Source organism: Rhinoderma darwinii, unplaced genomic scaffold (genome assembly GCF_050947455.1).
Source record: "Rhinoderma darwinii isolate aRhiDar2 unplaced genomic scaffold, aRhiDar2.hap1 Scaffold_460, whole genome shotgun sequence".
Classification (NCBI taxonomy): Eukaryota; Metazoa; Chordata; class Amphibia; order Anura; family Rhinodermatidae; genus Rhinoderma; species Rhinoderma darwinii.
Window position 1 is genome coordinate 52,996 of NW_027463999.1, and position 72,089 is coordinate 125,084.

Consider the following 72,089-nt stretch of genomic DNA (forward strand, 5'->3'; position numbering starts at 1 on the left):
ACATGAAGAGGTTGTCGATGTTGCTGAGAAACCCAGCGATCAGATGTAATCTATGAAAGGCTTTATTTCGCTGCAGTGCCACCACAGGGTTAAAGGGTAACTAAACGTTTGAAAAACTTCTGTCTTAGTGACATGTCAGAAGTTTAAATTGGTGGGGGTCCGAGCACTGAGATCTGCACCAATTGCTCAAATGAAGCAGCAGAAGCCCTCGTGTGAGTGCTCAGCTGCTTTGTGTCTGTTCGGATTTCTCAGGAAAGCCGATGTATCGAAGTACGGGCTCATAGACATTTTTCTCGAGTCTGTACTCCGATACATTCATTTCCGGAAAAAGCCGAACAGATACGAATCGGCTGAGCGCTCACATGAGCACTTCTGCTGCTTCGTTTAAGCGATTGGTGGGGGTCTCAGTGCTTGGACCCTTTCACAGCCATACAAAATCTGAGCAGCATTTTGATATTTGTCACTATTGAATTTGCTGGTCATTAAAGGGCCATACCCTAGTAGATAACTGACACAATGGGAATTATGTTCCTTATAGAAAATCACTCCCACTTTTGTAGATGTCATTAGTGCATTGTTGCATTTGTATATTCTCATAAACCTACCGTTAAATCAGGTGCGACCGAATAAAAATATAAAGCAAGTCCTAAACCTGTAACACCTAATAAAACACTTTTTAATAAAAGGGAACTGACTGTTTAAGCAACATGACCAATACTTCTTAATTACTTTAAAGAAAAGCCCACATTGGCGCAACAGCGGGAATCATCTCACGATAAATAGGAGAGGCAGGAAAGTGAGAGGTGTACACTCCCCTGGCGGTATATGCAGGGGACACGACAACCTGGTAGTCAAAAAGATGTCTATATAGTCCAAGTGCTGGTTCGGGGGACTACTAGCCACTAGTGTCCCAGGCAGAGAATAATCAGTATCGAATGCTGAGATGCACTAGGATATTTTGAGTGCAAGACGGTGAAAAATTACCCTTTACAAAGGCGCTGTTTCCTTTGCGATATTAAGGATGATCCTCTGGAGTCATGCAAATGTTAACCTTTTATTAATATCGTAACATGCAACATGCTTCAGAGCCGAACCGGCTCCTTCATCGACATTTGACTTATACTTATGTCATAGACGGGAAGCGGGAGTATGGAGCAGGGTCACGGCTCCATCAGCTAAGCTGTTAGAAAGAGAGAGGCAGCCCCCTCTGACAGCCCATCGGGTGCAGATCGTCATCATGGCAGCCTGGGGGCCAAATGAAGGCCTCCAGGTCTGCCATCTTTGTACTTCTATTAAGCTCTGCCTGCGACAGCGTTTAATAGAATCCTATGAAAATCATATTTTACTGCAATACGTTATTATCAGTGGCGTAACTACCACCGTAGCAGCCGTAGCGACTGCTACGGGGCCCGCGGCATGAGGGGGCCCATGTCGCCCGCCGGTACGGGTCCCCACCATGGCCGAAGGCTCCGCTAGCAGCCGCTATGGCTGCTACAGCGGGACGCCACTGAACACTACGGCAGAGCAGGGAGGTATCTCCCCGCTCTGCCATTAAACAACAGACATGTATCCCCTCTCCACAGGATAGGGGATACATGTGTGATCGCTGGCATTGATAGGGAGAACGGGGGGACTGAAAGTCCCCTGAAGTTCTCCATCACAAACCTCGGACTTCCGGGGTCTGTGTCTGCAGCTCCGTAGAAATGAATGGAGCGCCGGTCGCGCTTGTGCGCATGCGTGACCAGCGCTCCTTTCATTTATATTGAGCTGCCGACACGGACGCCGGAAGTCGGAGGTTAGTCATGGAGAACTTCAGGGGACTTTCAGTCCCCCGTTCTCCCTATCGCTGCCACCGATCACACAAGTATCCCCTATCCGTGTGGATAGGGGATGCATGTTATTTGTAGGACACACTATAGGTCGCATTTTTTTTTGGGGGGGGGGGGCTGTATGGCGTTCCCTACAGGGGGGGGGGCGCTGTATGGCGTTCCCTGCAGGGGGGCGCTGTATGGCGTTCCCTGCAGGGGGGGGCGCTGTATGGCGTTCCCTGCAGGGGGGGGCGCTGTATGGCATTCCATGCAGGGGGGGCGCTGTATGGCCTTCCCTGCAGGGGGGGGCGCTGTATGGCGTTCCCTGCAGGGGGGGCGCTGTATGGCGTTCCCTGCAGGGGGGGGCGCTGTATGACGTTCCCTGCAGGGGGGGGGGTGCTATATGGCGTTCCCTGCAGGGGGGTCGCTGTATGGCGTTCCCTACAGGGGGGCGCTGTATGGCGTTCCCTACAGGGGGGCGCTGTATGGCGTTCCCTACAGGGGGGGCACTGTATGGCGTTACCTACAGGGGGGGCACTGTATGGCGTTACCTACAGGGGGGGCTGTTTGGCGTTCCCTACAGGGGGGGCTGTATGGCGTTCCCTACAGGGGGGGCTGTATGGCGTTCTCTACAGGGGGGCTCTATGGCGTTCTCTACAGTGGGGGCTGTATGGCGTTAGCACCATACAGCCCCCTCTGTGGATAACGCCATACAGTCCCCCTGTAGATAAAGCCACACAGTCCCCCCTGTAGATAATGCCACACAGTCCCCCCTGTGGATAACGCCACACAGTCCCCCTGTAGATAAAGCCACACAGTCCCCCCTGTAGATAATGCCACACAGTCCCCCTGTAGATAACGCCACACAGTCTCCCCTGTAGATAACGCCACACAGTCTCCCCTGGAGATAACGCCACACAGTCTCCCCTGTAGATAACGCCACACAGTCCCCCCTGTAGATAACGCCACACAGTCCCCCCTGTAGATAACGCCACACAGTCACCCCTGTAGATAATGCCACACAGTCCCCCTGTAGATAACGCCACACAAACTCCCCTGTAGATAACGCCACACAGTCCCCCCTGTAGATAACGCCACACAGTCCCCCCTGTAGATAACGCCACACAGTCCCCCCTGTAGATAACGCCACACAGTCCCCCCTGTAGATAACGCCATACAGTCCCCCTCTGTACATAACGCCATACAGTCCCCCCTGTAGATAACACCACACAGTCCCCCCTGTAGATAACGCCACACAGTCTACAGGGGGGGCTGTATGGCGTTATCTACAGGGGGGGCTGTATGGCGTTATCTACTAGGGGGCGCTTTATGGCGTTATCTACAGGGGGGCTGTAAAAAAGGCACTATCTACAAGGGGGGGGGTTGTGTGACACCCAGGGGAGGGGGGCCCCAGTCAAAAGTTTGCTATGGGGCCCAGTCTTTCCTAGTTACGCCCCTGGTTATTATTGCACTATATAATGCAAACGATCCAATGATCACTGGTTCAAGTCCCCTACGGGGACTAATAAAAAAAAGTAAAAAAACAGTAAACGTTTTTTTATGTATAAAAAATTATTAAAAGTTAAAAAAAGCCATGTAAAAAATAAATTATAAAAACACAGCTGGTATTATCACCATCTGTAAAAGTCAGAACTGTTAGGGCATGCCCAGGCGTGGCGTATCTCTTCCGCCTCTGTCCGCATCAATGCCGCACAGAATCTGCATTGCAGATTCTGTTGCGGCTTTGCTTAAAATGGGCATTAAGTTGATGCGGACTAGCCGTTGCATATTGAGGGGAAGAGGGCTTCCCTTTTCTCTATCAGTGCAGGATAGAGAGAAGTTACAGTCCTTTCCCTAGTAAAAGTAAAAAGAAATTCATACTTATCCGGCCGTTGTCATGGTGACGCGTCCCTCTTTCGCCATCCAGCCCGACCTCCCTGGATGACGCGGCAGTCCATGTGACCGCTGCAGCCTGTGATTGGCTGCAGCCGTCACTTGGACTGAAACGTCATCCGGGGAGGCCGGACTGGAGGAAGAAGCAGGGAGTTCTCGGTAAGTATGAACTTCTATTTTTTTTACAGGTTGATGTATATTGTGATCGGAAGTCACTGTCCAGGGTGCTGAAACAGTTACTGCCGATCGTTTAACTCTTTCAGCACCCTGGACAGTGACTATTTACTGACGTCGCCTAGCAACGCTCCCGTAATTACGGGTGCACACACGTAGTCACCCATAATTACGGGAGCCCCATTGACTTCCTCAGTCTGGCTGTAGACCTAGAAATACATAGGTCCAGATAGAATGAAGAAATGTCATGTTAGTAAAACCAATACGCTCCGCAGCACACATAACATCTGCGGACTTCATTGCGGAATTTTTACTCTCCATTGAAGTCAATGGGGAAATTCCGCAATGAGTCCGCAACAAGTCCGCGACACGTCCGCAACAACCATTGTATGCTGCGGACACCAAATTCCGCACCGCAGCCTATGCTCCGCAGCGGAATTGTCCGCAACGTGTAAACGAACCCTACTAAAAAGCTGTGGAAGGCAATGGAGAAACGTGTACGCTGCGGATTTACGCTGCGGAGTGTCCGCAGCGGAATTCCAGAGCAATTCCGCCACGTCTGGTCATGCCCTTACAATTTCACGTTAATTAATCCACAGGGTGAACGCTGTAAAAAGACAAAAATGCCAGAATAACTGGTTTTGGTCACCTCATGTCCCACAAAAAAATGGAAAAAAAGTGATCAAAAGATTTATGTACCCTACATTGGTCCCAATAAAAACTATAGCTCGCTTCGCAAATAACAAGCCCTCACATTGTTTCATTGATGGAAAAATAAAAAAGTTATGGCTCTCATAACATAGCAACACAAAAAATTTTTTTCTTAACAATACGTTTTTTCTTTATCCAAGTAGAAAAACATTAAAAACAACATAGGTTTGCTATTGCTGTAATTGTACCACAAAATAAAGTTAACATGTCGTTTTTATTGCATAGTGAACACCGTAAAAACTAAACCCAAAAAACAGCGGAGGAATCACTGTTTTTTTTCCATTCCATTTCTACTACATTATATGGTGAAAATTAAGGAAGGAGGGAAAGGAAAAAGCACAAATGAAAATCCGATAAATGGCTGTGGCGGGAAGGGGTTTATTTGCAATAGTAGAAAAAAATACATATTTGGTATCGCCGTAATCTTACTGGCCCATAGAATAAAGGTAACATATTATTTATGCAGCAGGGTGAATGGCGCAGGTTTAAAATGTTGTAATATGCAACAGAGATTAAAAAATAAATAAAAAATACACAAATTAATTATCGCTATACTTATAACAAGCCGCAAAATATAGTTATTTTTGTCGCACAAAGAATATCGTAAAGAATAAATCAAAAAAATAAAATAAAAAAATACAATTTGTTTTGCAAAAAACAAGCCCTTATATGGCTACGTAAACAGAAAAACTAAAAAGTTATGGCCCACGGAACGTAGTGATAAAAAAATAAAATAATTACTGCATCCCTCTTAGTGACCGCCAATACGCCTTTTCATGGCGGCTACTAAGGGGTCTTAGACTAGGCCGCCGCCGCTTTTTCACGGCAGCCTAGTCTAAGTCCTGATGACTGCCGGGATCTTGCTCCAACGGTAGCCATCGAAGTTTACTTAGATCGGGGCCGTTTAACCCCTTAAATGCTGCGGTTAATAGCGACCACGGCATTCAAGTCATTTACAGAGAGAGGGAGCTCCCTCTGTCACCCGCAAATGCAATACTGACTATACCAAAGCATTATATCTGCGATCAAAAGATCTAGTGGGACTAAAAAAAATAAGTAATAAATGTTAAATAACAATTATTAATAAAGATTACAGTAAATAAAACAACAAACCATTTTTTCCATTTAAAAGGGGTTTTATTTATTAAAGATGTAAAAAAGAAATAAAAGTACACATATATTGGATCGCCACGACCGTAATGACCCAAACAATAAAGTTAACATGAAATTTAAACTGCAAGGGGAACACCGTAAAAAAAAAACGGAAAAAATGATGGCGGAATTGCTATTTTTTTCCATTGCCCCCCAAAAAGGTGATAAGAAAAGATAAGTCCCATTTACCCAGAAGCGTAGCTAGTTTCTCTAGCACCCGGGGCAAAGATTCAGTTTGCCCCCCCCACCGAACCACTTTCCCGACATATCCTTCTCCCTCGCAATGTTTGTTTCCCCTAACAATCAATGAGGTGTCACATTTTTTTTATGTAACTCGAGCATAAAGCCATTTGTACATTTTACAAGCAATACTGTTCTATATACAACACCAGAACCAAAGCTCATTACATATATACAACACCAGAACAAAGCTAATTACATATATACAGCACCAGAACAAGCTCATTTCATATATACAACACCAGAACAAGCTCATTACATATATACAACACCAGAACCAAGCTCATTACATATATACAGCACCAAAACAAAGCTCATTACATATATACAGCACCAGAACAAAGCTAATTACATATATACAGCACCAGAACAAGCTCATTTCATATATACAACACCAGAACAAGCTCATTACATATATACAACACCAGAACCAAGCTCATTACATATATACAGCACCAAAACAAAGCTCATTACATATATACAGCACCAGAACAAAGCTCAGTGCATTTATACAGCATCAGAATCAAGATCAGTACATATATAAAGTGTCAGAACCAAGCTCAGTACATAAATACAGTGCCAGAACCATGCTCAGTACATATATACAGCATCAGAACCAAGCTCAGTAAATATATACAGTGCCAGAACCAAGCTCAGTACATATATACAGTGCCAGAACAAAGCTTAGTACATAAATACAACACCAGCACAAATACAGCTCAATTAATTGCAACCCCTGCAGTATAGGTTTGCACTAAATTGTATACAGCTCCCAGCTTGGCCCAAACAATGTTAACGATATGCTGGGAGTGGCTGTTTCACACAAAAAAACATACCACCCATCATCTTGCAGCAGATCATACAGTGACTACAGTAGATTAGAGGCAGAATAAACATTTACATTAAGTAACTCACCAGTGACGATCTCAGATTCTAGTTGTTCTTTTTCACTTTTATTCCCCATCTGGTCCAGACCTCTATGATGACTTCTCCCGGCCACAGCCCATTTCTGCAGTTTGCAACTCCATGTCTCCAGCTTCTTACTGTTCAAACATTTCTGCACCTATAAACAAAGATAAAGTTATCATGGTGCCAGACACTGCACACCTAAATATAATAGCACCATACACTGCACCTGATTATAATAGCACCATACACTGCACCTCTAATTATAATAGCACCATACATTGTGTCCCACACACACACACGCACACACACACACCGTGCCCCCTGTAGATAGTGCCCTCCATAGAGCCCCCTGTAGATAGTGCTCTACATAGAACTTCCTGTAGATAGTGATCCCGTAGAGCCCCTGTAGATAGTGCCCCACATACAGCCCCATGTAGATAGTGTCCCACATATAGCCACCCCTGTAGATAGTGCCCACATATAGCCCCCTGTAGTGTCCCATATATAGCCACCACTGTAGATATTGCCCCACATATAGCCCCCTCTGAAAATAGTGCCCCACATGTAGCCCCCCTTGTAGATAGTGCCCCATATATAGCTTCCCTGTAGATAGTGCTCCACATATAGCCTACCCCTGCATATAGTGTCCAACATATAGCCCATCCCTGTAGATAGTGCCCTACATATATCTCCCCTTATAAATAGTGCTCCACATACAGCCCACCCCTGTATATAGTGCCAAACATATAGCTCCCCTATAGTGCTCCACATATAGCCCACCCCCGTATATAGTGCCTCACTAACAGCTCCCCATATAGTGCTCCACATATAGCCCACCCCTGCATATGGCCAACCCCTGTATATAGTGCCTCACATATAGCTCCCCATATAGTGCTCCGCATATAGCCCACCCCTGTATATAGCCCCCTCTGTAGATAGAGCTGACCTCTGTATATAGCCCCCCTGTAGATAGAGCTGACCTCTGTAGATAAAGCCCCCCCTGTAGATAATATCACTCACATTTTTATTAGAATAAAAAAAAAAACTTGACACACTCCTGCTCCCACGCCGTCCAGTGGCAATGTAGACCTGATATCTTCTGAGCAGGTCTGCTGGAGTTACATCCTCACGCTGCTTGCGTCGTTGAAAGGCGCTGATTGACATGGTAAGTCATTCTGCTCTGCCAATCAGTTGCTTTCATAGACGCAAGCATCGCGCCGCTTGCGTCTATGAAAGGCCGTGATTGGCAGGGCACTATGACTTGCCCTGTCAATCAGCGCCTTTCAACAATGCAAGCGGCGCAAAGAAGTAACCACATCGCTTGAGTCGTTGAAAGGCGCTGAATAGCCGGGCACAGAACGTACCCATCCATTCATCTCCTACAGTGCAGGAGGGGATGCTGGTGACATTGGCGCCGCCACCCCTCTTAGAGAGGTAGTAGGGCGCTGTCATGGATAGTGAAGTCCTGGCAACCCCCCCACTTTCCCCCTTAGTTGCGTCTGGTGCACATGCCCCGCCTGTCCCCCCTAGCTACGCCCCTGCATGTACCCCCAAAAAGTACCACAAAAAACATGCCCACATATTACTAAATTGACGGAAAATTAAAAAGTGACGATGCAAAAACAAATAATTTCAGTTCAAATGTGTTTTTATTGTGCAAAAGTCGTAAAACATAAAAAACCTATACATATGTGGTATCACCGTAATCGTACTGACCCATAGAATAAAGGTAACATGTTATTTATGCCGCACGGTAAACAGCATAGAACTATGGCGGAATTGCTGGGTTTTTTTTCTATTCCCCTCCAATAAAAGTTAATCAAAAAATTATATGTACCCGAAATGGTGCCATTAAAAATTACAAATGACTTGTTTGCTCCATCGTTAAATAATTATTTAATTATTTAATTATTAAAAAATACAACTAATTCCACAAAAAAAAAGTCCTCGGCTATGTCGATGCAAAAATAAAAATGTTATAGCTCTTCAAATGCGACGATGGAAAAACGAAAAAAATAGCTTGGAAATTAAGGCCTAAATAGGCTGGTCACTAAGGAGTTAAAGGCCAAAATAACTGTTTCATGAAAGAATAAAGGACTTGAGATGAGCAAACCTATTATCACATTAGGTCCAAATTTCCCAAAAGCTTAAAATTCGTCAAAATGTGAAAGTTTTGGTGTTCGCAGCGCAAGAATTGTCAAAATGGTGGCCACCGGTGAGCGCTCTCCGCCAATTTGCCAATTATATAAAAAAAAGAGGGGAGAAGAGGATTATTAAAAAAAAAACAAAAAACTAAACATACTCACCACCTTCCCTGGTCTCCAGACGTGTCCCTGCCGGAAAGTGAGATGACGTAGCTGTGATCGCTGCAGCCAATCCCAGGCCGCAGTGATCACATGGGACAGCTACGTCATCTCACCTGCCGGTAGCGACGTGTCGCTACTGTAGTACAGCGTATGTGTTGAGTGTGATTGTTCTTATTTTTGTGAAATCGCATGTACCCTGATTGCCTTGTTTGACCCTCTGATGTTTTCAAGGACTGTAACCAACTTAGATTCAGTCCTAGAAGACGTTAAATAGTCTGATAGGCCTATCGGGGGACCTGCGATACGCAAAACGAATTTAGACCGAAACGAACGGCCGATTTAAAAGTAAATTCGCTTATCACTATTAAGGACTCTGCACTGCAAGGCAGCAATGCTAACCAATCTGCACTGTGATATTGTAAATACTTATTATTAACACTATAGCAGGAGATGTCACTTCTGGTCATATTTGTGACATCATCAGATAAAGTACAGGAGGCCATTGTTACCTCACTGCATGATGTCATAATGACTGTGACTCTATAAGAACTGGGGTTTAGGGGGGGGCGACTGCTCAGTCCAGGATATGAAGATAAACAGACACAAGATACTTCACCATGAGGATCTCACAGGGAATAGCGGAAGCTTCTGATGTTTGTGAAGTCACCAGTCGGAATCCGGAACACTGGAAGAGGAGAACTTCATGCACGAGACGCATGGCAGGGGAAGAACAACAGGAAAACCGGGGGCTTATATACACGGTGATAGGAGGTTCAGTCATTTACTTTCAGGTTTTGGGACCAAGAAGAAAAACAGTAATGTGGAGGAAAATCTGCCACCATGATGCCAGCAGTCTCCAAACATTGAAGGTATGTACATAATATATATGTTCATTTAATCTGAAAATGTGGGATATTTGAGAATTTGGGGGTTTGTTATACATTATGGCCCATATTTACTGGGTAGTTTATGTCAGTTTATTTTGTAAGTTAACCAAATAAAGTTGCAAACGGTGACATGCAAGAAATTTGGTGTAAAATGTATCTTCTCTCGTCACTTGACAAATTTAAAAAGTGACTAAAAAGTGGGCGTGGTCTCCAAGGAGACATAGATTAAGTCCCATTTATTAAAGTAAACTATGTTAAAATGGCACAAATTTTGCCCTTATTATTTTATTGCAGGGAGGAGATCTGGACGAGCGGCTGAAGATGAAGTTGAGAACTGTGAGATTGATCAAAATCGTATGTAACGTGACAATTCTATTTATAATTCTATATTTGGTGCCTTCCGATGTCATAATACACTGATTATACAGGTCAAGGCAAATACATGGAATTAGAGATGAGCGAATCGGGACAACCGACCCGGTTTCGGTCCGAACATCGCGAAAAGTTCGCTTCGCAGCGAATCCGTACTTCACCGGGTACAGCCGAACACGTTTTGACCGAACCTGGGCGGGCAGAAAAAACATTACAAAAATATTATACTAATCGGCAGCCACTTGTCTCTATCAATCACTGATAGAGAAAATAGGCTGCTGATTAAAAATAAAATAAAAAGCATTTCATGCGTACCTGGTCGTTGTCTTGGTGACGAGTCCCTCTTCTTCCTCCAGTCCGACCTTCTTTCCTGTGATTGGCTGCAGCGGCCGCGGCAGCCTGTGACTGGCTGTAGCGGCCGCGGCAGCCTGTGATTGGCGGGAGTTTGGCGTGAGTACGAATGGCTTTGGTGCTGTGCACCCATTTCTCTCCTTCTCAGCATTTAAATCAGGGGTCTCAAGCACGTGGCCCGCGGGCCGCATGCGGCCCCTGGGGCTGTCATCTGCGGCCCGCGGGACACAGAGCCGCTAGTATCGGCTCTGCTCCGAGACTCTGCAATTCCCTGACATCGTTGTCCACATACGAACAGCGATGTCTGGGGTTTCCCCAGAGCCGGAGTCCCGGGCAGAGCGCTAGCGTACAGGCTCTGCTCCGGGACTCGGTGGAATTCCCTGACATAGCTGCCCATATATGGACAGTGTGGGGAAGCCCCAGACATCCCCCAGACATCTGCTACCTTTCATGACAACCCTCTCTCTCCTCAGTCGGTGGTCCGAACGGAGGACCCCCTAGGACGCAACTGAACTGGCGGGCTGACGCTAAGGTTTACACGAAGTCCAGCTAATAGTCCGATAAAGTTCCGTCAACCCGGGCCATTCCTTCTGCCTGCTCCTGTTCCAGCAAGATTCATCAACAACAATTCCATGCTGCTGATTAAAAATAAAATAAAAAGCATTTCATACGTACCCGGTCATTGTCTTGGTGACGAGTCCCTCTTCTTCCTCCAGTCCGACCTTTCCCGCCGCGGCAGCCTGTGATTGGCTGTAGCGGCAGCCTGTGATTGGCGGGAGTTTGGCGTGAGTACGAATGGCTTTGGTGCTGTGCACCCATTTCTCTCCTTCTCAGCATTTAAATCAGGGGCTCAAGCACGCGGCCCGCGGGCCGCATGCGGCCCCTGGGGCTGTCATCTGCGGCCCGCGGGACACAGAGAAGCTAGTATCGGCTCTGCTCCGAGACTCTGGAATTCCCTGACATCGTTGTCCACATACGAACAGCGATGTCTGGGGCTTCCCCAGAGCCAGAGTCCCGGGCAGAGCGCTAGTACAGGCTCTGCTCCGGGACTCGGTGGAATTCCCTGACATAGCTGCCCATATATGGACAGTGTGTCAGGGTCTTCCCCAGAGCGGAGTCCCGGGCAGAGCGCTAGTATCGGCTCTGCTCCAGGACGCTGCGTAATTCCCTGACATAGCTGCCCATATATGGACAGTGTGTCAGGGTCTTCCCCAGAGCGGAGTCCCGGGCAGAGCGCTAGTATCGGCTCTGCTCCGGGACTCTGTGGAATTCCCTGACATCGCTGTCCACATATGAACAGCGATGTCTGGGGCTTCCCCAGAGCCGGAGTCCCGGGCAGAGCGCTAGTAGGCTCTTCCTGGGACTCCAGCTGGGCTCCTAACATGCCTGGGACTCCTGCTCTGGGGAAGCCCCTGACATCATTGTCGATGTATGGACAGCGATGTCAGAGGCTTTCTCAGAGTCCCGGAGCAGAGCCGATAATAGCGCTCTGCCCGGGACTCCGCTCTGGGGAAGACCCTGACACACTGTCCATATAGGGGCAGCGATGTCAGGGAATTCCACAGAGTCCCGGAGCAGAGCCTGTACTAGCGCTCTGTCCGGGACTCCGGCTCTGGGGAAGCCCCAGACATCGCTGTTCATATGTGGACAGCGATGTCAGGGAATTCCGCAGCGCCCCGGAGCGGAGCCGATACTAGCGCTCTGCCCGGGACTACGGCTCTGGGGAAGCCCCAAACATCGCTGCTCGTATGTGGACAACGATGTCAGGGAATTACAGAGTCTCGGAGCAGAGCCGATACTAGCGGCTCTGTGTCCCGCGTGTAAGGGTGCACTCGTACTTACCTCTCCCTGGGGGGCCAACGCAGGAATACGGGCTTGTCGAGCGGCTCAGAAGTCGGCTCGGGACGAAGGAGCGTCTTAGGCGTCATGGCAACGGCCGCACTGCCGGCAGCCATGACGCATGCGCCCAACGGCAAACAGGGCGAAGTCTCGCGCTGTGGGACTTGGAGGAGGAGAGAAGAGGAGGGACACGGCCGGATGACAGGGAGCGCGGCAAGCGAGGGGGGCGGAGCAAGCGAGTGGCGCGAAAAAGGAGTAGGACGGAGAGGTGACAAGAGACAAGAGGAGAGGTTTAAGAGAGCAGGTGTCTGGACCGGAGAGAGAGACCGCCGAACACGGGTCCGGACAGGGAAAATGAGCTGCAAGGAAGGTCGCAGGGAGAGAGGAGGCAGAAGCCTGACAGCACGTGGACTCCCCACTGCAGCCTTGGAGACAGAGGACAAAAGAACAGCACGGGTGTTGCTGCTACAACCCTTCAGAAGGACAGAGGACCTGCCGGAGCACAAGGAGTGTGCCAACAGCCACAGGTACCGTGCCCAGACCTTAAGACCCCTGACAAAGAGCTAGAGTCCCGTCTTAAAGAAAGTACCCTTGTCCTAGTCAGTGACTGTTTCCTGGAGTGACGTCCCTCGCTAACTACTGCCACCGTACGCCCAGAAGACTAGTCCCAAAAGGGACAAACAACTCATCCTGAGCTAGGCCCAAAGGCAGGGCGGACTTGCTAGCTTATTAACCGCGCCAGTGTCCCTGCGTGTCCTCCAGAGTAAACACTGCATGTAACCCTTGCATGGAACTGTTGTTGATAAAGCACCGCATGTAACCCTTGCATGGAACTGTTGTTGACAAAGTACCGCCTGTAATACTTGCATGGAATTGTTGTTGATGAATCTTGCTGGAACAGGAGCAGGCAGTAGGAACGGCCCGGGTTGACGGAACTTTATCGGACTATTAGTAGGACTTCGTGTAAACCTTAGCATTAGCCCGCCAGTTCAGTTGCGTCCTAGGGGGTCCTCCGTTCGGACCACCGACTGAGGAGAAAGAGGGTTGTCATGAAAGGTAGCGGATGTCTGGGGGATGTCTGGGGCTTCCCCACACTGTCCATATATGAGCAGCTATGTCAGGGAATTCCACCGAGTCCCCGAGCAGAGCCTGTACGCTAGCGCTCTGCCCGGGACTCCGGCTCTGGGGAAACCCCAGACATCGATGTTCGTATGTGGACAACGATGTCAGGGAATTCCATAGTCTCGGAGCAGAGCCGATACTAGCGGCTCTGTGTCCCGCGGGCCGCAGATGACCGCCCCAGGGGCTGATGACAGCCCCAGCGATAGCTCCGCAAGGACCCGTGACGATGCTAGTAGGTACGTTAGTCACTGATTCCCACGACGCGACCCGTGGGCCGAGAGTGTGACTCTTACCCTAGGGTAGGCTGCCAGTAGCAAGTAGCTCCCGCCGTGACTGACCGCGGCGTGTCCCTAGCCAAGCCGGCAACGTGGGGTTAGGCACAACCTCTCTCCGGGGGACTTCCAGCGGGATCGAAGTCCTCAACCTCAGAATTCCTGTCTGCTCCATAGAAGAAGATTTACTGTTATCTGCTCGCTGAAGTAAAGAAGTATAAAAGAAGGTGTGTCTCTGTCATTTCGTAGCGACAGCGGTAGTTCCTCCTACATAAAATTGCCTAGTCGGCAGGATCCGAAACCTCGCCGCGATGGAACCGTCCAGCAGCGGGACATTACCGCCGACCCCGACTGTCATGATACCCATGGGGGCAGCCCTAATGAACATTCCCAAGTTTGACGGGAAGAGTGTATCGATCGCGGACTGGACGGAACGAGTTCGTACTGAGGCCCGGTTATTCCAGGTACCGGTGACCCACCAAGCCGACCTGGCCTTCAACTCACTCAAAGGGGACGCGAGACAAGCTGTCTTGGTTTTACCGCTAGAACACAATGACACTCTAGAAGCAATCATCAGCCAATTGGAATCCCTCTATGGAGATGTCACCTCAGCCGCCGACCTCCGGAAGAAATTTTATACCAGGGTACAGAGGAACGGGGAATCACTCCAGCAATTTGCGGTAGGATTACAAGGAATGTGGAGTCGACTAGTACGGAAGGATCCCGCGGGGTGCGCAGCCTTAACAGAGCCGGACCGAATAGTGCGAGACCAGTTTGTATCCGGACTAGACAGCCGAAACCTGAGGCGCGCCGTAAGAGACCTCGTCCGGGTAACCCCCGCCGCCACGATGAGTGAGGTGTTACGAGAAGCGCTCAAAGTTCATCGAGAGGAGTTGGGAGAAGCGAGTAAGGCCCTGCAAAAAGTGGGTGCACCCGAGCCATCTGCAAGGGAGACCGGACGGCCAGAAGCGGTGTTCATAGAATTCACCCGGGATGTCAAGGAGGCTATTCGGGAATTGAAGACCGATGTCGCTCAATTAAGAGTAATGGCCGATCGACAGGAACATCTTTCTAGTCCACCCCGATCGACACAAGGAGGGCCTCGACGCTGTTGGCAGTGTGATCAGCTGGGTCATTTCGCCAGAGATTGCAGGATGAGACGCTACCCAAGACGGGAACAGCCACCTTTAAACTAAGGTACCCCCTCGCTGAGGGCCAAGCAGCGGGCATTCCATCGACGGACCCAAAAGAAAGGGTGGAACTTTTGACAGGAATATGCCCCGTAGTTACAGCCATGATCGGGGAGGTTAACGTTCCTTGCCTTATCGACACTGGGTCGGAGGTAACCACCATGACTTATCAGTTGTTCCATGAATAGTTCCAAGGTCGACAGACTCTAGAAGCCCCTTGGATTGAACGTACGGCGGCTAATAGCCTTCCAATTCCCATTGCCGGTGTTACGTGGTTAGAATTAGAAGTATTTAATCGTAATTTTCCCCGTGCTGGTATTGTGGTAGTACATAATTGTGCAAGGCCGGGTATGCCTGTTATAATTGGCATGAATGTGTTGCAGGAATTACATGGTATGATGTTCAACGAGACGAGCGGTGCCCGGTGAGAGGAGCTGGCAACCGATCAGACCGCCCGGCAAGCTTTGTTTCAGGTGCATCAAATCTGCCAACGACAGGCTGACTTGAAGACGCTACAGGGCCGGTGAGGGCTCCAGGTAAGGCAGTGCTGCAAGTACCACCTCTACAGGAAGTCGCCATTCCCCTCTCCGTAGGGACTCATCATTGCTTAAAGGATGCCATGGTCATGGTGGAACCCATGCGAAGTCTCAAGAGTACGCCACCCTGGGTGGTAGGAAGAACGGTGTGTCGGATAACCAAAGGAATGGCGACCGTCAGAGTGCTGAATCCGACCCAAGGGGTGATCGAGATACCGGCCGGCACGGTGCTAGCTAATGTTGAGATGGTGAGGCCCGAGGACGTGACGGACCCAGACATGGCCGAAACGTTAAAAGAGACATCGTTGAGAGATGAAGGGAGTGAGGCCAACGTGAACGAGCAGACTGATCGACTGTGGCGCCAACTCGAACTGGACGGAATAGCCCCGGATACCAAGTCAGAGGAGCAACTGAGGACGCTTCTGCAACGCTTCGGCTGGGTTTTCGCTCAGCATGAAGAGGACTTTGGGTGCACCACTACCATCAAACATGGGATTCACACGGGGGCGGCGCCGCCCATCAGAGAGTGATATCGCAATATACCCCCCGCGCTGTATCGAGAGGTAAAAGAGCTCCTCTAGAAGATGTTAGACGGACAGGTGATTCGAGAGAGTCAGAGCCCATGGGCAGCCCCGATTGTGCTGGTAAGGAAGAAGGATGGGTCACTCCGGTTTTGTGTGGATTACCGCAAGTTGAACGCCTGTACTCATAGGGATGCCTACCCACTGCCCCGAGTGGAAGAATCATTAACCGCCATGCAGGAGGCTCGGTACTACACGACGCTCGATTTAGCAAGTGGGTACTGGCAGGTACCCATGAAGGAAGCGGACAAGGAGAAGACGGCGTTCATCACTCCCTCAGGCTTGTTTGAATTCAATCGGATGCCGTTCGGGCTAACAAATGCGCCCAGTACATTCCAACGGCTAATGGAGCATTGTCTGGGAGATCTAAATTATGAGTCAGTCTTGATCTATTTGGACGATATTGTCATTTTTTCAAAGACCTTCCCAGAACACATCTACAGGTCGTGTTGGAACGATTGGGAAGGTATGGACTCAAACTAAAACCCAGCAAATGCCGACTGGGCCACCAGCAGATCAAATACTTAGGCCATGTCGTGAATGCAACAGGAATTGCACCTGACCCAGATAAGATTAAAGCCATACAGGAGTGGGCCATTCCGCAGAACACCACGGAAGTACGAGCCTATCTCGGGTTGGTCGGTTACTATCGGAGGTACATCCGAGACTTCTCCAAAATTGCAAGTCCTCTGAATCAGCTCCCCTGTGGACAACCCACCCAAAAGAAGGGGAGCCGAAGCCCCAGTGTAGTGGAACAATGGCAGGAGCCACAACAAGCGGCATTCGAAGCATTGAAGGCACGACTGGTGACCGCACCCATCCTCGCTTTTGCAGACTTCGCTCAGCCATTCCAGCTGTACACTGACGCCAGCCTGAAGGGACTGGGAGCAGTCCTGGCCCAACAGCAAGGGGACATGGAACGCGTCATCGCCTATGGTAGTCGTAGTCTGCGACCATCAGAACGCAATCCAACCAATTACAGCTCGTTCAGGCTCGAGCTATTGGACATCGTGTGGGCTGTTACCGAACGGTTTGCCGAATACCTGGTCGGAAGTCAAGTGGAAATTTACACGGATAACAATCCCCTGGCGTATCTTGGAACGGCAAAACTGGGAGCGATGGAACAACGATGGATAGCCCGACTGGCTCGATTCAACTATACCATTCGTTACAAGCCCGGTAAGAACCATAACAACGCAGATGCACTCTCCCGACAGCCGTGTGAGACCCCGGTCGGAGAGGTGGACGAGGAATTAGAAGAAGTAGAGATACCCCCATTACGTGTGGTTCATCCCCCACTGCAGCAGCAGCGGGTAGTGACAGCAATACAAGGGATTGAGATGTATGATAGGGCCGAGTGGAAGAAGCGGCAGCAGCAAGACCAGGATATCCAAACCATCGACAAGTGGGTGCGTCGGCAGGGAAGGCCCACGAAAGCGGAGCGAAGCAGGTTGTCAGCACCAGCTAAAGCATTGGTTCGGCAGTTGGAGCGACTGGAACACCATGATGGAGTATTGTACAGAAGAGTGTGGGTCCCACGGGAATTTCGCGACATATGGCAGTTGGTATTGCCCATCGCCGACATCAAACCCATATGCAAGTGGATGCACGAGAACCGAGGTCATTTCACGGTGCAAAAGACTGTACAGATCATCCGGAATCACTTCTATGCTCCAAACTTGGAAAGAATAATGGAAGATGTCTACAAGGAATGCACGGAGTGTGTCTTGCACAAAGCGACGGAACAGCCGGAGAGGCCCATGACCATCGTGACGGGTGAGCCCCTAGAACTGCTGACGATAGACTTTTTAACAGTCCAAGAAGTTACCTCAGGGAACCGATATGCGTTAGTATGCTTGGACCATTATTCGAAATTTGCCGTGGTGATTCCTACGGGGGACCAGACTGCGACGACTACCGCGGCTGCACTGTGGAAGCATGTCATCCGTCCGTATGGGTGCCCCAGACGCATCTTGTCGGATAAAGGACCGAATTTTGAGTCTGATCTCTTCCAGGAGCTGTGTATCTTACATGGAATTCGGAAATCCAGAACGACCCCATATCACCCCCAAGGGAATGGGGCTTGCGAACGATTCAATCGCACCTTACTCGGCCTACTAAAGACCATCGGGGATGAACGACAGGAACGGTGGCCTGAATATGTGGACGTCCTGGTATGTGTCTATAACAACACTGTGCATCGAACTACCGGGTATGCACCATATCAATTAATGTTTGGCCGACCAAGCCGAGTTCCTTTGGATCTTCTGTTAGAGACGCCGGAGGTGGAAGTCAATCGATCACCGTCACAATGGGTACAGGAACATCAACGACGGTTGAGCGCCACGAAGGGCGAAATGGAGAAAGCTCAGCCCACGGAGAGCTTGCCCCTCGTGGAAGAACGCCAGCAAGCATTTCATACAGGGGATCAGGTGCTGGTGCGGAATCGCAGGGCGGCACGTGGCCGTAAGCTGGAACCCCGATGGGAGAAGAAACCATATGTGGTGGTAAAACGCGTTGACCCCGGGCTTCCTGTGTATGAAGTGAAACCAGAGGGTGACCAGGGACCGAGCAGAAGGCTGCATCGCAACCTATTGCGGCCATGTACCTTTCGGACACCAGAATCCGTCACGTCATCAAGGCAAGAAGAACCGCAGAGTGCTCCGCCGACAAATATTGACTGAGATTGGTGGTTGGTGGTTCCATCAGACGACCTTAGCGTACCCTGGGCGTCACGACCGACAGGGACAGAGAACCCAACGGAGTGCGTGGAAACACCTGCAACGGAAGTGAATCGTGGACTGCGTTACCCCCAGAGGTGTACTCGCAACCCACAACCGGCCTATTTGCAAGACTATGAAGTTTAGTGCAGAGGACTGCACTTGATAACCAAGGGGGAAGTGTAAGGGTGCACTCGTACTTACCTCTCCCTGGGGGGCCAACGCAGGAATACGGGCTTGTCGGGCGGCTCAGAAGTCGGCTCCGGACGAAGGAGCATCTTGGGCGTCATGGCAACGGCTGCACTGCCGACAGCCATGACGCATGCGCCCAATGGCAAACAGGGCGAAGTCTCGCGCTGCGGGACTTGGAGGAGGAGAGAAGAGGAGGGACACGGCCGGATGACAGGGAGCGCGGCAAGCGAGGGGGGTGGAGCAAGCGAGTGGCACGAAAAAGGAGTAGGACGGAGAGGTGACGAGAGACAAGAGGAGAAGTTTAAAGAGGCTCTGTCACCAGATTTTGCAACCCCTATCTGCTATTGCAGCAGATAGGCGCTGCAATGTAAAAGTAAAAGTATTAAAAACGCCCCGATGTACGCACATAATACACACCCACTTGGACTTTTGCAAGCCTCATTTGCATAACTACAAAAATGGTCATAACTTGGCCAAAAATGCTTGTTTTTTAAAAATAAAAACGTTACTGTAATCTACATTGCAGCGCCTATCTGCTGCAATAGCAGAAAGGGGTTGCAAAATCTGGTGACAGAGCCTCTTTAAGAGAGCAGGTGTCCGGACCAGAGAGAGAGACCGCCGAACAGGGGTCCGGACAGGGAAAGTGAGCTGCAAGGAAGGTCGCGGGGAGAGAGGAGGCAGGAGCCCGACAGCACGTGGACTCCCCACTGCAGCCTTGGAGACAGAGGACAAAAGAACAGCACAGGTGTTGCTGCTACAACCCTTCAGAAGGACAGAGGATCTGCCGGAGCACAAGGAGTGTGGCAACAGACACAGTTACCGGTCCCAGACCTTAAGACCCCTGACCAAGAGCTAGAGTCCCGTCTTAAAGAAAGTGCCCTTGTCCTTGTCAGTGACTGTTTCCTGGAGTGACGTCCCTCACTAACTACCGCCACCGTACGCCCAGAAGACTAGTCCCAAAAGGGACAAACAACTCATCCTGAGCTAGGCCCAAAGGCAGGGCAGACTTGCTAGCTTATTAACCGCGCCATTGTCCCTGCGTGTCCTCCAGAGTAAAGCACTGCATGTAACCCTTGCATGGAACTGTTGTTGATAAAGCACCGCATGTAACCCTTGCATTGAACTGTTGTTGATAAAGCACCGCATGTAACCCTTGCATGGAACTGTTGTTGACAAAGTACCGCCTGTAATACTTGCATGGAATTGTTGTTGATGAATCTTGCTGGAACAGGAGCAGGCAGAAGGAACGGCCGGGTTGACGGAACTTTATCGGACTATTAGCTGGACTTCGTGTAAACCTTAGCGTCAGCCCGCCAGTTCAGTTGCGTCCTAGGGGGTCCACCGTTCGGACCACCGACTGAGGAGAGAGAGGGTTGTCATGAAAGGTAGCGGATAGCTCCGCAAGGACCCGTGACGGTGCTAGTAGGTACGTTAGTCGCTGATTCCCACGACGCGACCCGTGGGCCGAGAGTGTGACTCTTACCCTAGGGTAGGCTGCCAGTAGCGGGTAGCTCCCGCCGTGACTGACCGCGGCGTGTCCCTAGCCAAGCCGGCAACGTGGGGTCAGGCACAACCTCTCTCCGGGGGACTTCCAGCGGGATCGAAGTCCTCAACCTCAGGATTCCTGTCTGCTCCATAGAAGAAGATTTACTGTTATCTGCTCGCTGAAGTAAAGAAGTATAAAAGAAGTCGTATCGACAGCGGTAGTTCCTCCTACACGCGGCCGCAGATGACAGCCCCAGGGGCCGCATGCGGCACGCGGGCCGCGTGCTTGAGACCCCTGGTGTATATGTACATGTTTCAATACTGCGTTAGTCACAAGGTCATGAATTTCTCATGACCCACCTTTAAACATGAATCTAACTTCTGTATGTTTCCTGAAGAGAGACATTTTTTTTTTTTTTGACCTGTGATTGGCTGCAGCGGCCGCGGCAGCCTGTGATTGGCTGCAGAGGCGGTCACGTGACGTGTGCGTGACCGCCACTACAGCCTGTGATTGGCTGCAGCGGCGACATGGATGAAACGTCATCGCTGGAGGCCGGACAGGAGGAATGCAAGTATGAACGTATTTTTAAAAATTTTTTATTACATTAAAATTGTGTTTTCCGCGCGCCGAGCATGGTACTGTCAAGGTTGCTGAAAGAGTTAGTGCAGCCCATTAACTCTTTCAGCACCCTGGACAGTACCATGGTCGGCGCACGGAAATTACAGGTTCGGTCAGAACTAGTTCGGTCCGAATCAAACTTTTTCGTGAAATTCGGTGAACCAGCCGAACCGAACTTTTCATAAGTTCGCTCATCTCTACATGGAATGTATTATGACTTTAGCAAGACCCATGTTTGATGTCATCCTATAACTCCTCCGTGTCACACATGCCAAGATTCCTTACACGTTATCCCATAGCCTCTCATGGTTATGTCCTCCTAGACCATGGACCTTGTTTGGTCTGCATAGAGGCTGAACATTTCTCAGTGGTCCATGACTATTTTTTGGTGGGATAACAGGGAAAGATGGTTTCCCACAGTTCAAGCAGAAGACATCTGCTATATGCTATGTTCACCAGTGAGGCAAATCCAAGCTGGGAAGGAGGTAATTGCATGTTACTTGTGGCCATTAGGAGGAGAAAAACTCAAAGAGGGAGGACATCAATTGTGAGTCTAAGAAGTTGATTGTGTAAAAAATGGCTTTCAGACCAAAGGCCTAATCCCTGCCCTCCTGGAGTCGGCCATTTGCTTTACACCACATCAGGGACCTGGTATAATGGAACTGGCCTTCTCCTGTGACATAGGAGGGCAGTGTTTTCTTTCTCTTTCACCAGCAGAGATGACCATAGCCGAGCTATGATCTCCATAGTCCGATAAGTGGAGGAGCGACCTGCATGATACCGGGACGTCGTGGAGAACATCTGGGATTGGACATCTTATAACTTACTATTCCATATAATGTCGTAGCTATCAGTAAGATGTTAGTTAGTTAGTTGCATTACAAGCTCTGATCCTGGGTTCTCGGACTGATCGCCTTTTCTCGGGGTCAACAAGGAATTTTCCCCTGTGGCACAAATTGGCTAAACGTGCGCAGGGTTTTTGCCTTCTTCTGGATCAATAGCTTTAGTTAGGAATTTTATTTAAATAAATTGTGTTTAAAAATGAAAGCTCTGTCTCCTCGTCATTTCTCAATATTATATAGCTGTCAGGTATTAGTTTATATTATGGGAGGTTATTATAGTTATTTTGCTGCTGATAATCCAATATGGTTGATTCCATGAAGCATTGGATAATATACACATACAGAAGAGAAATACATCATATGATCCATATAAATGCTACTACTATAAAGGAACACTAAGGATCGATGGCACGCGATGCGTATTACGCGCGTTTTTGGAGAGCGGATATGCGTGCAGCACCTCTGCAGAGTAATACAGTACCAGCATATTCAATGAGATTCCAAGAAATCTCATGTACACGGTACGGTATTTTTCGGGACTGAAATTGACCTGTGGTGTATTGTTTAGAATCCGCAGCATGTCATTTTATCTTGCGTTTCCGCTTGCAAATTCTATCTGTCTAGTGCAGAGGAAAAATCGCACCAAAATTTCTCAGCATGAAAAGGCACCGAAAAACTAATCAAATGGGAGAAAACGCACTGAAAAACGCATCACCTTCAGGTGTGTTTTTTTCCTGAGGTTTTGCTGTGTGTTTTCCACAGTAAAATACACAACGTGTGCATGTAGCCTAAAGGTAAAAAATACATATAAATCAAAACAATCCACTTCGTCCTGTTTTGCCTGAGAAATTCTTTTGTGTGGGTCCAAGATCAGCCATTTTCCCCCATCCCTTACTAAGCCACACCCCTCAGCCGTCCGGCCAGCGAAAAGATTGGAAGGAACATGAAGAGGTTGTCGATGTTGCTGAGAACCCCAGCGATCAGATGTAATCTATGAAAGGCTTTATTTCGCTGCAGTGCCACCAACAGGGTTAAAGGGTAACTAAACGATTGAAAAACTTTTGACATGTCATAGTGACATGTCAGAAGTTTTGATTGGTGGGGGTTCGAGCACTGAGACCCCCACCAATCGCTAGAACGAAGGCGCAGAAGCCCTCGTGTGAGCGCTCAGCTGCTTTGTGTCTGTTCGGCTTTTTCCGGAAAGCCGATGTATCGGAGTACGGGCTCATAGACTTTTTATTGAGTCCGTACACCGATACATTTATTTCAGGAAAAAGCCGAACAGACATGAAGCGTCTGAGCGCTCACACAAGCGCTTCAGCTGCTTCGTTCTAGCGATTGGAGGGTGTCTCAGTGCTTGGAACCCCAGCAATCAAAACTTCTGACGTCACTATGACATGTCAGAAGTTTGTGAAACGTTTAAGTTACCCTTTAAGGCAATGAATTACACACTTCAAAACTATGGGCTTTCGGTATAATGCGAGAACGTGCCGATCCTCCAAATTCTAGTTATTGCATTTTCTCACCATTTTCACAGCCATACAAAATCTGAGCAGCATTTTGATATTTGTCACTATTAAATTTGCTGGTCATTAAAGGGCCATACCCTAGTAGAAAACTGCTACAATGGCAATTATGTGCCTTATAGAAAATCACTCCCACTTTTGCAGATGTCATTAGTTCATTGTTGCATTTGTATATTCTCATAAACCTACCGTTAAATCAGGTGCGATCAAAGAAAAATATAAGCAAGTCCTAAACCTGTAACATCTAATAAAACACTTTTTAATAAATGGGAATGGACTGTTTTAGCAACATGACCAATACTTCTTAATTATTTTAAAGAAAAGCCCTCATTGGCGCAACAGCGGGAATCATCTCATGATAAATAGGAGAGGCAGGAAAGTGAGAGGTGTACACTCCCCTGGCGGTATTGTGTTGGGGACACGACAACCTGGTAGTCAAAAAGATGTCTATATAGTCCAAGTGCTGGTTCGGGGGACTACTAGCCACTAGAGTCCCAGTCAGAGAATAATCAGTATCGAATGCTGAGATGCACTAGGATATTCTGAGTGTAAAACGGTGAAAAATTACCCTTTACGAAGGCGCTGTTTCCTTTGCGATATTAAGGATGATCCTCTGGAGTCATGCAAATGTTAACCTTTTATTAATATCGTAACATGCAACATGTTTCAGAGCCAAACCGGCTCCCCTTCATCAACATTTGACCTATACTTATGTCATAGAAGGGAAGCGGGAGTATGGAGCAGGCTCACGGCTCCATCATCTTAGCTGTTAGAAAGAGAGAGGCGGCCCCCTCTGACAGCCCATCGGGTGCAGATCGTCATCATGGCAGCCTGGGGGCCAAATGAAGGCCTCCTGGTCTGCCGTCTTTGTACTCATATTAAGCTCTGCCTGCAACAGCGTTTAATAGAATCCTATGAAAATCACGTTTTACTGCAATACGTTATTATTGCACTATATCATGCAAACGATCCAATGATCACTGGTTCAAGTCCCCTAGGGGGACTAAAGAAAAAAGTAAAAAACGGTTAAAGTTTTTTTATGTACAAAAAATTTTTAAAAGTTAAAAAAAGCCATGTAAAAAATAAATTATAAAAACACAGCTGGTATTACCACCATCTGTAAAAGTCAGAACTATTACAATTTCACGTTACTTAATCCACAGGGTGAACGCTGTAAAAAAACAAAAATGCCAGAATAGCTTGTTTTGGTCATCTCATCTCCCACAAAAAAAATGGAATAAAAAGTGCTCAAAAGATTTATGTACCCTACAATGGTCCCAATAAAAACTATAGCTCACTCCGCAAATAACAAGCTCTCCCATTGTTTAATTGATGGAAAAATACAAAAAGTTATGGCTCTCATAACAGCAACACAAAAAAATGTTTTTCTTAACAAAACGTTTTTTCCTTGTACAAGTAGTAAAACATAAAAAACTTGTAATGATGGGTGTAAGGAAACAGACAAGTGAGCCCTAATCTACCCACCACTCAGTCCCTGCCTACTTGCAACGACCCGCCCTAGGCGACGGGGTACAACTGGGCGACGGTCCCTACGCTCAATAAGTGCACGACAGACAAACAGACAAGGGTACACAGAAGCAAGGGAAAAGGGGCGGTTGCCCACGGCAACACCGTGTGTAAAGGATCTGCCAGACACAACTTCTGTGTTGACGCCCATAGGTAATCAGTCTGCACCTGCTTCTATGTCTGTGAGACTGACTCCATCTTCCACCACCCAGGATGGCAGGCTTAGGAGTGGGAGAGCCTATCACAGCCTGGCCAGACGGAGCTAGCTCCCGCCCTCTGTCTATTTATACCTGCCTTTCCTGTTCCTCCTTTGCTTGTGATTCTTCTCTGTTGGTTTCCTGGCCCTGCTGCAGCTATAACCTAACCCGGTAGCCATCTAGACTACCGATCTCTAAACCAGCTATATAATCACAGACATCGTGAATAGACTAATCACTTGTACCTAACCTGATGAAGGGGCCGGTACAGCCTTGAAACACATTGTTGTTGTTATTGTACAAAAATAAAAGCAATTTACAGTACGGCTGCAACACAAGTCAAGGGCACACAGAAGCAAAAGAGAAGTAGGGGCAGTTACCCACGGAAAACCGTGAGCAACAGACAGTGATGAACGAGCCGAATCAAACCAGGAGAAAACGTAGTAGCAACACAGAGCAGTAGAATAGTCAGGCAAGCCAGGGTTACATAGTTACATAGTTACATAGTTACATAGTTAGTACGGCTGAAAAAAGACACATGTCCATCAAGTTCAACCAAGGGAAGGGAAAAGGGAAGGAAAAATTTCTACACATAGGAGCTAATATTTTTTTGTTCTAGGAAATTATCTAACCCTTTTTTAAAGCCATCTACTGTCCCTGCTGTGACCAGCTCCTGCGGTAGGCTATTCCATAAATTCACAGTTCTCACTGTAAAGAAGCCTTGTCGCCTCTGCAGCTTGAACCTTTTTTTCTCCAGACGGAGGGAGTGCCCCCTTGTTTTTTGAGGGGGTTTTACAAGGAACAGGATTTCACCATATTTTTTGTATGTGCCATTAATATATTTATATAAGTTAATCATGTCCCCCCTTAGTCTTCTTTTTTCAAGGCTAAATAGGTTTAATTCTTTCAATCTTTCCTCATAACTTAAATTCTCCATGCCCCTTATTAGCTTCGTTGCTCTTCTTTGTATTTTTTCCAACTCCAGGGCATCCTTTCTATGAACTGGAGCCCAGAACTGAACTGCATATTCTAGATGAGGCCTCACTAATGCTTTGTAAAGTGGCATTATTACATCCCTGTCCCGCGAGTCCATGCCTCTTTTAATACACGACAATATCCTGCTGGCCTTTGAAGCAGCTGATTGACACTGCATGCTGTTATTGAGTTTATGATTTACAAGTACACCCAGATCCTTCTCAACAAGTGAATCCGCCAGTGTAGCGCCCCCTAGGACATATGATGCATGCAAGTTGTTGGTACCAAGATGCATAACTTTACATTTATCTACATTAAACTTCATTTGCCAAGTGGACGCCCAAACACTTAGTTTGTTTAAATCTGCCTGTAATTCATGAACATCTTCCATAGTCTGAACTATATTACATAGCTTGGTGTCATCTGCAAAAATAGAAATAGTGCTATTAATCCCTTCCTCTATATCATTAATAAATAAGTTGAATAATAGTGGTCCCAGCACTGAACCCTGGGGTACACCACTTATAACCGGGGACCATTCAGAGAAGGAATCATTGACCACAACTCTCTGGATACGATCCTTGAGCCAATTCTCAATCCAATTACAAACTATATTTTCTAAACCTATAGTCCTTACTTTACCCATTAGGCGTCTATGGGGGACAGTGTCAAATGCCTTTGCAAAGTCCAAAAACACTAAATCCACAGCGGCCCCTCTGTCTAGACTTCTGCTCACCTCTTCATAAAAACAGATTAGGTTAGTTTGACAGCTTCTGTCCTTAGTAAAACCGTGCTGGCTGTCACTTATAATGCTATTTATTGTCACATAATCCTGTATATAGTCCCTCAATAGCCCCTCAAACATTTTCCCCACGATGGATGTTAAGCTTACTGGTCTATAATTACCCGGGGAAGACCTAGAGCCCTTTTTGAAAATAGGCACCACATTTGCCCTGCGCCAGTCCCTTGGCACTATACCAGTCACTAGAGATTCTCTGAATATTATGAAAAGGGGGACAGAAATAACTGAATTAAGCTCTTTAAGAATTCTAGGGTGTAACCCATCTGGTCCCGGAGCCTTGTGCACATTTATTTTATTTAATTTAGCTTGGACCATCTCTACATTCATCCAATTCAGTATATCAACTGATATATTAACAGCACTGGCACCGGCTACATCAGCTGCTCTTTCTTCTGTTGTATATACAGAGCTAAAGAACCCATTTAGTAACTCTGCCTTCTCTTGATCCCCTGTGATCAACTCCCCATTACCACTATCTAAGGGTCCTACATGTTCAGACCTTGGCTTTTTTGCATTTATATGCTTGAAGAATTTTTTAGGATTTGTTTTACTATCCTTGGCCACCTGCCTTTCATTTTGTATTTTTGCTAATTTTATTACATTTTTACAGATTTTATTAAGCTCTTTATATTTTACAAAGGCTACAGCTGTACCCTCAGATTTGTATTTTTTAAATGCCCTTTTTTTGTCATGTATTGCCCCTTTCACAGAAGGTGTAAGCCATGTGGGGTTTAATTTGAGTCGTTTATACTTATTACCTGTAGGAATAAATTTTGCACTATAATAACTCAAAGTAGATTTGAAAATCTCCCATTTATCATTTGTTCCATTATTTGACATTAGTTCTTCCCAGTCTATATCCTGAATTGCAGCCCTCATCCTGGGGAAATTGGCTTTCTTAAAATTAAATGTTTTTGCCCTCCCAGCCTGCGTTTGTTTTTTACAGTATAGGTAAAATGTAACTATATTATGATCACTGTTACCGAGGTTTTCACGAACATTGACATTCCCAACAAGATCTGCATTATTAGAAATGACCAGATCCAACAGAGCTTCACCTCTAGTCGGGTCTTCCACAAACTGGCCCATAAAATTTTCCTGCAACAGGTTGAGGAAATGTCTCCCCTTTGCAGTTGAAGCCGAACCATGACACCAATTAATATCCCGGAAATTAAAATCTCCCATTATCACTACAGTACCCGCCTGTGCAGCCCGCTCCATCTGTTTATATATCTGACCTTCCATCTCCTCAGTTATATTGGGGGGTCTATAGATTACACCAAAAGTAATTTTTTCAGTGTTTACCTCCCTTTCTAGTTCCACCCACAAGGTTTCAACCTCCTCACAGTCTTCACCCACTATTGTCTCTTTCACACTCGCCTTCATATCACTTCTCACATACAGACATACACCACCACCTTTCCTATTTGTCCTGTCCTTACGAAAAAGTGTAAAACCCTGTAGATTTACAGCCCAGTCATGTGAAGAGTCCAGCCATGTTTCAGCAACACCAACTATATCTATATTTTCTTCCAGTATCAAGGCCTCCAGCTCCCCCATTTTGCTTGCTAGACTTCTGGCATTTGTGAACATACACTTTAACTTGCCTGTCAGTTTTTCACTTTTATTATCAGAAATGTGATTTGACATTAATCGGTCCTTTTTATTTACACTGATGTTTTGTAACGAAAGGATCTCCTTATCCTGTTGTCTAGTCCTCTCCCCACATTCTGTTTCTCCCCCCACCAATATAGTCTGACCCCTCTCTAACCTGGCTACCCCTTTATTTTCTACATTGACCTCCCTCCTCAGCCCTAGTTTAAATACTCCGCCACCCCAGCTAGAATTCTCTCCCCCAGCACAGCGGACCCCCTTCCATTTAGGTGCAAATCATCTGCAGAATACAGTTTGTACCCCAATGAAAAGTCAGCCCAGTGCTCTAGGAACCCAAATCCTTCTCCTCTACACCAAGACTTCAGCCATGCATTTAACTCCCTGAGCTCCCGCTGTCTTTCCTGTGATGCGCATGGCACAGGCAGTATTCCTGAGAATACAACCTTGGAGGTCCTTCCCTTCAGCTTGTAGCCTAGTTCTTTAAAATTATTCTTAAGGCTCCTCCACCTACCATTTATTCTGTCGTTGGTACCGACATGGACCACGACAGCTGGATCATCACCAGCCCCTCCCAGCAATTTGTCCACCCGTTCCACCACATGCCGAACCCTGGCACCAGGGAGACAGCAAACCATTCGGTTGAGGCGGTCTTGGCGACAAATTATTCTATCCGTCTTCCTGATTATAGAATCCCCTACAACTATCAATTGTCTTGGCTTGCCTGCATTACCATCCCGCCGACTACTAGCTGGGCTGTTCTCCCGGCTGTTAGGGAGATCAGTATCCACTAGGGCTGCCTTTTCTGAGACTGACACCCTCGCATCATCACCCAACCTGGCAATTTTGCTTGGAATGCCAGAAACCGGATCGGCCTTCCTTGTCTTTGACCCCTTTCTACTGCCCCTAACTACATTAACCCAGCTACTTACCTGATCCTGCTCACCCATGTCTTCACCCTCCAGTTCTAACCCACTAACTGCATGCTCTGTGAGCAGCAAGCTCCGCTCAAAATTGTCTATCCTCCTCAGTGTTGCATTCTGCTCCTCCAGATCTCTAATACGAGCTTCCAGGTGAACAACATGCTCACATCTGCCACAGAGATATTCACCCTGGAACTCCGGCTCCAGTCGTGTATACATATGACAAACTGTGCACTGAAGAAAACCTCCAATCTTGCTATCCATTATCCAAGTTACACCAAAACAGTGAACAATTGTCAAAGAAAAGAAGAGTACTTACTGGGGCTTCAACTCCTCTTTTCAACTCCGGTTTTAGAACTCCACCTAGTTCACAAGCCACTTAAACCACCAAGCTCAGAAAGAGCAAGCTCAAAATGAGGTCTGCTGACTAATTTATACCACCTGTGTCCAGTTAACCCCTTCCCCCTCGTCAGCTGTTCAGCTGGAACGAATCTGCAAGGGAAAAAAAAAAATTTACAATTTTTTTTTTTTTAAATTGTGTGAGTTTTTGCTATCTTCTATTTGCTAGCAATCAAAACAGATTCACAAACACAGAAATACAGCAACACAATACAGAAGTACAACCCCTGCCAATCCTGTCAAACATTTCTGCAGCTATAAACAAAGATAAAGTTATCATGGTGCCAGACACTGCACACCTAAATATAATAGCACCATACACTGCACCTCTAATTATAATAGCACCATACACTGTCCCTGATTATAATAGCACCATACACTGCACCTCTAATTATAATAGCACTATACACTGTGTCCCACACACACACACCGTACCCCCTGTAGATAGTGCCCACCATAGAGCCCCCTGTAGAGAGTGCCCTACATAGATCCCCCTAGAGATAGTGACCCCGTAGAGCCCCTGTAGATAGTACCCCACATATAGCCACCCCTTTATATAGTGCCCATATATAGCCCCCCTGTAGTGTCCCAGATATAGCCACCACTGTAGATATTGCCCCACATATAGCTCCCTCTGAAAATAGTGCCCCACATGTAGCCCCCCTGTAGATAGTGCTCCACATATAGCCCACCCTTGCATATAGTGTCCAACATATAGCCCATCCCTGTAGATAGTGCCCTTCATATATCTCCCCTTATAAATAGCGCTCCACATATAGCCCACCCCTGTATATAGTGCCTCACATATATCTCCCCCTATAGTGCTCCACATATAGCCCACCCCTCTATATAGATAGCCCCCCTGTAGATAGAGCTGAACTCTGTATATAGCCCCCCCCTGTAGATAGTGCTGACCTCTGTAAATAAAGCGCCCCCCCCTGTAGATAATATCACTCACATTTTTATTAGGATTAAAAAAAACAACTTTGCACACTCCCGCTCCCGCACCGTCCGGTGGCAATGTAGACCTGCTCTCTTCTGAGCAGGTCTGCTGGAGTTACGTCCTCGCTCCGCTTGCGTCATTGAAAGGCACTGATTGACAGGGCAAGTCATTCTGCTCTGCCAATCAGCGGATTTTATAGATGCAAGCGGCGTGATGCCAGCATTGCACCGCTTGCATCTATTAAAGGCAGAGATTGGCAGGGCACTTTGACTTGCCCTGTCAATCAGCGCCTTTCAACTATGCAAACAGCGCAAAGAAGTAACCATATCGTTTGAGTCGTTGAAAGGCGCTGAATGGCCGGGCACAGAACGTACCTGTCCATTCATGTCCTACAGTGCAGGAGGGGGTGGCGGCGGCGGCTGTTTTCATAGGCGCCGCCACCCCCCTCATAGAGGCAGTAGGGCGCCGTCATGGACGTTGCAGTCCTGGCAATCACCCCACCTTCCCCCTTAGTTGCACCCGGGGTACATGCCCCACCTGCCCCCCACTACCTATACCCCTGCATGTACCTGCAAAAAGTACCACAAAAAACAAGCCTACATATTGCTAAATTGACGGAAAAATGTAAAAGTGACAATGCAAAAACAAATAATTTCAGTTCAAATGTGTTTTTATTGTGCAAAAGTCGTAAAACATAAAAAAAACCTATACATATGTGGTATCACAGTAATCGTACCGACCCATAGAATAAAGGTAACATGTTATTTACGCCGCACGGTAAACAGCATAGAACAATGGCGGAATTGCTGTTTTTTTTATATTCCCCCCCCAATAAAGGTTAATCAAAAAATTATATGTACCCGAAATGGTGCCATTAAAAAATACAACCAATTCAACAAAAAAAAAAGTCCTCGGCTATGTGGATGCAAAAATAAAAAAGTTAAAGCTCTATAAATGCGACGATGGAAAAACGGAAAAAAATAGCTTGGAAATTAAGGCCTAAAATAGACTGGTCACTAAGGAGTTAAAGGCCAAAATAACTGTTTCCTAAAAGGATAAAGGACTTGAGATGAGCAAACCTATAAGACACATATCAAATTAGGTACAAATCTGCCAAAAGCTTAAAATTCGTCAAAATGTGAAAGTTTTGGTGTTCACAGCGCAAGAATTGTCAAAATGGTGGCCACCGGTGAGCGCTCTCCGCCAATTTGCCAATTATATTAAAAAAAGAGGGGAGAAGAGGATTATTTAAAAAAAAAAAAAAAAACTAAAACATACTCACCACCTTCCCTGGTCTCCTGACGTGTCCCTGCCGGAAAGTGAGATGACGTAGCTGTGATCGCTGCAGCCAATCCCAGGCCGCAGTGATCACATGGGACAGCTACGTCATCTCACCTGCCGGTAGCGACGTGTCGCTACTGTAGTACAGCGTATGTGTTGAGTGTGTTTTTTTTTATTTTTGTGAAATCGCATGTACCCTGATTGCCTTGTTTGACCCTCTGATGTCTTCAAGGACTGTAACCAACTTAGATTCAGTCCTAGAAGACGTTAAATAGTCTGATAGGCCTATCGGGGGACTTGCGATTCGCAAAACGAATTTGGACCGAAACGAACGGCCGATTTAAAAGAAAATTCGCTCATCACTATTAAGGACTCTGCACTGCAAGGCAGCAATGCTAACCAATCTGCACTGTGATATTGTAAATGCTTATTATTAACACTATAGCAGGAGATGTCACTTCTGGTCATATTTGTGACATCATCAGATAAAGTACAGGAGGCCATTGTTACCTCACTGCATGATGTCATAATGACTGTGACTCTATAAGAACTGGGGTTTAGGGGGGGCGACTGCTCTGTCCAGGATATGAAGATAAGCAGACACAAGATACTTCACCATGAGGATCTCACAGAGAATAGCGGAAGCTTCTGATGTTTGTGAAGTCACCAGTCGGGATCCGGAACACTGGAAGATGAGAACTTCATGCACGAGCCGCATGGCAGGGGAAGAACAACAGGAAAACCGGGGACTTTGGCTTATATACACGGTGATAGGAGGTTCAGTCATTTACTTTCAGGTTTTGGGACCAAGAAGAAAAACAGTAATGTGGAGGAAAATCTGCCGCCATGATGCCAGCAATCTCCAAACATTGAAGGTATGTACATAATATATATGTTCATTTAATCTGAAAATGTGGGATATTTGAGAATTTTGCGGTTTGTTATACATTATGGCCCATATTTACTGAGCAGTTTATGTCAGTTTATTTTGTAAGCTTAACCAAATAAAGTTGCAAACGGTGACATGCAACAAATTTGGTGTAAAATGTATCTTTTCTCGTCACTTGACAAATTTAAAAAGTGACTAAAAAGTGGGCGTGGTCTCCAAGGAGACGAAGATGAGAACTGTGAGATTGATCACAATCGTATGTAACGTGACAATTCTACTTATAATTCTATATTTGGTGCCTTCCGATGTCATAAAACACTGATTATACAGGTCAAGGTAAATACATGGAATGTATTATGACTTTAGCAAGACCCATGTTTGATGTCCTCCTATAACTCCTCCGTGTCACACATGCTAAGAAGATTCCTTACACGTTATCCCATAGCCTCTCATGGTTATGTCCTCCTAGACCCTGGACCTTGTTTGGTCTGCATAGAGGCTGAACAGTTCTCAGTGGTCCATGACTATTTTTTGGTGGGATAACAGGGAACGATGGTTTCCCATAGTTCAAGCAGAAGACACCTGCTATATGCTATGTTCACCAGTGAGGCAAATCCAAGCTGGGAAGGAGGTAATTGCATGTTACATGTGGCCATTAGGAGGAGAAAAACTCAAAGAGGGAGGACATCAATTGTGAGTCTAAGTTGATTGTGTAAAAAATGGCTTTCAGACCAAAGGCCTAATCCCTGCCCTCCTGGAGTCGGCCATTTGCTTTACACCACATCGGGGACCTGGTATAATGGAACTGGCCTTCTCCTGTGACATAGGGGGGCAGTGTTTTCTTTCTCTTTCACCAGCAGAGATGACCATAGCCGAGCTGTGATCTCCGGAATCCGATCAGTGGAGGAGCGACCTGCATGATACCGGGACGTCGTGGAGAACATCTGGGATTAGGACATCTTCTTATAACTTACTATTCCACATAATGTCGTGGCTATCAGTAAGATGTTAGTTAGTTGCATTACAAGCTCTGATCCTGGGTTCTCGGACTGATCGCCTTTTCTCGGGGTCAACAAGGAATTTTCCCCTGTGGCACAAATTGGCTAAACGTACGCAGGGTTTTTGCCTTCTTCTGGATCAATAACTTTAGTTAGGAATTTTATTTAAATAAATTGTGTTTAAAAATGAAAGCTCTGTCTCCTCGTCATTTCTCAATATTATATAGCAGTCAGGTATTAGTATATATTATGGGAGGTTATTATGGTTATTTTGCTGCTGATAATCCAATATGGTTGATTCCATGAAGCATTGGATAATATACACATACAGAAGAGAAATACATCCTATGAGCCATATAAATGCTACTACTATAAAGGAACACTAAGGATCGATGCACACGATGCGTATTACGTGCGTTTTTGGAGAGTGGATATGCGTGCAGCACCTCTGCAGAGTAATACAGTACCAGCATATTCAATGAGATTCCAGGAAATCTCATGTACACGGTGAGGTATTTTTCGGGACTGAAATTCACCTGTGGTGTATTGTTTAGAATCCGCAGCATGTCATTTTATCTTGCGTTTCCGCTTGCAAATTCTATTTGTCTAGTGCAGAGGAAAATCCCACCAAAAACCGCCTGTCAAAAAATAGGACATGCTCTATTTTCAGCCGGGTGCCCGGCCGCCCGGCTCCCATAGAAGTCTATGGGGCCGGGTAATACACGGCCATCACCGGAATGTGTCCCGAGTGATGGCCGGGTCTACCGTCGCTCGCGCACTCTCTCTCCTCCTCCTCACAGTGCAGAGTGCATGTGAGGAGGAGGCTCTTTTATTGCTCGCTGTAGGAGTCGGAATCCCCAATCCCCGGCTGGGGATTGGGGATTCCGCTACAGGAGAAGTGCGTGACTGCACTGTCCATATATGGACACAGCGAAGTCACGCACTTCTGCAGCGGAATCCCCGACTCTATGGCCGGGAATGCCGCTACAGGAGAAGTGAGTGACTACACTGTCCATATATGGACACAGCGAAGTCACGCACTTCTGCAGCGGAATCCCCGACTCTATGGCCGGGGATGCCGCTACAGGAGAAGTGAGTGACTACACTGTCCATATATGGACACAGCGAAGTCACGCACTTCTGCAGCGGAATCCCCGACTCTATGGCCGGGGATGCCGCTACAGGAGAAGTGAGTGACTACACTGTCCATATATGGACACAGCGAAGTCACGCACTTCTGCAGCGGAATTCCCGACCTGTGGCAGGGAATTCCTCTTCAGGAGAAGTCAGTGATTACACTGTCCATATATGGACATTGAAGTCAGTGACTTCTCCTGGAAAGGGGGGGGGATGGGTGCAACCTACAGGGGACTGTGTGGCATCACCTACAGGGGGCTGGGTGGCATCACCTACAGGGGGCAGGGTGGGTGGCATCACCTACAGGGGGCAGGGTGGCATCGCCTACAGGGGGCTGTGTGGTATCGCCTACAGGTGGCTGTTTGGTATCGCCTACAGGTGTAATGGCAGGAAGGAGGTGAAGGGAAAGTGAGCCCTAATCTACCCACCGCCCTGTCCCTGCCTACTTGCAACGACCCGCCCTAGGCGACGGGGTACAACTGGGCGGCGGTCCCTACGCTGTCTAAGTGCATGGGAGAACAAACAGGGAACACGCAAGAGAAGGGGCAGTCGCCCACGGAACGCAGCGAGGAAACGGAGCGGTGAATGAGTAGTCCGGACCCGGATGAAGTGGAGTATACCCAAGTGAGCACGGAGGAGGAAGCAAGCCAGAGGCAAAGCAAAGCAGGTTAAGCGGAACTGCAGCAAGGCAGAAGCACGGCAGAAGCAGGCTGGAGCAAGCAGCAGTGAGGCCAGGAATCCAGAAGAATTACAAGCACTGAGGAGGAGAACACGGCAGGTAATAAAGGGCAGGGGGCGGAGCTAACTCCGACTGACCAGGCCGCGATAGGCTCTCCCACTCCTGAGCCTGCCACCCTGGTTGGTGGGAGATGGTGTCAGTCGAACAGGTCTGGTCTCAGGTTTGGATTGATTAATCCCAGGAGTATACCTAGACGTAGTACCTGGCAGATCCCTAACAGTACTCCCCCTTTTATGAGGGGCCACCGGACCCTTACTAAGAGGTCCCAGTTTAGTAGGGAAGAGAAGGTGGAACCTCCTGATCAATACCCCAGCGTGAACATCACGGGCAGGTACCCAAGTCCTCTCCTCCGGCCCGTATCCTCTCCAATGGACCAGGTACTGGAGGGAGCCCTGGACCATCCTACTGTCCATAATCTTGGCCACCTCGAATTCCACCCCCTCAGGGGTGAGAACGGGAACAGGAGGTTTCCTCGAGGGGGACCAGGACGGGGAGCAGGGTTTAAGGAGGGAGGCATGGAAGACGTCATGTATGCGAAAGGATGGGGGCAGCTCCAGACGGAAGGATACAGGGTTGAGGACTTCAATGATCTTATAAGGTCCAATAAATCGGGGAGCAAACTTCCTGGACGGGACCTTAAGGCGCAAGTTCCTGGACGACAACCAGACCAAATCCCAGACGACAAACCGGGGGTTAGCAGAACGTCTACTATCCGCCTGAATCTTTTGTGCGCTCTGGGATGCCTCTAGGTTCTTCTGAACCTGGGCCCAGACAGTGCACAGTTCCCGATGAACATCCTCTACCTCAGGATTATTGGAACAACCAGGGGAAACGGAGGAGAACCGTGGATTAAACCCGAAATTACAGAAAAACGGGGAGACCCCTGACGAGTTACTGACCCGGTTATTCAGGGAAAATTCAGCAAGGGGAAGGAATGAGACCCAATCGAATTGACAGTCAGAGATGAAACACCTTAAATATTGTTCCAGGGATTGGTTAGTCCTTTCCGTTTGGCCATTAGTTTCGGGATGGAAGGCGGAGGAGAAGGACAGATCAATCTCCAACTTTTTACAAAAAGCTCTCCAAAATAAGGAAACAAATTGTACCCCCCTGTCAGAAACGATATTGACTGGGGCCCCATGGAGACGCAGGATGTGATTCACAAACAAAGAAGCTAACGTCTTGGCGTTAGGTAGCTTCTTAAGGGGCACAAAGTGGCACATCTTGCTGAAGCGGTCTACTACCACCCACACCACCGACTTGCCCTGAGATGGAGGCAAATCAGTGATAAAATCCATGGAGATATGGGTCCAAGGTCTCTGGGGAATGGGCAAGGAACGTAGTAGGCCCGCAGGTCGGGACCTAGGGGTTTTGGACCTAGCGCAAACCTCACAAGCGGCGACGTAAGCCCTAACGTCTTTAGGCAACCCAGGCCACCAATAGTTTCTGGTAATGAGGTGTTTGGTGCCCAAGATGCCAGGATGACCAGATAGAGCGGAGTCATGGTTTTCCATGAGTACCCTTAGCCGGTATTGCAGGGGAACAAACAGTTTGTCCCCCGGGACGTTCCCGGGAGCTGCACCCTGATCAGCCGCGATATCAGAAGCTAAATCAGAATCCGTGGCAGAAACGATTATACCAGGGGGTAAAATACAAGCAGGATCCTTCTCGGAAGGAGGATTGGCCATGAAACTACGTGACAGGGCATCAGCCTTAATATTCTTGGACCCAGCCCTATAGGTAACCAAGAAATTAAATCTGGTAAAGAATAGTGCCCACCGAGCTTGTCTAGGATTAAGCCTCCGGGCCGACTCTAGGAAAACCAGATTCTTGTGATCCGTAAGGACCGTTACCTGGTGTCTGGCCCCCTCCAGGAAGTGCCGCCACTCTTCAAAAGCCCATTTAATGGCTAGAAGTTCGCGGTTGCCAATATCATAATTACTCTCCGTGGGCGAAAACTTCCTAGAGAAGTAAGCACAGGGGCGGAGATGGGTGAGGGAGCTGGTACCCTGGGACAAGACGGCCCCCACTCCCACCTCGGATGCGTCAACCTCCACAATAAATGGCTCCTCTTGGTTGGGCTGAATCAGCACGGGGGCCGAGATAAAGCACTTCTTGAGGGTCTCAAAGCCCTGGACGGCCTCAGGGGGCTAATGGAGGACATCAGCACCCTTGCGAGTAAGGTCCGTAAGAGGCTTAGCGACGACCGAGAAGTTGGCAATAAATCTCCTGTAATAGTTGGCGAACTCTAAAAAACACTAACGCCTTAAGGGAGGCAGGTTGGACCCATTCCGCCACAGCCTGAACCTTGGCAGGGTCCATGCGGAATTCATGAGGAGTGAGGATTTGCCCTAAAAATGGTATCTCCTGTACCCCAAAAACACATTTTTCAGTCTTAGCAAACAGATTATTCTCCCGAAGGACCTGGAGCTCCTTCCTGACATGCTCCACGTGGGAGGACCAGTCCTTGGAAAACACCAGTATGTCATCAAGGTACACAACAAGAAAATTACCCAGGTAATCTCTCAGGATTTCATTAATAAAATTCTGGAAGACAGCAGGGGCATTACACAACCCAAAGGGCATGACCAGGTATTCGAAATGACCCTCGGATGTGTTGAACGCAGTTTTCCACTCATCCCCCTCTTTGATGCGGATAAGGTTATATGCCCCCCGTAGATCGAACTTAGAAAACCATTGGGCTCCCTGAACCTGATTAAAAAGATCCGGAATCAAAGGAAGTGGGTACTGTTTCCTTACGGTGACCTTATTCAGGTTACGATAATCAATGCACGGCCTAAGACCACCATCCTTCTTCCCCACGAAGAAGAAGCCAGCACCTACAGGAGAAGTCGAGGGGCGAATGAAACCCTTGGCCAAGCATTCTTGGATATACACCCTCATAGCTTCACGTTCAGGACATGAAAGATTAAATATCCTACCCTTAGGAAGCTTGGCACCAGGCACCAAATCGATGGCGCAATCGTAATCTCTATGGGGGGGCAACACCTCGGAGGCCTCCTTAGAAAACACATCGGCGAAGTCCTGAACAAACTCAGGAAGCGTGTTTACCTCCTCCCAGGGAGAAATAGAGTTAACAGAAAGACATGACATAAGACATTCACTACCCCATTTGGTGAGATCCCCAGTATTCCAATCAAACGTGGGATTATGCAACTGCAACCAGGAAAGACCTAATACCAGATCAGACGATAATCCCTGCATCACCAGTACAGAGCACTGCTCCAAATGCATGGAGCCAACCAGGAGTTCAAAAACAGGAGTATGCTGAGTAAAATAACCATTAGCAAGGGGAGTTGAGTCGATACCTACTACAGGGATAGGATAAGGCAAATCAATAAATGGCATCTTTAGAGACATAGCAAATTCCACAGACATGATATTAGCAGATGAGCCAGAATCCACGAAAGCACTGCCCGTGGCAGACCGGCCAGCAAACGAGACCTGAAAGGGAAGCAAAATTTTATTGCGTTTCACATTACCGGGAAATACCTGTGCGCCCAAGTGACCTCCCCGATGATCACTTAGGCGCGGAAGTTTTCCGGCTTTTTATTCTTGCGCCTGGGACAGGTGTTCAGAAGATGCTTGTCGTCCCCACAGTAGAAGCAGAGACCATTCATTCTGCGAAACTCCCTACGTTGTCGAGGGGACATGGAGGCCCCGAGTTGCATAGGTACCTCCGAGTCCTCCGTGGAGGGGTGAGGAGACGGGACCTCGGGGGGGATCGCAGAAAAGTCAGAGGGGAGCACATTGAAGCGTTCAAGCTGACGTTCCCTGAGACGTCGGTCAAGTCGTACTGCTAGGGCCATAACCTGGTCAAGGGAGTCAGAAGAGGGGTAGCTAACCAGCAGATCCTTCAGGGCGTCAGATAATCCTAACCTAAACTGGCACCTTAGGGCCGGATCGTTCCACCGAGAAGCTACGCACCACTTTCTAAATTCAGAACAGTATTCCTCCACCGGTCTCCTACCCTGACGTAAGGTCACCAGCTGACTCTCAGCTAAAGCAGTCCTGTCAGTCTCGTCGTAAATGAGTCCGAGGGCAGAGAAAAAACGATCAACAGAGGAAAGTTCAGGGGCGTCAGGAGCCAAGGAGAAGGCCCACTCTTGGGGCCCTTCCTGGAGTCGGGATATGATGATACCCACCCGCTGGTTCTCGGAACCTGAGGAGTGGGGTTTTAGGCGGAAATACAGTCTGCAACTCTCCCGGAAGGAGAGAAACGTCTTACGGTCCCCTGAGAACCGGTCAGGTAACTTGAGGTCGGGTTCTAGAGGTGAGGTGAGGGGAACTACTAAGGCAGCGTCACCCTGGTTGACCCTCTGGGCCAGGGCCTGGACCTGTAGGGAGAGGCCCTGCATCTGCTGGGCCAGGGTCTCAAGGGGGTCCATGATAGCGTCAGCGTAGGAGAAATGGTAGACTAGGTAGGTGGCTTGTAATTATGTAATGGCAGGAAGGAGGTGAAGGGAAAGTGAGCCCTAATCTACCCACCGCCCTGTCCCTGCCTACTTGCAACGACCTGCCCTAGGCGACGGGGTACAACTGGGCGGCGGTCCCTACGCTGTCTAAGTCAAAGGGAGAACAAACAGGGAACACGCAAGGGAAGGGGCAGTCGCCCACTGAACGCAGCGAGGAAACGGAGCGGTGAATGAGTAGTCCGGACCCGGATGAAGTGGAGTATACCCAAGTGAGCACGGAGGAGGAAGCAAGCCAGAGGCAAAGCAAAGCAGGTTAAGCGGAACTGCAGCAAGGCAGAAGCACGGCAGAAGCAGGCTGGAGCAAGCAGCAGTGAGGCCAGGAATCCAGAAGAATTACAAGCACTGAGGAGGAGAACACGGCAGGTAATAAAGGGCAGGGGGCGGAGCTAACTCCGACTGACCAGGCCGCGATAGGCTCTCCCACTCCTGAGCCTGCCACCCTGGTTGGTGGGAGATGGTGTCAGTCGAACAGGTCTGGTCTCAGGTTTGGATTGATTAATCCCAGGAGTATACCTAGACGTAGTACCTGGCAGATCCCTAACAGTACTCCCCCTTTTATGAGGGGCCACCGGACCCTTACTAAGAGGTCCCAGTTTAGTAGGGAAGAGAAGGTGGAACCTCCTGATCAATACCCCAGCGTGAACATCACGGGCAGGTACCCAAGTCCTCTCCTCCGGCCCGTATCCTCTCCAATGGACCAGGTACTGGAGGGAGCCCTGGACCATCCTACTGTCCATAATCTTGGCCACCTCGAATTCCACCCCCTCAGGGGTGAGAACGGGAACAGGAGGTTTCCTCGAGGGGGACCAGGACGGGGAGCAGGGTTTAAGGAGGGAGGCATGGAAGACGTCATGTATGCGAAAGGATGGGGGCAGCTCCAGACGGAAGGATACAGGGTTGAGGACTTCAATGATCTTATAAGGTCCAATAAATCGGGGAGCAAACTTCCTGGACGGGACCTTAAGGCGCAAGTTCCTGGACGACAACCAGACCAAATCCCAGACGACAAACCGGGGGTTAGCAGAACGTCTACTATCCGCCTGAATCTTTTGTGCGCTCTGGGACGCCTCTAGGTTCTTCTGAACCTGGGCCCAGACAGTGCACAGTTCCCGATGAACATCCTCTACCTCAGGATTATTGGAACAACCAGGGGAAACGGAGGAGAACCGTGGATTAAACCCGAAATTACAGAAAAACGGGGAGACCCCTGACGAGTTACTGACCCGGTTATTCAGGGAAAATTCAGCAAGGGGAAGGAATGAGACCCAATCGAATTGACAGTCAGAGATGAAACACCTTAAATATTGTTCCAGGGATTGGTTAGTCCTTTCCGTTTGGCCATTAGTTTCGGGATGGAAGGCGGAGGAGAAGGACAGATCAATCTCCAACTTTTTACAAAAAGCTCTCCAAAATAAGGAAACAAATTGTACCCCCCTGTCAGAAACGATATTGACTGGGGCCCCATGGAGACGCAGGATGTGATTCACAAACAAAGAAGCTAACGTCTTGGCGTTAGGTAGCTTCTTAAGGGGCACAAAGTGGCACATCTTGCTGAAGCGGTCTACTACCACCCACACCACCGACTTGCCCTGAGATGGAGGCAAATCAGTGATAAAATCCATGGAGATATGGGTCCAAGGTCTCTGGGGAATGGGCAAGGAACGTAGTAGGCCCGCAGGTCGGGACCTAGGGGTTTTGGACCTAGCGCAAACCTCACAAGCGGCGACGTAAGCCCTAACGTCTTTAGGCAACCCAGGCCACCAATAGTTTCTGGTAATGAGGTGTTTGGTGCCCAAGATGCCAGGATGACCAGATAGAGCGGAGTCATGGTTTTCCCTGAGTACCCTTAGCCGGTATTGCAGGGGAACAAACAGTTTGTCCCCCGGGACGTTCCCGGGAGCTGCACCCTGATCAGCCGCGATATCAGAAGCTAAATCAGAATCCGTGGCAGAAACGATTATACCAGGGGGTAAAATACAAGCAGGATCCTTCTCGGAAGGAGGATTGGCCATGAAACTACGTGACAGGGCATCAGCCTTAATATTCTTGGACCCAGCCCTATAGGTAACCAAGAAATTAAATCTGGTAAAGAATAGTGCCCACCGAGCTTGTCTAGGATTAAGCCTCCGGGCCGACTCTAGGAAAACCAGATTCTTGTGATCCGTAAGGACCGTTACCTGGTGTCTGGCCCCCTCCAGGAAGTGCCGCCACTCTTCAAAAGCCCATTTAATGGCTAGAAGTTCGCGGTTGCCAATATCATAATTACTCTCCGTGGGCGAAAACTTCCTAGAGAAGTAAGCACAGGGGCGGAGATGGGTGAGGGAGCTGGTACCCTGGGACAAGACGGCCCCCACTCCCACCTCGGATGCGTCAACCTCCACAATAAATGGCTCCTCTTGGTTGGGCTGAATCAGCACGGGGGCCGAGATAAAGCACTTCTTGAGGGTCTCAAAGCCCTGGACGGCCTCAGGGGGCTAATGGAGGACATCAGCACCCTTGCGAGTAAGGTCCGTAAGAGGCTTAGCGACGACCGAGAAGTTGGCAATAAATCTCCTGTAATAGTTGGCGAACTCTAAAAAACACTAACGCCTTAAGGGAGGCAGGTTGGACCCATTCCGCCACAGCCTGAACCTTGGCAGGGTCCATGCGGAATTCATGAGGAGTGAGAATTTGCCCTAAAAATGGTATCTCCTGTACCCCAAAAACACATTTTTCAGTCTTAGCAAACAGATTATTCTCCCGAAGGACCTGGAGCTCCTTCCTGACATGCTCCACGTGGGAGGACCAGTCCTTGGAAAACACCAGTATGTCATCAAGGTACACAACAAGAAAATTACCCAGGTAATCTCTCAGGATTTCATTAATAAAATTCTGGAAGACAGCAGGGGCATTACACAACCCAAAGGGCATGACCAGGTATTCGAAATGACCCTCGGATGTGTTGAACGCAGTTTTCCACTCATCCCCCTCTTTGATGCGGATAAGGTTATATGCCCCCCGTAGATCGAACTTAGAAAACCATTGGGCTCCCTGAACCTGATTAAAAAGATCCGGAATCAAAGGAAGTGGGTACTGTTTCCTTACGGTGACCTTATTCAGGTTACGATAATCAATGCACGGCCTAAGACCACCATCCTTCTTCCCCACGAAGAAGAAGCCAGCACCTACAGGAGAAGTCGAGGGGCGAATGAAACCCTTGGCCAAGCATTCTTGGATATACACCCTCATAGCTTCACGTTCAGGACATGAAAGATTAAATATCCTACCCTTAGGAAGCTTGGCACCAGGCACCAAATCGATGGCGCAATCGTAATCTCTATGGGGGGGCAACACCTCGGAGGCCTCCTTAGAAAACACATCGGCGAAGTCCTGAACAAACTCAGGAAGCGTGTTTACCTCCTCCCAGGGAGAAATAGAGTTAACAGAAAGACATGACATAAGACATTCACTACCCCATTTGGTGAGATCCCCAGTATTCCAATCAAACGTGGGATTATGCAACTGCAACCAGGGAAGACCTAATACCAGATCAGACGATAATCCCTGCATCACCAGTACAGAGCACTGCTCCAAATGCATGGAGCCAACCAGGAGTTCAAAAACAGGAGTATGCTGAGTAAAATAACCATTAGCAAGGGGAGTTGAGTCGATACCTACTACAGGGATAGGATAAGGCAAATCAATAAATGGCATCTTTAGAGACATAGCAAATTCCACAGACATGATATTAGCAGATGAGCCAGAATCCACGAAAGCACTGCCCGTGGCAGACCGGCCAGCAAACGAGACCTGAAAGGGAAGCAAAATTTTATTGCGTTTCACATTACCGGGAAATACCTGTGCGCTCAAGTGACCTCCCCGATGATCACTTAGGCGCGGAAGTTTTCCGGCTTTTTATTCTTGCGCCTGGGACAGGTGTTCAGAAGATGCTTGTCGTCCCCACAGTAGAAGCAGAGACCATTCATTCTGCGAAACTCCCTACGTTGTCGAGGGGACATGGAGGCCCCGAGTTGCATAGGTACCTCCGAGTCCTCCGTGGAGGGGTGAGGAGACGGGACCTCGGGGGGGATCGCAGAAAAGTCAGAGGGGAGCACATTGAAGCGTTCAAGCTGACGTTCCCTGAGACGTCGGTCAAGTCGTACTGCTAGGGCCATAACCTGGTCAAGGGAGTCAGAAGAGGGGTAGCTAACCAGCAGATCCTTCAGGGCGTCAGATAATCCTAACCTAAACTGGCACCTTAGGGCCGGATCGTTCCACCGAGAAGCTACGCACCACTTTCTAAATTCAGAACAGTATTCCTCCACCGGTCTCCTACCCTGACGTAAGGTCACCAGCTGACTCTCAGCTAAAGCAGTCCTGTCAGTCTCGTCGTAAATGAGTCCGAGGGCAGAGAAAAAACGATCAACAGAGGAAAGTTCAGGGGCGTCAGGAGCCAAGGAGAAGGCCCACTCTTGGGGCCCTTCCTGGAGTCGGGATATGATGATACCCACCCGCTGGTTCTCGGAACCTGAGGAGTGGGGTTTTAGGCGGAAATACAGTCTGCAACTCTCCCGGAAGGAGAGAAACGTCTTACGGTCCCCTGAGAACCGGTCAGGTAACTTGAGGTCGGGTTCTAGAGGTGAGGTGAGGGGAACTACTAAGGCAGCGTCACCCTGGTTGACCCTCTGGGCCAGGGCCTGGACCTGTAGGGAGAGGCCCTGCATCTGCTGGGCCAGGGTCTCAAGGGGGTCCATGATAGCGTCAGCGTAGGAGAAATGGTAGACTAGGTAGGTGGCTTGTAATTATGTAATGGCAGGAAGGAGGTGAAGGGAAAGTGAGCCCTAATCTACCCACCGCCCTGTCCCTGCCTACTTGCAACGACCTGCCCTAGGCGACGGGGTACAACTGGGCGGCGGTCCCTACGCTGTCTAAGTCAAAGGGAGAACAAACAGGGAACACGCAAGGGAAGGGGCAGTCGCCCACTGAACGCAGCGAGGAAACGGAGCGGTGAATGAGTAGTCCGGACCCGGATGAAGTGGAGTATACCCAAGTGAGCACGGAGGAGGAAGCAAGCCAGAGGCAAAGCAAAGCAGGTTAAGCGGAACTGCAGCAAGGCAGAAGCACGGCAGAAGCAGGCTGGAGCAAGCAGCAGTGAGGCCAGGAATCCAGAAGAATTACAAGCACTGAGGAGGAGAACACGGCAGGTAATAAAGGGCAGGGGGCGGAGCTAACTCCGACTGACCAGGCCGCGATAGGCTCTCCCACTCCTGAGCCTGCCACCCTGGTTGGTGGGAGATGGTATCAGTCGAACAGGTCTGGCCTCAGGCGTGGATTGATTAATCCCAGGAGTATACCTAGACGTAGTACCTGGCAGATCCCTAACAACAGGTGGCTGTGTGGCATCGCCTACAGGTGGCTGTGTGGCATCTCCTACAGGGGGCTTGGTTGCATCACCTACAGGGGGCTTGGTGGCATTACCTACAGGGGACTTGGTGGCATTACCTACAGGGGACTTGGTGGCATTACCTACAGGGGACTTGGTGGCATTACCTACAGGGGACTTGGTGGCATTACCTACAGGGGGCTGGGTGGCATTACCTACAGGGAGCTGGGTGGCATTACCTACAGGGGGCTGTGTGGCATCGCCTGCAGGGGGCTGTGTGGCATCGCCTGCAGGGGGCTGTGTGGCATCGCCTGCAGGGGGCTGTGTGGCATCGCCTGCAGGGGGCTGTGTGGCATCACCTACAGGGGGCTGTGTGGCATCACCTACAGGGGGCTGTGTGGCATCACCTACAGGGGGCTGGGTGGCATTACCTACAGGGGGCTGGGTGGCATTACCTACCAGGGGGGCTGTGGCATTATCTACAAAGGGCTGTGTGTGGCAACAAATTTTAAATGAAATTCATCCGATTTTAAAACGGACAGGGAAAAAAACGGATTCAAATCGGGTCCAAATCGGCCGGTAAAAACGGCAACTCGGCCCGGAACGGAATCGGAACGGATGCAAAACGGCCGGGAAAATCGGCCAAAAACGGCCGATTTTCCCGGCCGACACTCGGACCCTGTCGTGTGAATGAGGCCTAACGGTAAAAAATACATAAAAATCAAAACAATCCATGTGGTCCTGTTTTGCCTGAGAAATTCTTCTGTGTGGGTCCTAGATCAGCCATTTTTCTCCATCCCTTACTAAGCCACACCCCTCAGCCGTCGGCCAGCGAAAATGGAAGAGATTGGAAGGAACATGAAGAGGTTGTCGATGTTGCTGAGAACCCCAGCGATCAGATGTAATCTATGAAAGGCTTTATTTCGCTGCAGTGCCACCACAGGGTTAAAGGGTAACTAAACGTTTGAAAAACTTCTGACATGTCATAGTGACATGTCAGAAGTTTTGATTGGTGGGGGTTCGAGCACGGAGACCCCCACCAATCGCTATAACGAAGGCGCAGAAGCCCTCGTGTGAGCGCTCAGCTGCTTCGTGTCTGTTCGGCTTTTTCCGGAAAGCCGATGTATCGGAGTACGGGCTCATAGACTTTTTATTGAGTCCGTACACTGATACATTTATTTCTGGAAAAAGCCGAACAGACATGAAGCGTCTGAGCGCTCACACAAGCGCTTCAGCTGCTTTGTTCTAGCGATTGGAGGGGGTCTCAGTGCTTGGACCCCCAGCAATCAAAACTTCTGACATGTCACTATGACATGTCAGAAGTTTGTGAAACGTTTAAGTTACCCTTTAAGGCAATGACTTACACACTTCAAAACTATGGGCTTTCGGTATAATGCGAGAACGTGCCGATCCTCCAAATTCTAGTTATTTCATTTTCTCACCATTTTCACAGTCATACAAAATCTGAGCAGCATTTTGATATTTGTCACTATTAAATTTGCTGGCCATTAAAGGGCCATACCCCAGTAGATAACTGCTACAATGGCAAATATGTTCCTTATAGAAAATCACTCCCACTTTTGCAGATGTCGTTAGTGCATTGTTGCATTTGTATTTTCTCATAATCCTACCGTTAAATCAGGTGCGATCGAATAAAAATATAAAGCAAGTCCTAAACCTGTAACATCTAATAAAACACTTTTTAATAAATGGGAACGGACTGTTTTAGCAACATGACCAATACTTCTTAATTATTTTAAAGAAAAGCCCTCATTGGCTCAACAGCGGGAATCATCCCACGATAAATAAGAGAGGCAGGAAAGTGAGAGGTGTACACTCCCCTGGCGGTATTGTGCTGGGGGACACGACAACCTGGTAGTCAAAAAGGTGTCTATATAATCCAAGTGCTGGTTCGGGGGACTACTAGCCACTAGTGTTCCAGGCAGAGAATAATCAGTATCGAATGCTGAGATGCACTAGGATATTTTGAGTGCAAGACGGTGAAAAATTACCCTTTACGAAGGCGCTGTTTCCTTTGTGATATTAAGGATGATCCTCTGGAGTCATGCAAATGTTAACCTTTTATTAATATCGTAACATGCAACATGTTTCAGAGCCGAACCGGCTCCTTCATCGACATTTGACCTATACTTATGTCATAGACGGGAAGCGGGAGTATGGAGCAGGCTCACGGCTCCATCATCTAAGCTGTTAGAAAGAGAGAGGCGGCCCCCTCTGACAGTCCATCGGGTGCAGATCGTCATCATGGCAGCCTGGGGGCCAAATGAAGGCCTCCAGGTCTGCCATCTTTGTATTAATATTAAGCTCTGCCTGAAACAGCGTTTACTAAAATCCTATGAAAATCACGTTTTACTGCAATACGTTGCTATTATTGCACTATATCATGCAAACGATCCACAAATCATCTCCCACATAAAAATGGAATAAAAAGTGATCAAAAGATTTATGTACCCTACAATGGTTCCAATAAAAACTATAGCTCACTCCGCAAATATCAAGCCCTCATATTGTTAAATTGATGGAAAAATAAAAAAGTTATGGCTCTCATAACATAGCAACACAAAAAAGCAGTTGGAGGGGATTGCCTCACTATACTGAACTGCTGCTTCAGACCTCAACACTAGCCAGGAGGCTTCACCTGCTTCTGGGATCCAGGTGGCAGGGGTACCACACCAGCCTCCCCCATCCCTGCCTCCAGCGTGCAGCTTTCTAGTCCTGCATGTTAGGTGGTAAGTTTAACTGCCCCATTTTCCCAACTGGGGGGTACCCGAAGAGGACCCTTGTTAACACGCCTGCTCGGCTTGGCATTCCTTACAGTGGGCAACCCCTGCCCTTTCCTGCCCACAGGAGTATCTTTTAATGCCTAGACCTGCTTGAGTGCCGCATCTAGTCTCTACGCAGGCCTTCATACGCTACACGGCTGCCTTGCCTTCTAGACACTGGGGTACCCTCCCACCGCTTAGATCATTGCTTCGCTCAGGCTGATCTCACTTCCACGTATTTGTTGAATCTTTGCTAGCAAATGTGATTGGAGCGTGGCCTTCCCATCCCCGGCTCCCTCAGACACATATACAAAGCAAGATGGTGAAAATTGGTCAGGCTTAACATGGAGACCCGCCTACTACTCCCAAACAAAAGAAATCCCAACCGGACATGGATAAATTCCTGAAAAGACGCTCACCCCAAAGATCTACATCTTCCACTAAACGGTCATTGCTGCCTAACGATCATCGTGACACTTCTGATGGTGAAAGTTACATGGAGGAAGAAGTGGCACCTGACCCACCTTCTATGATCTCCATTTCTACTAAAGGCTTGCAAAAGATTATCGAGAAAGCCCTACAACCTGTAATGCGAGAACTTGACGATATTAAGCAGGAAGTCCACCACATTTGAGTTAGAGTTGAGCTACTTGAAGAAACCCAAACTGCTCTTCTTACTCACGGAGATGCGACCTCCTCGGCACTTCAGGCTTGTCAAACTCATCTGAATTCTCTTCACCCCTATGTGGAAGATCAGGATAATAGGGGGAGGCGCAATAATCTGCGGATAAGGGGAATGCCGGAAAACTTCCCTCCACATGAGACCATGTCCATGACTAAGAAAATCCTGGACTTTGTCCTCAGCCCTGATTCACCCCCAGACCTACAGATTGAAAGAGCTCATAGGGCTCTAGTCCAAAACCCAAAGAAGGTGAACCACCAAGGGATATTGTATGCAAGCTACTGTCTTTTCCTGTCAAAGAAGGGGTGCTCCGCAAGACACGTGATATACCTGACCTTATGTTTGAGGGTCATAAACTGACTTTTTTTCAGGATATTTCCCCGACCACCCTATCCAAACGTAGGTCTCTTGGGATCGGCACGGATCGTCTCCGATCTCTAAAAATACCGTAGAAATGGCTCTTCCCTTTTGGACTATCCTATCATTTCCAAGGTCGGTTGTCCATTGTTCATTCAGCGGAAGACCTAGAGAATGCTTGCCCTCCACTAGACCTCGACCATACCGCCATCCCCTTTTGGCAACCTTACACAGATGTACAAACAGAACCGATAAAAACACAGGGACATATACAAAAACACCGAAAAAGGCCATACTTACAAATGGACACAGCCAGGCCAGAAATGCTGATGAAAGGGCGAGCAGGTGCTTTAAATAATAATAGCCACTCCCACTAGTCTTGAGGGGAGTGGTGTGTGGTGCATGGGATGTGTAGTAAGAAATAATAAATGAATAGTGTGTGTGCAAGTGTAATACTATAAGTGAAATATAGGGGGCAGTAATAAATGAAGTGCCTCAATAGAAATAAATGGATAATGGGGTGCAAGTGAGTGAAACATGGAGGGATAGTGTGTACGTCATGAGGCACAACGTGTATAGCCAGGTAGAAGCCTATTTGTGACGCCTTGATAATTCATAGAGCGGGCTACCCTGCTTGCTATGCCAAACAACAACACACCATGCTCTCCCAGCATCAAAGACCCGGCTGTGTCCAAGAGAAGCGAATATACATAATAATGAAAAATACCTGGGGTATTGGTAATCATTTTGGCCAAAAGGACGCAAGCTCGCAATCCACGACAAGGATCCCCTGACTTGCGAGTCCCTAACTCCTAAACTGGAACAGAACGTTCCTGATGCACAAACAGAACCGATAAAAACACAGGGACATATACAAAAACACCGAAAAAGGCCATACTTACAAATGGACACAGCCAGGCCAGAAATGCTGATGAAAGGGCGAGCAGGTGCTTTAAATAATAATAGCCACTCCCACTAGTCTTGAGGGGAGTGGTGTGTGGTGCATGGGATGTGTAGTAAGAAATAATAAATGAATAGTGTGTGTGCAAGTGTAATACTATAAGTGAAATATAGGGGGCAGTAATAAATGAAGTGCCTCAATAGAAATAAATGGATAATGGGGTGCAAGTGAGTGAAACATGGAGGGATAGTGTGTACGTCATGAGGCACAACGTGTATAGCCAGGTAGAAGCCTATTTGTGACGCCTTGATAATTCATAGAGCGGGCTACCCTGCTTGCTATGCCAAACAACAACACACCATGCTCTCCCAGCATCCCAACTCACTTGCACCCCATTATCCATTTATTTCTATTGAGGCACTTCATTTATTACTGCCCCCTATATTTCACTTATAGTATTACACTTGCACACACACTATTCAGTTATTATTTCTTACTACACATCCCATGCACCACTCCCCTCAAGACTAGTGGGAGTGGCTATTATTATTTAAAGCACCTGCTCGCCCTTTCATCAGCATTTCTGGCCTGGCTGTGTCCATTTGTAAGTATGGCCTTTTTCGGTGTTTTTTCTTACACAGATGTAGCCTCTCTTCCCTCTCTGCCTAAGCCTGATGTCTGGCTGAATCCAAGACCCCGTCCAACTAAGAAGAGACCAGCAAATAATCCTCCATGACAGACTTGCGGCCCTGCTTAGGATTGTGTTTTATTTGCATCCATTCTATGTCTGTCTAGAGATATGTTTGTGTACGGGTTTAATGTCTTAACTTTTTCTCTTTAGGTGGTTTAAAATCTGTGCTTTAAAAATGTTTAGCTACAGTCTGCCTTGAATTTTTGTTGTTTGGGTGCCGGGATAAGGGGTGCATATTCTTATTCACTCGTTCACTCTTCTCTCCGCCGCCACGCCTCTCTGTCAGTCAGTGGTTAACTGACTAATACCGCACTGTGGATCAGTGCAAATATCTTTACTACAGCATTTGAAAACAATTTACTTCTTATTGTTCTCTTTTCTGTGTTTCTCATCTTTTCTTTCTTTCTCTCTTCATACTGGTGCATTTATGTCGCGTATTCAGGTTACGACATTGAATGTCAAGGGCTTCAACTCCCCTACTGAACGCTCCCAGGTCAAACACTCCCTTAAAAAAATGGATTCGTCTGTGCTGCTGCTACAGGAAACCCACTTGAAAAGTAAAATTCCAAACCTTCCTAAATCACCTTACACTACATGGTTCCATTCATGCAATGATAGTGGCAAACGTAACTGTGTCAGTATAGCTCTACGGTCTGACATTCCCTTTGAATTTGTCTCCCAGATTGCTGATGGCGCAGGCCGCTTTCGTTTCATAAAAGGTAAAGTGGCGAACACCCTGACTACCATTGGGAATATTTACGCCTGAACTCGGGCCAGATTCCTTGGCTATCTGCGACTCTAGACAAGTTTTCTCAGTTCTCTGAGGGCCTAACGCTTCTGGGAGGGGACTTCAACATTGTGCTTGAGCCCCTTCTGGACTCCTTCACGGGAACCTCTGCTCACAGCTACTCAGCTCTGAGGAAAATCCGTAGACTCCTCACATCTTTAAGATTGATGGATGTGTGGAGATTCTTCCACCCCACGGATAGGGACTATACCTTCTACTCCCACCCCCATCATTCTTATCAAAGACTAGATTACCTGCTCATCATGGATAGCCAACTCCCTTTAATAGATTCCCCCTCTATAGGCAACATTCTCCTGTCTTATACCTATGTGGAGAGCACCAAAAGAGCAGCGCCAGCCAAACCCAAGTCCCAGAGATTAAACGTTAATAAGATGAATATCTATTATGTGCATATGAGATAATTAAAGGGACAAAGAAAAAGGGCGGGGGGCGGGACTTACAAGCCCTAAATGAGCATGATGGTAACGGTGGGGATACACTCTAAATGAATTATAGACCTAGAAACGGAGTCCGACACACCAAGGTTTGGTTAAAAATGACAAGTTTTATTAGAACAGATAACAAAAACATTTAAAAGTTAAAGATGATGGCCACAGTATGAAAAGGATGCCAGACAGTGATGTAGGCAATGTTAGAGTTATAATACATTAAATAACAAAGTGACAAGGGAAAGAAATGGGCAATTCCTAATTCATAAATGAATGAATAAATGAAATAAATAAATAAATGAATAAATAAATAAATAAATAAATAAATAAATGTGGGTGTAGCTATAGTGCACAAAGTCCTACACCCAGTGTAATGGGTGAAGATCACACCAAGCGGTGATATTGATCACAGCCAGATGCAGGAGTTTGAAAAGAGCAAACATTCTCCTGTCTGACCATGCCCCAATGTCCATGTTTCTCAACATACACAGCCTTTTGCCTAGGCAATATAACTGGAGACTTAATGAAACTCTGCTCTACTCGTCGCGCAATAAGCAGCGAGTTGAGGCGGCGCTGAAGACCTACTTTGTTGAGAATGATACGCAGGATGTCTCCACTAGCACTATCTGAGAAGCCCATAAGCCAGTGATCAGAGGAGTACTCATAATCATGGGTTCGTTTATGAAGAGAGAGAGGAACCGGGAGATTTATGACCTTCTTTCCCGAATATTTGACCTTGAAAACCAGCATAAACGGTCTGCGGCTCAAGTTGTTCTCTCCTCGCTTATACTTTCCAGAGAAAGACTCAAACAATGTTTGAATTTGCGCACGCCAAAGGCATATACCTCTGCTGCTCACAAACACTACATGCATGGTGATAAGGGGAGCAAACTCATGGCTTATCTAGCTAAAAAGAGAAGACAGCAGAACTATATCCCCAAAATCAGGTCTCCTACTGGAGCTGTACTTGAGGACACCAATGACATTGCGGCTGAGTTTTGCTCCTTCTATCAAACACTGTATGACCTACATCCTGGAGAGATGCCCAAGGAGCGTGCGGACAGAACTGAGCTGATTGAATCTTTCCTTGACTCCCTCTCTCTTCGTACCTTAACTGCTACGCAAAAAAAACAACTAGAATCCCCTTTTACACTTAAAGAAATCCGTGATGCGCTCTCCAGTATGCCCTCTAGTAAGTCCCCAGGTCCTGACGGTTTTCCTGCCTCATACTATAAACAGTTTGGAGACGTCCTGCTGCCATTCTTCCTCAGAGTATGTAACTCTCTTAACGCTTCTCAACATTTCTCTCCTTCAGCGCTTGAAGCACATATTTCGGTATTACCCTTCGCTATGCGGTAGTTATCGCCCTATATCACTTTTGAATGTGGATGTTAAATTATATGCAAAAATCATAGCTAACAGGATGCAATCCTTACTCTCATTCCTAATTGACCCAGTGCAGACGGGTTTTGTTAAGGGGAGAGAAGGTAAACACAACACTACGCGAGTTCTCCATCTGATCCAGTACACCAGGTCAAGAAATATCCCTTTGGTTCAGTTGTCTACTGATGCAGAGAAAGCTTTCGACCGGGTGGACTGGACCTTTATGGTCAAGGCGCTTTCCCGTTTCGGCTTTCAACAACTCTTCGTTCACAAAATCCTGTCTCTGTACACTTCCCCACATGCTAAGGATTGAGTAAATGGCCACCTATTGAGGCCTTTCCAGATCATGAATGGAACAAGACAGGGTTGTCCACTCTCTCCCCTCCTTTTTGTCCTCACAATTGAGACTTTGATCCAGAGTCTGCGTCAGGAGCCACTTCTGTCGGGGGTCGCCATTGGTGACAGAGTGCATTGCACAGCGGCATTTGCCGATGACTTGCTTATTTTCATCACCAACCCCTCCACAGCCCTACCCCGACTTCAAGAGATGTTTATCCATTTTGGTGACTTATCCAATTTCAAAATTAATTCTAGCAAATCCGAGGGACTATGTGTCTCCTGCACTCCGGCTCTATTAAAGTCTCTGAAACTCAGCTTCCCCTTCCTACTGCGTTCAGATAGTATAAAATACCTAGGAATTAATTTAACTCCCTCACTTGAACACTGGTATCAATACAATTACACACCTTTACTCTCCGAGATTAAAGCCACTATCCTGTCTTGGCATATCCCATATATTTCATGGATTGGTAGAACCAACTTACTTAAAATGATTATTCTCCCCAAACTCCTTTATCTATTCCAAACTCTCCCGATTCCCCTCCCTAGAGCCTTTTTTGCTACCATTAGACAACAGTTTTCTAAATACATTTGGAATAATATTAAACCCAGAATAGCATTTCACACTCTTATTCGTACAAAACGCTCAGGGGGAGAGGGCTTCCGGATATTGAATCCGAATACCACTCCGTACAATTAGCCAGGATAACTGAGTGGTTTGATAATGCCTCAATTAGACTTGGGGTTCTCGTGGAGGAGGCCACCATAGGCATGTCCCTTACCTCCCTTCTGTGGCTTAACAAACCCAATGCAGCCCTTTTTAAGTCACACAACTCTCTTACCTCTGCTTCATATCAAACATGGATGAAAGGTGAGGGGATGAAATCTCTGCACAAAATTTAGTCTTCCCTGATGACGGTTCGTGACCTTGTGCAGTCGCAGACTGAGAGGTTTCGAGACTGTTCTTCCCTGCCTGGAAAGGCATCCTGCAGCACGTACGATTCCATATTTACTAACGGGGCTGTTCCTACCCTCACTGAATTGCAGGCTCAACCTGGTTTCTCGTCTATCAATTTTTTCACTTACACTCACCTCAAAAGGTGTTACCTGGGAGCGTTTAGGCAGGGACCAATAGACCGCCCGCTATCCTGGTTGGAAGCAACCCTCCTCCTTCGGCAACCACCTTGAAGCTTATTACACTATATTATAATAATCTCATTAAGATGAATTTATCCATACAGCCCTCTTTTCTTAAAGCTTGGGAGTTGCAACTTAAGACTACTTTTTCTGACGAGGACACCAGGGCAGTTTTTCGAAACTCCCTTGGTACCTCAAGAATCCTCATACAAACTGACATCTAGGTGGTACAAGACTCCCTGGGTATTGCATAAAATGTGTAACTAAATTTCCCCAGATTGTTGGAGGTGTCATAAAGACCCGGGAACATATTTACATTTGTGGTGGGAGTGTGAGAAAATCTCCCCCTTTTGGGCCGAGATACAAACTATCCTCAATACTATAACTCATTCCTCTATTGTCATTTCCCCTCGTGTAGTGTTCCTAAACCTGTGGCCAACATTCCCTGGGGGGGCCCCCAGGGAGCTATGGTTACATCTCTTCGCGCCGGCCAAATCTCTATTACCGTTGTATTGGAAGACCGAGGTTGTGCCACGAATAAGTCATTGGCTTAGGAAGGGAGCCCAGCTAGCAAGAATGGAGGAGCTCTCGCATCTTGAATATCACTCTCATGCCAAGTACCGAAAGATCTGGGCACCCTGGTTTGAATTCTGCAAAAATGACTCCTTTCAACACCTCTGGGGTGCAGACTCCCCCTGCATTGGATAAGGACGATTGTTATTCTAGTTTGGGACTACTTTCTAAACTTTCCCGCTAGGCCTGATGTCCTTGGAGATCTCTCTCCTTGCACGTTTCTTTTCCCTCCTTTTCTATCCCCTCCTTTACCCCCTTCCCCTTGACATTGGTGCAAGTGGTGTGAACATACGCCAGGAAGCTCATACTTCCTTATTGTTCTGTTTGTATAATATGTTCTGTTTAATATTGAGATAACGCATTGTACATACCTGTCTTCTTATTGTGAATTCTAACAATTACTCTTATATTGTATGTACTGTGGCGCTTATGCATATTGTAATTTTCATTTTGCCTTTCTGTAAATCCTCAATAAAATATTATTTTCCCAAAAAAAAACGAAACAAAAACTATACATATGTGGTATTACCGTAATCGTACCAACCCACAGAATAAAGTTAATTATTATTTACGCCGCACGGTAAACAGCATAGAACAATGGCGGAATTGCAGTGTTTTTTTCTATTCCCCTCCAATAAAAGTTAATCAAAAAATTATATGTATCCGAAATTATGCCATTAAAAAATACAACTAATGCCGCAAAAAAAAACGTCCTCGGCGATGTCGATGCAAAAATAAAAAAGTTATAGCTCTTTAAATGCGACGATGGAAAAACGAAAAAAATTGCTTGGAAATTAAGGCCTAAAATAGGCTGGTCACTAAGGAGTTAAAGCCCAAAATAACAGTTTCCTGAAAGGATAAAGGACTTGAGATGAGCAAACCTATTAGACAAATATCAAATTAGGTCCAAATTTTCCAAAAGCTTAAAATTCGTCGAAATTTGAACGTTTTGGTGTTCGCAGTGCAAGAATTGTCAAAATGGTGGCCACCGGTGAGTGCTCTCCGCCAATTATATAAAAAAAAAAAGAGGGGAGAAGAGGATTAAAAAAAACGAAACATACTCACCACCTTCCCTGGTCTCCTGACGTGTCCCTGCCGGAAAGTGAGATGACATAGCTGTGATCGCTGCAGCCAATCCCAGGCCACAGTGATCACATGGGACAGCTACGTCATCTCACCTGCCGGTAGCGATGTGTCGCTACTGTAGTACAGCGTATGTGTTGAGTGTGTTTGTTTTTATTTTTGTGAAATCGCATGTACCCTGATTGCCTTGTTTGACCCTCTGATGTCTTCAAGGACTGTAACCAACTTAGATTCAGTCCTAGAAGACGTTAAATAGTCTGATAGGCCTATCGGGTGACGTGATTCGCAAAACGAATTTGGACCGAAACGAACGGCCGATTTAAAAGAAAATTTGCTCATCTCTATTAAGGACTCTGCACTGCAAGGCAGCAATGCTAACCAATCTGCACTGTGATATTGTAAATACTTATTACTAACACTATAACAGGAGTAAGGAAACAAGGGGAGGAATCCTCCAGCTCACCTGACACAATATTGAGTGTCGCTGTCAGCGCCTGGATCTTTTCGTGTCGGCACACGATGCAGGAACAGAGGTAACAAGGAAGTTGAATCCAGCGCTTAGGTGAAGATAAAATGGAAAGATTTTCCAAGTTTAATTAAATTTTCATTAAAAAGTCCAATAGGGTATGGTCCTGGTGTGTAGGTAATGGGAGAATATGGTCCTGTAAAGCCTACGCGTTTCGGACGATAGCGACGTCCTTAGACTTGGCTGTAGTGTGAGGACGTCGCTATCGTCCGAAACGCGTAGGCTTTACAGGATCATATTCTCCCATTACCTACACACCAGGACCATACCCTATTGGACTTTTTAATGAAAATGTAATTAAACTTGGAAAATCTTTCCATTTTATCTTCACCTAAGAGCTGGATTCAACTTCCTTGTTACCACTATAACAGGAGATGTCACTTCTGGTCATATTTGTGACATCAGATAAAATACAGGAGGCCATTGTTACCTCACTGCATGATGTCATAATGACTGTGACTCTATAAGAACTGGGGTTTAGGGGGAGCGACTTTAGGATATGAAGATAAACAGACACAAGATACTTCACCATGAGGATCTCACAGAGAATAGCGGAAGCTTCTGATGTTTGTGAAGTCACCAGTCGGAATGCGGAACACTGGAAGAGGAGAACTTCATGCACGAGCCGCATGGCAGGGGAAGAACAACAGGAAAACAGGGGGCTTTGGCTTATATACACGGTGATAGGAGGTTCAGTCATTTACTTTCAGGTTTTGGGACCAAGAAGAAAAACAGTAATGTGGAGGAAAATCTGCCGCCATGATGCCAGCAATCTCCAAACATTGAAGGTATGTACATAATATATATGTTCATTTAATCAGAAAATGTGGGATATTTGAGAATTTGGGGGTTTGTTATACATTATGGCCCATATTTACTGAGCAGTTTATGTCAGTTTACTTTGTAAGCTTAACCAAATAAAGTTGCAAACGGAGACATGCAACAAATTTGGTGTAAAATGTATCTTTTCTCGTCACTTGACAAATTTAAAAAGTTACAAAAAAGTGGGCGTGGTCTCCAAGGAGACGTAGATTAAGTCCCATTTATTAAAGTAAACTATGTTAAAATGGCACAAATTTTGCCCTTATTATTTTATTGCAGGGTGGAGATCTGGACGAGCGGCTGAAGATGAAGATGAAAACTGTGAGATTGATCAAAATCTTATGTAACGTGACAATTCTATTTATAATTCTATATTTGGTGCCTTCCGATGTCATAATACACTGATTATACAGGTCAAGGTAAATACATGGAATGTATTATGACTTTAGCAAGAACCATGTTTGATGTCCTCCTATAACTCCTCCGTGTCACACATGCTAAGATTCCTTACACGTTATCCCATAGCCTCTCATGGTTGTGTCCTCCTAGACCCTGGACCTTGTTTGGTCTGCATAGAGGCTAAACAGTTCTCAGTGGTCCATGACTATTTTTTGGTGGGATAACAGGGAACAATGGTTTCCCATAGTTCAAGCAGAAGACACCTGCTATATGCTATGTTCACCAGTGAGGCAAATCCAAGCTGGGAAGGAGGTAATTGCATGTTACTTGTGGCCATTAGGAGGAGAAAAACTCAAAGACGGAGGACATCAATTGTGAGTCTAAGAAGTTGATTGTGTAAAAAGTGGCTTTCAGACCAAAGGCCTAATCCCTGCCCTCCTGGAGTCGGCCATTTGCTTTACACCACATCAGGGACCTTGTATAATGGAACTGGCCTTCTCCTGTGACCTAGGAGGGCAGTGTTTTCTTTCTCTTTCACCAGCAGAGATGACCATAGCCGAGCTGTGATGTCCGTAGTCCGATCAGTGGAGGAGCGACCTGCATGATACCAGGACGTCGTGGAGAACATCTGGGATTGGACACCTTCTTATAACTTACTATTCCATATAATGTCGTAGCGATCAGTAAGATGTTAGTTAGTTGCATTACAAGCTCTGATCCTGGGTTCTCGGACTGATCGCCTTTTCTCGGGGTCAACAAGGAATTTTCCCCTGTGGCACAAATTGGCTAAACGTGCGCAGGGTTTTTGCCTTCTTCTGGATCAATAGCTTTAGTTAGGAATTTTATTTAAATAAATTGTGTTTAAAAATGAAAGCTCTGTCTCCTCGTCATTTCTCAATATTATATAGCAGTCAGGTATTAGTTTATATTATGGGAGGTTATTATGGTTATTTTGCTGCTGATAATCCAATATGGTTGATTCCATGAAGCATTGGATAATATACACATACAGAAGAGAAATACATCATATGAGCCATATAAATGCTACTACTATAAAGGAACACTAAGGATCGATGCACACGATGCATATTACGTGCCTTTTTGGAGAGCGGATATGCGTGCAGCAGCTCTGCCGAGTAATACAGTACCAGCATATTCAATGAGATTTCAAGAAATCTCATGTACACGGTACGGTATTTTTCGGGACTGAAATTGACCTGTGGTGTATTGTTTAGAATCCGCAGCATGTCATTTTATCTTGCGTTTCCGCTTGCAAATTCTATTTGTCTAGTGCAGAGGAAAATCCCACCAAAATTTCTCAGCATGAAAAGGCACCGAAAAACGAATCAAATGGGAGAAAACGCACCGAAAAACGCATCACCTTCAGGTGTGTTTTTTTCCAGAGGTTTTGCTGTGTGTTTCCCACAGTAAATTACACAACATGTGCATGTAGCCTAAAGATAAAAAATACATAAAAATCAAAACAATCCACTTGCTCCTGTTTTGCCTGAGAAATTTTTCTGTGTGGGTCCTAGATAAGCCATTTTCCCCCATCCCTTACTAAGCCACACCCCTCAGCCGTCGGCCAGCGAAAATGGAAGAGATTGGAAGGAACATGAAGAGGTTGTCGATGTTGCTGAGAAACCCAGCGATCAGATGTAATCTATGAAAGGCTTTATTTCGCTGCAGTGCCACCACAGGGTTAAAGGGTAACTAAACGTTTGAAAAACTTCTGACATAGTGACATGTCAGAAGTTTAAATTGGTGGGGGGTCCGAGCACTGAGATCTGCACCAATTGCTCAAATGAAGCAGCAGAAGCCCTCGTGTGTGTGCTCAGCTGCTTTGTGTCTGTTCGGATTTCTCCGGAAAGCCGATGTATCGAAGTACGGGCTCATAGACATTTTTCTCGAGTCTGTACTCCGATACATTTATTTCCGGAAAAAGCCGAACAGATACGAATCGGCTGAGCGCTCACATGAGCACTTCTGCTGCTTCGTTTAAGCGATTGGAGGGGGTCTCAGTGCTTGGACCCTTTCACAGCCATACAAAATCTGAGCAGCATTTTGATATTTGTCACTATTGAATTTGCTGGTCATTAAAGGGCCATACCCTAGTAGATAACTGCCACAATGGGAATTATGTTCCTTATAGAAAATCACTCCCACTTTTGCAGATGTCATTAGTTCATTGTTGCATTTGTATATTCTCATAAACCTACTGTTAAATCAGGTGCGACCGAATAAAAATATAAAGCAAGTCCTAAACCTGTAACACCTAATAAAACACTTTTTAATAAAAGGGAACTGACTGTTTAAGCAACATGACCAATACTTCTTAATTACTTTAAAGAAAAGCCCTCATTGGCGCAACAGCGGGAATCATCTCACGATAAATAGGAGAGGCAGGAAAGTGAGAGGTGTACACTCCCCTAGCGGTATATGTTGGGGACACGACAACCTGGTAGTCATAAAGATGTCTATATAGTCCAAGTGCTGGTTTGGGGGACTACTAGCCACTAGTGTCCCAGGCAGAGAATAATCAGTATCGAATGCTGAGATGCACTAGGATATTTTGAGTGCAAGACGGTGAAAAATTACCCTTTACAAAGGCGCTGTTTCCTTTGCGATATTAAGGATGATCCTCTGGAGTCATGCAAATGTTAACCTTTTATTAATATCGTAACATGCAACATGCTTCAGAGCCGAACCGGCTCCTTCATCAACATTTGACCTATACTTATGTCATAGACGGGAAGCGGGAGTATGGAGCAGGCTCACGGCTCCATCATCTAAGCTGTTAGAAAGGGAGAGGCGGCCCCCTCTGACAGGCCATCGGGTGCAGATCGTCATAATGGCAGCCTGGGGGCCAAATGAAGGCCTCCAGGTCTGCCATCTTTGTACTCATATTAAGCTCTGCCAGCGACAGCGTTTATTAAAATCCTATGAAAATCATGTTTTACTGCAATACTTTTTTATTGCACTATATCATGCAAACGATCCAATGGTCACTGGTTCAAGTCCCCTACGGGGACTAATAAAAAAAAAGTAAAAAACGGTTAAAGTTTTTTTATGTACAAAAAATTAATAAAAGTTAAAAAAAAGCCATGTAAAAAATAAATTATAAAAACACAGCTGGTATTACCACCATCTGTAAAAGTCAGAACTATTAGGGCATGCCCAGGCGTGGCGTATCTCTCTCAATTACGGGTGCACACACGTAGTCACCCGTAATTACGGGAGCCCCATTGACTTCCTCAGTCTGTCTGTAGACCTAGAAATACATAGGTCCAGCTAGAATGAAGAAATGTCATGTTAGGCGGGATTCACACGACCGGGTCGGGTCCGAGCCCGAGTGCCGGCCGGTAAAATCGGCCATTCTGCCCGGCCGGTTTGCATAAAGTTATGCATCCGTGCCGGGCCGGGCAGATCCGGACAGTGACATCAGCGGCAACTCCTGAAGGGGAATCCCCATGTGTTCGGGGATTCCGCTTCAGGAGTTTCCCCTGATGTCACTGCCCAGATATGGACAGAGACATCAAGCGCTCTGTCCAGGAGCGGAATCCCCGAACACACGGGGATTCCGCTCCTTCAAGGAGCTAAAGTGCGGCTAGCACATAGCAGAGCGGGGAGATACCTCCGTGCTCTGCTATAGTGGCGTCGCTACAGTAGTAGCAGCCGCAGCTGCTGCTGCTACTAGCGGCGCCATCAAAGGTGTCGCCGGGCCAGGGCGCTTTTAAAACAAACAGGAGAAGGGAGCCAGCGCAGCGCTCCCTTCCACCTGCTGTACACCCCGGCCCTGCCACACCGTGTACAGCGATGCCATTCGTCAGAATGGCATCAACTCCTCCTACTCACATGCACTCTGCGCTGTGAGGAGGAGGAGATAGAGCGCAAGAGCCGGAAAACCCGGCCGTCACTCGGGACACATCCCGGTGATGGCCGGGTATTACCCGGCCCCATAGACTTCTATGGGAGCCGGGCGGCCGGGTACCCGGGCGAAAATAGAGCATGTCCTATTTTTTGACGGGCGGTTTTCCCGGCCGTCAAAAAATCGGTCGTGTGAATAGCCCCATTAGGGGTCTATTATTCCTAATGCAGCCGGGTGCCGGCCGATTTATGAACGGCCGGCACCCGGCCGGGAAACCCTGCCGTGTGAATGAGGCCTTAGTAAAACCAATACGCTCCGCAGCACACATAACATCTGCGGACTTCATTGCGGAATTCTTACTCTCCATTGAAGTCAATGGGGAAATTCCGTAATGAGTCCGCAACAAGTCTGCGACACGTCCGCAACAACCATTGTATGCTGCGGTAAACAAATTCCACACCGCCGCCTATTCTCCACAGCGGAATTGTCCGCAACGTATAAACGAATACAACTAAAAAGCTGTGGAAGGCAATGGAGAAACGTGTACGCTGCGAATTTCCGCTGCGGACTGTCCGCAGCGGAATTCCAGAGCAATTCCGCCACGTCTGGTCATGCCCTTACAATTTCACGTTACTTAATCCGCAGGGTGAACGCTGTAAAAAGATAAAAATGCCAGAACAGCTGGTTTTGGTCACCTCATCTCCCACAAAAAAATGGAAGAAAAAGTGATCAAAAGATTTATGTACCCTACAATGGTCCCAATAAAAACTATAGCTCGCTCCGCAAATAACAAGCCCTCACATTGTTTAATTGATGGAAAAATAAAAAAGTTATGGCTCTCATAACATTGCAACACAAAAAATGTTTTTCTTAACAATACGTTTTTTCTTTATCCAAGTAGAAAAACATAAAAAACGACATAGGTTTGCTATTGCTGTAATTGTAACACAAAATAAAGTTAACATGTCGTTTTTATTGCATAGTGAACACCGTAAAAACTAAACCCAAACCGGAGGAATCACTGTTTTTTTTCCATTCCAACCCACAAAGAATTTTTTTCTAGATTTCTAGTACATTATATGGTGAAAATTAAGGAAGGAGGGAAAGAAAAAAGCACAAATGAAAAACCGATAAATGGCTGTGGCGGGAAGGAGTTTATGTGCAATAGTAGAAAAAAAATACATATTTGGTATCGCCGTAATCTTACTGGCCCATAGAATAAAGGTAACATATTATTTATGCAGCAGGGTGAATGGCGCAGGTTTAAAATGTTGTAATGTGCAACAGAGATAAAACAAAAAATAACGACACAAATTAATTATCGCTATACTCATAACGACCCGCAAAATATAGTTATTTTTGTCGCACAAAGAATATCGTAAAGAATAAATCAAAAAAATAAAATAAAAAAATACAATTTGTTTTGTAAAAAACAAGCCCTCATATGGCTACGTCGACAGAAAATGTAAAAAGTTATGGCTCACGGAACGTAGTGATAAAAAAATAAAATAATTACTGCATCCCTCTTAGTGACCGCCAATACGCCTTTTCATGGCGGTTACTAAGGGGTCTTAGGCTAGGCCGCCGCCGCTTTTTCACGGCAGCCTAGTCTAAGTCCTGATGACTGCCGGGATCTTGCTCCAATGGTAGCCATAGAAGTTTACTTAGATCGGGGCCGTTTAACCCCTTAAATGCTGCGGTCAATAGCGACCACGGCATTCAAGTCATTTACAGTGGGAGGGAGCTCCCTCTGTCACCCATCGGCGGCCCACAAATGCAATACTGAGTATACCAAAGCATTATATCTGCGATCAAATGATCTAGTGGGACTAAAAAAAATAAGTAATAAATGTTAAATAAAAATTATTAATAAAGATTACAGTAAATAAAACAATAAACCATTTTTTCCATTTAAAAGGGGTTTTATTTATTAAAAATGTAAAAAAGAAATAAAAGTACACATATATTGAATCGCCACGACCGTAATGACCCAAACAATAAAGTTAACATGAAATTTAAACTGCAAGGGGAACACCGTAAAAAAAAAACCCAAAAAATGATGGCAGAATTGCTATTTTTTTCCATTGCCCCCCAAAAAGGTGATAAGAAAAAAAACAGTCCCATGTATCCAGAAGTGTAGCTAGGTTCTCCAGCACCCGGGGCAAATATTTAGTTTGGCCCCCCCACCGAACTTCTTTCCCGACATATCCTTCTCCCTCGCCATGTTTGTTTCCCCTAACAATTAATGAGGTGTCACATTTTTTTTATGTAACTCGAGCATAAAGCCATTTGTACATTTTTCAAGCAATACAGTTCTATATACAACACCAGAACAAAGCTCATTACATGTATACAACACCAGAACAAAGCTCATTACATATATACAGCACCAGAACTAAGCTAATTACATATATACAGCTCCAGAACAAGCTCATTACATATATACAACACCAGAACAAGCTCATTACATATATACAACACCAGAACAAAGCTCAGTGCATATATACAGCACCAGAACAAACCTCATTACATATATACAGCACCAGAACAATGCTCAGTGCATATATACAGCATCAGAATAAAGATCAGTACATATATAAAGTGTCAGAACCAAGCTCAGTACATAAATACAGTGGCAGAACCAAGCTCAGTACATATATACAGTGCCAGAACCTAGCTTAGTACATAAATACAACACCAGCACAAATACAGCTCAATTAATTGCAACCCCTGCAGAATAGATTTGCACTAAATTGTATACAGCTCCCAGCTTGGCCCAAACAATGTTAACGATATGCTGGGAGTGGCTGTTTCACACAAAAAATCATACCACCCATCATCTTGCAGCAGATCATAAAGTGACTACAGTAGATTAGAGGCAGAATAAACATTTACATTAAGTGACTCACCAGTGACGATCTCCGATTCTAGTTGTTCTTTTTCACTTTTTTTCCCCATCTGGTGACTTCTCCCGGCCACAGCTCATTTCTGCAGTTTGCAACTCCATGTCTCCAGCTTGCAACTCCATGTCTCCAGCTTCTCACTGTTCAAACATTTCTGCACCTATAAACAAAGATAAAGTTATCATGGTGCCAGACACTGCATACCTAAATATAATAGCACCATACACTGCACCTCTAATTATAATAGCAACATACACTGTCCCCGATTATGATAGCACCATACACTGCACCTCTAATTATAATAGCACCATACACTGTGTCCCACACACACACACACACACACACCGTGCCCCCTGTAGATAGTGCCCTCCATAGAGCCCCCTGTAGATAGTGCCCTACATAGAACTTCCTGTAGATAGTGATCCCGTAGAGCCCCTGCTAATAGTGCCCCACATACAGCCCCCTGTAGATAGTGTCCCACATGTAGCCCCCCTTGCAGATAGTTCCCCATATATAGCTTCCCTGTAGATAGTGCTACACATATAGCCCACCCCTGCATATAATGTCCAACATATAGCCCATCCCTGTAGATAGTGCCCTACATATATCTCCCCTTATAGTGCTCCACATATAGCCCACCCCTGTATATAGTGCCACACATATAGCTCCCCTATAGTGCTCCACATATAGCCCACCCCCGTATATAGTGCCTCACTAACAGCTCCCCATATATTGCTCCACATATAGCCTACCCCTGCATATGGCCAACCCCTGTATATAGTGCCTCACATATAGCTCCCCATATAGTGCTCCACATATAGCCCACCCCTGTATATAGCCCCCTCTGTAGATAGAGCTGACCTCTGTATATAGCCCCCCTGTAGATAGAGCTGACCTCTGTAGATAAAGCCCCCACCCTGTAGATATTACTCACATTTTTATTAGAATAAAAAAAAAACTTGACACACTCCCGCTCCCACGCCGTCCAGTGGCAATGTAGACCTGCTATCTTCTGAGCAGGTCTGCTGGAGTTACATCCTCGCGCTGCTTGCGTCGTTGAAAGGCGCCGATTGACATGGTAAGTCATTCTGCTCTGCCAATCAACGGCTTTCATAGACGCAAGCATCGCGCCGCTTGTGTCTATGAAAGGCAGTGATTGGCAGGGCACTATGACTTGCCCTGTCAATCAGTGCCTTTCAACAATGCAAGCGGCGCAAAGAAGTAACCACATCGCTTGAGTCGTTGAAAGGCGCTGAATGGCCGGGCACAGAACGTACCCATCCATTAATCTAATACAGTGCAGGAGGGGGTGGCGGTGGCTGGTGTTGGCATTGGCGCCGCCACCCCTCTTAGAGAGGTAGTAGGGCGCAGTCATGGACGGTGAAGTCCTGGCAACCCCCCCACTTTCCCCCTTAGTTGCGCCCGGGGCACATGCCCCACCTGCCCCCCCCTAGCTACGCCCCTGCATGTACCCCAAAAAAGTACCACAAAAAACAAGCCCACATATTACTAAATTGACGGAAAAATTAAAAAGTGACGATGCAAAAACAAATAATTTCAGTTCAAATGTTTTTTTTATTGTGCAAAAGTCGTAAAACATAAAAAACCTATACATATGTGGTATCACCGTAATCGTACCGACCCATAGAATAAAGGTAACATGTTATTTACGCCGCACGGTAAACAGCATAGAACAATGGCGGAATTGCTGGGTTTTTTTTCTATTCCCCTCCAATAAAAGTTAATCAAAAAATTATATGTACCCGAAATGGTGCCATTAAAAATTACAAATGACTTGTTTGCCCCATGGTTAAATAATTAATTAATTATTTCATTATTAAAAAATACAACTAATTCCACAAAAAAAAAAGTCCTCGGCTATGTCGATGCAAAAATAAAAATGTTATAGCTCTTCAAATGCGACGATGGAAAAACGAAAAAAATAGCTTGGAAATTAAGGCCTAAATAGGCTGGTCACTAAGGAGTTAAAGCCCAAAATAACTGTTTAATAAAAGAATAAAGGACTTGAGATGAACAAACCTATTAGACACATATCACATTAGGTCCAAATTTCCCAAAAGCTTAAAATTCGTCAAAATGTGAAAGTTTTGGTGTTCGCAGCGCAAGAATTGTCAAAATGGTGGCCACTGGTGAGCGCTGTCCACCAATTGGCCAATTATATAAATAAAAGAGGAGAGAGAAGGATTATTAAAAAAAATTAAATAAACTAAACATACTCACCACCTTCCCTGGTCTCCTGACGTGTCCCTGCCGGAAAGTGAGATGACGTAGCTGTGATCGCTGCAGCCAATCCCAGGCCACAGTGATCACATGGGACAGCTACGTCATCTCACCTGCCGGTAGCGACGTGTCGCTACTGTAGTACAGCGTATGTGTTGATTGTGGTTTTTTTTATTTTTGTGAAATCGCATGTACCCTGATTGCCTTGTTTGACCCTCTGATGTCTTCAAGGACTGCAACAAACTTAGATTCAGTCCTAGAAGACGTTAAATAGTCTGATAGGCCTATCGGGGGACTTGCGATTCGGAAAACGAATTTGGACCGAAACGAACGGCCGATTTAAAAGAAGATTCGCTCATCGCTATTAAAGACTCTGCACTGCAAGGCAGCAATGCTAACCAATCTGCACTGTGACATTGTAAATACTTATTATTAACACTATAGCAGGAGATGTCACTTCTGGTCATATTTGTGACATCATCAGATAAAGTACAGGAGGCCATTGTTACCTCACTGCATGATGTCATAATGACTGTGACTCTATATGAACTGGGGTTTAGGAGGGGCGACTGCTCAGTCCAGGATATGAAGATAAGCAGACACAAGATACTTCACCATGAGGATCTCACAGAGAATAGCGGAAGCTTCTGATGTTTGTGAAGTCACCAGTTGGAATCCGGAACACTGGAAGAGGAGAACTTCATGCACGAGCCGCATGGCAGGGGAAGAACAACAGGAAAAAGGGGGACTTTGGCTTATATACACGGTGATAGGAGGTTCAGTCATTTACTTTCAGGTTTTGGGACCAAGAAGAAAAACAGTAATGTGGAGGAAAATCTGCCGCCATGATGCCAGCAATCTCCAAACATTGAAGGTATGTGCATAATATATATGTTCATTTAATCTGAAAATGTGGGATATTTGAGAATTTGGGGGTTTGTTATACATTATGGCCCATATTTACTGTGTAGTTTATGTCAGTTTATTTTGTAAGCTTAACCAAATAAAGTTGCAAACGGTGACATGCAACAAATTTGGTGTCAAATTTATCTTTTCTCGTCACTTGACAAATTTAAAAAGTGACAAAAAATGTGCCATTTATTAAAGTAAACTATGTTAAAATGGCACAAATTTTGCCCTTATTATTTTATTGCAGGGAGGAGATTTGAACGAGCGGCTGAAGATGAAGATGAGAACTGTGAGATTGATCAAAATCGTATGTAACGTGACAATTCTATTTATAATTCTATATTTGGTGCCTTCCGATGTCATAATACACTGATTATACAGGTCAAGGCAAATACATGGAATTAGAGATGAGCGAACCGGGAGAACCGACCCCGTTTTCGGTCCGAACATCGCGAAAAGTTCGGTTCGCAGCGAATCTGAACTTCACCGGGCTCGGCCGAACACGTTTTGACCAAACCCGGGCGGGCAGAAAAAATCTTACAAAAATATTATACTAATTGGCAGCCACTTGTCTCTATCAATCACTGATAGAGAAAAGAGGCTGCTGATTAAAAATAAAATAAAAAGCATTTCATACATACCCGGTCGTTGTCTTGGTGACGAGTCCCTCTTCTTCCTCCAGTCCGTCCTTCTTTCCTGACGCGGCAGCCTGTGATTGGCTGCAGTGGCCGCTGCAGCCCGTGATTGGCTGCAGAGGCCGCGGCAGCCTGTGATTGGCTGCAGAGGCCGCGGCAGCCTGTGATCGGCTCTGCTCCGAGACTCTGGAATTCCCTGACATCGTTGTCCACATACGAACAGCGATGTCTGGGGCTTCCCCAGAGCCGGAGTCCCTGGCAGAGTGCTAGTACAGGCTCTGCTCCGGGACTCGGTGGAATTCCCTGACATCGCTGCCCATATATGGACAGTGTGTTAGGGTCTTCCCCAGAGCGAAGTCTCAGCCAGAGCGCTAGTATCGGCTCTGCTCCGGGACGCTGCGGAATTCCCTGACATAGCTGCCCATATATGGACAGTGTGTCAGGGTCTTCCCCAGAGCGGAGTCCCGGGCAGAGCGCTAGTATCGGCTCTGCTCCGGGACTCTGTGGAATTCCCTGACATGTCTGGGGCTTCCCCAGAGCCGGAGTCCCGGGCAGAGCGCTAGTAGGCTCTTCCTGGGACTCCAGCTGGGCTCCTGACATGCCTGGGACTCCTGCTCTGGGGAAGCCCCTGACATCATTGTCGATGTATGGACAGCGATGTCAGAGGCTTCCCCAGAGTCCCGGAGCAGAGCCGATAATAGCGCTCTGCCCGGGACTCCGCTCTGCGAAAGACCCTGACACACTGTCCATATATGGGCAGCTATGTCAGGGAATTCCACCGAGTCCCAGAGCAGAGCCTGTACTAGCGCTCTGCCCGGGACTCCGGCTCTGGGGGAGCCCTAGACATCGCTGTTTGTATGTGGACAACGATGTCAGGGAATTCCAGAGTCTCAGAGCAGAGCCGATACTAGCGGCTCTGTGTCCCGCGTGTAAGGGTGCTCTCATACTTACCTCTCCCTGGGGGGCCAACGCAGGAATGCGGGCTTGTCGGCCCGCTCAGAAGTCGGCTCCGGACGAAGAAGCGTCTTGGGCGTCATGGCAACGGCCGCACTGCCGACAGCCATGACGCATGCGCCCAACGGCAAACAGGGCGAAGTCTCGCGCTGTGGGACTTGGAGGAGGAGAGAAGAGGAGGGACACGGCCGGATGACAGGGAGCGCGGCAAGCGAGGGGGGCGGAGCAAGCGAGTGGCGCGAAAAAGGAGTAGGACGGAGAGGTGACGAGAGACAAGAGGAGAGGTTTAAGAGAGCAGGTGTCCGGACCGGAGAGAGAGACCGCCGAACAGGGGTCCGGACAGGGAAAGTGAGCTGCAAGGAAGGTCGCCGGGAGAGAGGAGGCAGGAGCCTGACAGCACGTGGACTCCCCACTGCAGCCTTGGAGACAGAGGACAAAAGAACAGCACGGGTGTTGCTGCTACAACCCTTCAGAAGAACAGAGGACTGGCCGGAGCACAAGGAGTGTGCCAACAGCCACAGGTACCATGCCCAGACCTTAAGACCCCTGACCAAGAGCTAGAGTCCCGTCTTAAAGAAAGTGCCCTTGTCCTAGTCAGTGACTGTTTCCTGGAGTGACGTCCCTCGCTAATTACCGCCACCGTACGCCCAGAAGACTAGTCCCAAAAGGGACAAACAACTCATCCTGAGCTATTCCCAAAGGCAAGGCAGACTTGCTAGCTTATTAACCGCACCAGTGTCCCTGCGTGTCCTCCAGAGTAAAGCACTGCATGTAACCCTTGCATGGAACTGTTGTTGATAAAGCACCGCATGTAACCCTTGCATGGAACTGTTGTTGATAAAGCACCGTATGTAACCCTTGCATGGAACTGTTGTTGACAAAGTACCGCCTGTAATACTTGCATGGAATTGTTGGTGATGAATCTTGCTGGAACAGGAGCAGGCAGAAGGAACGGCCGGGTTGACGGAACTTTATCGGACTATTAGCTGGACTTCGTGTAAACCTTAGCGCCAGCCCGCCAGTTCAGTTGCGTCCTAGGGGGTCCACCGTTCGGACCACCGACTGTGGAGAGAGAGGGTTGTCATGAAAGGTAGCGGATAGCTCCGCAAGGACCCGTGATGGTGCTGCTAGTAGGTACGTTAGTCGCTGATTCCCACAACGCGACCCGTGGGCCGAGAGTGTGACTCTTACCCTAGGGTAGGCTGCCAGTAGCGGGTAGCTCCCGCCGTGACTGACCGCGGCGTGTCCCTAGCCAAGCCGGCAACGTGGGGTCAGGCACAACCTCTCTGCGGGGGACTTCCAGCGGGATCGAAGTCCTCAACCTCAGGATTCCTGTCTGCTCCATAGAAGAAGATTTACTGTTATCTGCTCGCTGAAGTAAAGAAGTATAAAAGAAAAAGGTGTGTCTCTGTCATTTCGTAGCGACAGCGGTAGTTCCTCCTACATAAATTGTCGTAGTCGGCAGGATCCGAAACCTCGCCGCGATGGAACCGTCCAGCAGCGGGACATTACCGCCGACCCAACTGTCATGATTCCCATGGGGGCCGCCCTAATGAACATTCCCAAGTTTGACGGGAAGTGTGTATCGATCGCGGACTGGACGGAACGAGTTCGTACTGCGGCCCGGTTATTCCAGGTACCGGTGACCCACCAAGCCGACC

The 72,089-nt window shown here is 47.1% G+C and overlaps 2 long non-coding RNA genes across 2 annotated transcripts; both read left to right on the forward strand.

Annotated features, from left to right (window-relative positions):
* The first annotated feature begins 32,972 nt into the window (after positions 1–32,972).
* LOC142718077 (uncharacterized) lies at positions 32,973–34,464 on the forward strand. The gene is made up of 2 exons (XR_012872213.1): positions 32,973–33,260; positions 34,035–34,464. It is a non-coding gene; the product is annotated as an uncharacterized LOC142718077 (long non-coding RNA).
* A 23,745-nt stretch (positions 34,465–58,209) lies between these two features.
* LOC142718078 (uncharacterized) lies at positions 58,210–59,791 on the forward strand. The gene is made up of 2 exons (XR_012872214.1): positions 58,210–58,485; positions 58,799–59,791. It is a non-coding gene; the product is annotated as an uncharacterized LOC142718078 (long non-coding RNA).
* Positions 59,792–72,089: the final 12,298 nt, after the last annotated feature.